Source organism: Schistocerca nitens, chromosome 1 (genome assembly GCF_023898315.1).
Source record: "Schistocerca nitens isolate TAMUIC-IGC-003100 chromosome 1, iqSchNite1.1, whole genome shotgun sequence".
Classification (NCBI taxonomy): domain Eukaryota; kingdom Metazoa; phylum Arthropoda; class Insecta; order Orthoptera; family Acrididae; genus Schistocerca; species Schistocerca nitens.
The window spans coordinates 57879030-57951118 of NC_064614.1; the positions used below are offsets into that span (position 1 = coordinate 57879030).

A 72089-nucleotide genomic window follows, 5' to 3' on the forward strand; every position below is an offset into this window, starting at 1 on the left:
TGTGTGTCAGAATTCTGATCCAGTGCGGCGGAATGGCGTTATAAGCAGGGATTCGGTGGTCTGTTGGATTGATAATAGGTTCATATACTTATTGTTTAAGTTCGATTCTAACTTCTGCCGACGATTTTTTGATAGGGAGAGACAGATTCTATTCTCTTCTGGCTACGTCAAGTGAAAAGGTATAATGGCATTGTGGTCTGAAATTCACATTAGTCATGATATTCCTTCTCTACCAAGTAGACGTTAGGTTGAACCACAATAGTCGGGATTGGCGACATGTAGAAACTCTGTCACCAGTAACCTTTCTGATACTAGTTATTTATTTCTAGTGACGAAACAAACGCTATGTAGGTCACAGGACGCTTGTTTCATCTTTTATTTGAGCTTCTATATGTCGATATAATTGGTTCTAAACTGGGAATGCAACTCAGACCGCCCTTAACGCGGAATTTGATCCCTTCGTGACAAAACAGTTCGACTACATTTTGTTGTTTGTTCAAAACTGCAGATTCTTCAACATCTCCACATATTGCTCGTGATGGGTTCGAATCCTGGTCCAGCACTAATGTCTTCATTATGTATTATCAAGCTACAGCATGAGAACACCTCTCTGCTGGTGGATAATAATTTTGATTTCCTATGTATTTTCATTCGTTGTAACACTAACGATATCTGACGTTTTTGACTCCCAGTGAGACACAGAACTATTTGCGAGATCACTGTAAGTTCAAGGATGCTGGTGGAGAAAAATTCGGTAGCTGACGTCTCTTTGTGTGCAGTCAACAACGATATGTGTGGGGTTCGATTCCCAGTCAGCACTGAACTCTTCGTCATCGTCAAACATGCTCACATGTCACCGCTGGTGTAACAAACCCATATTTAACGTTCGTTTTCTCTAGAATATAACAGCGATAGGTGTCGGGTTGGAGTCCTGGGAAGGAAAAAATTAATGTTTCGTCTCGTCATTTCAGTTAAAACACCTAGCTACTGCCCAGAAAAACCGATATGCACAATTGATTGTGCTTCGATAACAATCTGATTAGGTTCTGGGTTCGAATCCCTGTACAACACAAAGCTTTACCTCACGGCATTTCAAGTAAGTTACTTGTGAAGAAGCAATATTTAACATCTCTCGTAGTTCGTTAACAGGGACAATAGATGTTAGGTAGGAATTTCTGTCCGTTAAAAATGTTTACGTTATGTAATTTAAAGTTGATATTTGACAACTGAAACTGTCTAAAATCGAGATATATCACTCTCTGTATGCATAGTCGGGAATGACTGTTAGTTTCCGTCAGTCACGAATTGCTTAGTCTGCATGACCTGGGTTTACATCCATATGCAGAACGAGACGGTTCGTTGTGTCATTTGAAGTTCATACACATTCTCAACTAGCTGCTCGTGAATAACTTAAATTTTTAATGTCATTTTGTGTTAAATAATAAGTACGGTATGTTACTTTGAAGAGGAAATCATAAATACGACGAAGTTACTACAAGCATTACCTATCTGACGTAATAATGAGAGTGGTAACATTTCAGGTATGTCATTTATTGTAATAAATGTGAGCTTACAAGTCTTAAGGACAGTCTTATCTGTGATAAGGTGTTCCCTGATATTTGTAGTATCGTGGTATAACTTTACATCTTGAGTTATTACGATACAGAGCAGTGTTTTCCAGTGGTGACTTGTTGGAACCATTTTCAAAAGTCAAACGACTGTACCGAGGAGCGATTAGAGGACCTGCTAGACGGCTGCGTCATGTGGGTTGCAAGCGAATCAGGCGAAATGCAATTCAGGTCGTTCGGATACTTTTGTGTATGACTGTACGTAGCGGTCCGGAAAATTCGGATCGCTAGTCTTTTTGGTTTGCCTCACTGCCAGTCTCAGCACACAAAGCCCTTTACTAAACGCAATAATAGCTACTACAGTGCTACACTCAGTATTGTTACTGTATCTCCCCTGATTTTGAAAACTGAAATACCAACTCACAGAACAATAAGCTGAAAGACGTTCATAATAAAAGACAAAGTACAGTGAACCATTAGAACGTCATTTTCAGAGATAATTTACATCGTGATGTATGTCGGATTGGGACATTTTAACTAAGGGAGTGGCTTACCGAGAGTATGGGGAAATATGAAAAAGATTTAAAAAGCGATAATACGTAACTTTTATAGCATAAAGTTAAAATATAATAAAAACATGTAATTATAGAGAAATATGTAAAAATATGCAACAATAAAATGAAATATATAAGCGCCAGTAACGCAATTTGTGAACACTTGAAATTTCCACGCGCATCCGAGCGAAGGAAAAGAATGTGCAGTTATATAAAAATCTGGGCTCTGGTAATAATAACATTACTGAATATGTCTATACCGTGATTATGATTTCACCTTCGAGTACACGAAACATTTACGCAACCCGAAGTGTCGTCTGTCAGTTGTGCTGCTGTAGACAACTGCTACGAAGTAGAAAACACAGCTGTGGTGCCATTCTATTACATGCAATGGGTGGGCAAAATACAATTGACCTGGAAAAGATACCATACACGTTAAGACAGGCATCCCAATTTACATCTCCACATGTAGCGTGGATAGCGTAATCTGAGTTGCCTATCTTAAGGTGCATGAATATTTGCTGGACAGTTTCATTCTGTCCAACCTGTACACTTATGCCCTAAAAGCTACTCTATGTTTCTATATTCCGATATAAGTGTCGTAAGGGAGTGTGGCTATAATATCAGTTAAATGTTTATTTAACGCTGCAATAGTGAAGCCATACTCACAGTACATAAAATTGTTCTTTTTAAAAAAAAGGGGGAGGGTTATGTTACCGGTTTCAACGAACTACGTCGTCACTCTCAAATGCAAAACATTAGTTGGAGAAAATATAACGGGTGTTGTGGCTATACATCTGACAACAATTACGTAAAATAATGGGACTAGGCAACCGAGGCAATGTTGGCACAACTAAGTCACTAAAAGTTATGCACATGATTGCCCAATTCCATGTCCTAATGTAGAACAGATAAAAACTACACCAGGGTAAAAAATGCCAAAGATTCTTACAATGTGTCCTGCTGTGACACAACAATCGTATAGCTGATATAAATTCACAAGTCTGAAAATTGAACACATATACGTATATTTAATCATTATCATAGCGCAAACTCCCATGGGATAAGCATTTGCGGTAAGGTTATTATATGTGTTTATCTCATGAGAGTTTGCGCTATGATAGTGATTAAATATACATATATGTATTTAATTTTCAGACTTGTGATTTATATCAGCCATATAATCGTTGTGTCACAGGAGAACACATTGCAAGACTCTTTGGCAATTTTTACCCTGGTATAGTATTTATCTATTCTACATTAGGACATGGAATGAAAAGTTGGGAAAGCATGAGCATAACTTTTAGTGACTTGGTTGTGCCACCAATTTCTCGATTGCCTCATCTCATTATTTGTCGTAATTGTTGTCAGATGTATGATCACACTTCCCATTATATATTCTCCAACTGCTGTTTGACATTTGAAAATGACGTAGTTCATTGAAAGCAGTAATGTAGCCCTTTTTTTTTAAACAAAGAAAAATGTTATGTACTGTGACTATGGCTTCAGTATGGAAGTGTTAAATAAGCATTTAACTACTCTATGGTGTTTGACAGCTGTTACCTCACGCCAATATTAGCGGTTCCCTGTGTTATTCCATCTGTGCATTAATTAAGGGAAAGGACATTCCCTATATGCGTAACTCTGTTACCCTCATGATTTCCACGTGACTTACACGATGGCAGCAATAAAAAGGCTGTATAGTATTCCTCGAATACTGATTCTCTAGATGTACCCAACAGAATTTCGCGAGAAGTACCTCGTCTTACTCCAGAGATTCTCATTTAAGATCTCCGAGAATTTATGTTACACTTTCAAAAGGGCTATACCATCCTGTTACGATCCTGCCAAAGAGTCCGAATTTATGCGAAGTCTATTGTCATGCCTATTTGGCAAGACTCCAGATGCTGGAATAATACTCTACAGTTGCTAGCAGTAGCAGCTTGTTCGCGACACCCTTTACAATTGCACGTACTGTAACACACACTATGCGATTCCTTGTTTAAACAATCCTTTGCGAGTTGTTGCATGCATTTTTACAGGAGATGGGGGAGCGGATAGCGCGTGATTAAATTATCAGACACTCAGTCTTGGAATTTCCCCTGCATGTAATGTGACACGAAATGTAGTTAGTATCCTTACACAGCAATGCCTACATTCCACGAGTCAGTAACGCAGAATCTTCGTAGTTTAACTAAACATTCAGCTGCACTGTGTACGGTACATTTCCGAAGACCACTGGAGAACACATGCATATGATACTGCACGATTTTAATACTGGCATATCCAGCACGTGTAACCAATAATTTCTCAAATTATTGTTCTTTAGATCTTCATTATCGTCATAATTATTTTCACTTACAGCGGTTAGGCTAACTGCCTTTTTCGTCTTCACGGAAACCTGCTCGTGCCACGCGAGGTAACCGCGCGGTTTAGGGCGTCTTGTCACGGTCCACGCGGCTTCCCCCGTCGGAGGTTCAAGTCCTTCCTCGGGCATGGATGTGTGTGTTGTCCTTGGCGTAAATTAGTTTAAGTTAGATTAAGTAGTGTGTAAACTTAGGGAACGATGACCTCTGCAGTTTGGTCCCATAAGACTTTACCAGAAATTTCCAAATTTCCAAACCTGCTCGTCTGTACGACGTGTCAAAATAAAGCAAGAAACAAATCACTCTGCCTTTAAGCGAAGCTGCCGCTTACATGATACCATGCAAACTTTTACTAAGAGAATCAGAGAAATAAATGATTTTTATTAGCACTTGTACAGGAGAGTTTTCAGTTTCATAATTCTGGTGGCATAGTGTCATAGTACTCGATGTAATACGAGCTATGAATTGTTTCACCGTAATTTAGAGTCCTTGATCTCCTTCGATATCGCAGTTTTTTCTTTGTTTTGGTTTGCTTACCACATCTACGTGCGAGCATAAAACAATGGTATCACAGGCATAGGAATTAATACTTCTGTTGCTCCTTGTATTGAAGAAAAACCTGGAATTTCATGTATCTGCCCAAAGGAGTTCCATATGAGAGTTACGGCCATTAAAGTTTTTTCTGGAAAAAAGGTTTTGTGAAGAAATACAATGGGAGTCACTGTATTCTGTGTAAATATAAATAGCTTTTGTAAATATTCCTTGGCTCAAGTACCACACCAGCCGCTGTGGCCGAGCGGTTCTAGGCGCTTCCGTCCGGATCCGCGCTGCTGCTATGTTCGCAGGTTCGAATCCTGCCTCGGGCATGGATGTGTGTGATGTCCTTAGGTTAGTTAGGTTTAATTAGTACTAAGTCTAGGGGACTGATGACCTCAGATGTTAAATCCCGTAGTGGCTTGGAGCCATTTGATCAAGTTCCACAAAGGAAGTTTCATAATCTGTGGAACTACCACAGAAACAGACTTTATGTTAGTTCTTATGTTGGTTTTTAGAGTCAGACTTGCGTGTGTGAAACTAGTGATCTTTCACTCGAGTTATGTAATATGTAGGACGTTCATGCAAGCGAAGGTGCTACGTAATGCACGTAAGCGGATATTCAAAAAAACATTTGAAAGGACACATGGTTCATGGTGTGGGTTCCTGTAGTCATGTCCTGGTTCGTGAACCACGGGCAACGTATGAGTGGCCAAGTAAGTGGTCCCGACAGTCGGGATACCAGTTACTTTGGAATAAGGCTGGGCATCTCGGACATATTCTGAGTCGTGGTCACCTTTGTGCTCATACGGCAAAGACTACCAAATCCACCGGTTAGTCCCTCAACCGTTAGGGGTAAAACCCAATGGGACTCGGGGCAAGTAAGGCTAGCAACCTGCTTCCCTGGTACTTTAAATATGATGCTGGCAACAATCAGAGCAAAATGCCTCGGACCTATGGAGGTGACGGAGTCCCATCTCTGACAAACCAGGGACTCCTAAGATACGAATTGGCAAACAAATGGTAATGAGATGGGGAGCTATTAATATCAATGGGGGCTACTCTGGGAAGAAGGTAGAGCGGGCAGAGGCTGCAAGTAAGATGGGGCTGGACGTTTTAGCTGTTAGTGACATTCGGGTAAGGGGTGAGAAACAAGAGGGAGTGGGAGAATACAAGGTCTACCTGTCAGGAGCCAAAGCAGGAATAGCACAATGGGGTGTAGGGCTTTACATCAGGAAAGAAAAGGAACCCAGCGTAGTTGCAACAAGGTATGTGAACGAACGACTGATGCCGATAGATTTGACAGTGTCTAGCAAGAAAATTAGGATTGTGTCAGTATATTCGCATTGTGAAAGGACAGATCAAGATAAGAGATATAGTTTTTATGAGGCACTCAGTGATGTAGTTGTTAGAGTAAAGGACAGTGTTCTGCTCATGGGTGATTTTAACGCCAGGATTGGAAATCGAACAGAAGGCTATGAAAAGGTTATGGGTAAATTTGAAGAGGATACGGAGGCTAACAGGAACGGGAAACAACTCTTGGATTTCTGTGCCCGTATGGGCTTAGTAATCACAAACTTCTTTTTTAAACATAAGAACATTCACCGGTGTACTTGGGAAGGCAGCAGAACCAGATCTGTCATTGACTATATAATAACAAATCACGTGTATTCAGGGGATTCTTCGATGACACTGATCATTATTTAATCTGCAGTGAAATTGGGATTGTGAGGCCGAAAGTGCAGGAGGTCAGGTCCATATGTAGGAGGATAAGAGTGGAGAAACTTCAGGATAAGGAAATCAGGCACAAGTACATAACAGCGATCTCAGAAAGGTACCAGTTAGTTGAATGTAGTCAATTACAGTCATTGGAAAAGGAATGGACAAGGTACAGGGACACAGCACTAGAAGTGGCTAAAGAATGTCTTGGAACAGTAGTGTGTAAAGGTAGGATGAAGCAAACAGCTTGGTGGAATGACACAGTCAAGGCAACCTGTAAAAGGAAAAAGAAGGCGTATCAGAAATGGCTACATACTAGAACTCAGGTAGACAGAGAAAGTTATGTTGAAGAAAGAAACAAAGCCAAACAGATAATTGCAGCATCCAAGAAGAAATCTTGGGAAGACTTTGGAAACAGGTTGGAGACTATGGGTCAAGCTGCTGGAAAACCATTCTGGAGTGTAATTAGGAGTCTTCGAAAGGGTAGGTAAGAAGGAAATGACAAGTATTTTGGACAGCTCAGGAAAACTGCTGGTGAATCCTGTGGATGCCTTGGGCAGATGGAGGGAATATTTTGAAGAGGTGCTCAATGTAGGTGAAAATACGATCAGTAATGTTTCAGATTTCGAGGTAGAATGGGATAGGAATGATGATGGAAATAGGATCACATTTGAGGAAGTGGAGAAAATGGTCAATAGATTGCAGTGCAATAAAGCAGCTGGGGTGGATGAAATTAAGTCGGAACTCATCAAATACAGTGGAATGTCAGGTCTTAAATGGCTACACAGGATAATTGAAATGGCCTCGGAGTCGGGACAGGTTACATCAGACTGGAGAAAAGCAGTAATCACAGCAATCTTTAAACATGGAAACAGAAAAGATTGTAACAACTACAGAGGTATCTCTTTAATCAGCGTTGTGGGTAAAATCTTCTCAGGTATTGTTGAAAGGAAAGTGCGAGTATTAGTTTAGGACCAATTGGATGAAAATCAGTGTGGGTTTAGGCCTCTTAGAGGTTGTCAGGACCAGATCTTTAGCTTACGGCAAATAATGGAGAAGTGTTATGAGTGGAACAGGGAATTGTATCTATGCTTTATAGATCTAGAAAAGTGATATGACCGGGTTCCTAGGAGGAAGTTATTGTCTGTTCTACAAGATTATGGAATAGGAGGCAAACTTTTGCAAGCAATTAAAGGTCTTTACATGGATAGTCAGGCAGCAGTTAGGGTTGACGGTAAATTGAGTTCATGGTTCAGAGTAGTTTCAGGGGTAAGGCAAGGCTGCAACCTGTCACCACTGTTGTTCATATTATTTATGGATCATATGTTGAAAACAGTAGACTGGCTGGGTGAGATTAAGATATGTGAACACAAAATAAGCAGTCTTGCATATGCGGATGACTTAGTTGTGATGGCAGATTCGATTGAAAGTTTGCAAAGTAATATTTCAGAACTAGATCAGAAATGTAAGGACTATGGTATGAAGATTAGCATCTCCAAAACGAAAGTAATGTCAGTGGGAAAGAAATATAAACGGATTGAGTGCCAAATAGGAGGAACAAAGTTAGAACAGCTGTTCGGTTTCAAGTACTTAGGATGCATATTCTCACAGGATGGCAACATAGTGAAAGAACTGGAAGCGAGGTGTAGCAAAGCTAATGCAGTGAGCGCTCAGCTACGATCTACTCTCTTCTGCAAGAAGGAAGTCAGTACCAAGACTGAGTTATCTGTGCACCGTTCAATCTTTCGACTCACTTTGTTGTATGGGAGCGAAATCTGGGTGGATTCAGGTTACCTTATCAACAAGGTTGAGGTTGCGGATATGAAAGTAGCTAGGATGATTGCAGGTACTAGTAGATGGGAACAATGGCAGGAGGGGGTCCACAATGAGGAAATCAAAGAAAAACTGGGAATGAACTCTATAGATGTAGCAGTCAGGGCGAACAGGCTTAGATGGTGGGGTCATGTCACAAGCATGGGAGAAGCAAGGTTACCCAAGAGACTCATGGGTTCAGCAGTAGAGGGTAGGAGGAGTCGGGGCAGACCAAGGAGAAGGTACCGGGATTCGGTTAAGAATGATTTTGAAGTAATAGGTTTAACATCAGAAGAGGCACCAATGTTAGCACTGAATAGGGGATCATGGAGGAATTTCATAAGGGGATCAGTCTTAAATGATGATGATGATGATGAAGGACACAGTGCTTGCGTTCTTACCTCTGATGAACGGGAAGAGATGTGGAACTGAGTGATGAATCCAAGGGCTGTCTTCGTCTTCTGTACATACTACAGTAGCTGATAAACACTCCCTCGCACAAGAACACGTGATACCGCTGCAAGCCGTAACTACCAGCTCAATGAGCCACGTGTTAACAGTGCCGCTTCAAAGCCAGTTGTGGAGGTACATCTTGTAAACTAAGTTGTAAGTATCTACATTAAATGCTAATCACGCGCTCTTACACTACACTGAGATTTGGTTGTTGCCAGTGATAAAACCTTTCGTGATTTCCATGCAATGAAATGTTTCATGTATTAAATATCTGATAAGGACTGTGCTGTTTGTAAATATGTTACATGTTGAAACCAGCGAATAGTGTTATCAACTTATGACTGGTGAAAATATAAGTCACCAACGGATTCGGGTCATATATGGGGTTACCATTTCTAGCTGGGACTTCGTCGGGACACTCAGAGACGGGGGTGTAGAAATGAAGCAAAAAAATTATTTAACGTAATTACTTTTTATGAAGAACACAATTACGTGGAATTTGTTGCGCAGAAGTAGTTGGTACACCGTATTTTTCGGAATATTTCACCTATTTTTTTAGCAAGTATTCTTTGCTTTTACGCATTTACAAAACTCCGTGCAAGTCAGCTTGTAGTTAAAAGTGGCACTGTAAGATTGATTCTATAGTCCCTGGCAGCAGTCTATTTCTTTCGTCAGTCTTCTGGACCGACATCAGCGAAAATACTAGATACGTCGATGCATACGCCGTAAAATGAAACTTCTTGCAATTGTTTTGTGCATTCAAACACAGAGGATGGTGCGAGGAGATTTTTAATAATCGCTGCAGCTTTGGTCTCGGCTGTACATACATACATACACACATACATTAATCCTTGTTCCATAGATCGTGAAAACGACATTTCGTAATGATATGGAACGTGTCACTTTAACGTAAGCTTTCTTTACACAAATTAATTAATTAATTAATTAATTAATTTTTTACAGTTACTACTTCATATCTAAGAATTCATCTATTGAGTAGAAGGAATTGTCATTCAGAAGTTCTTTTAATTTGCTTTAAAATGTTGGCTGGCTATCTGTCAAACTTATAATACTATTTGGCAAATGACCAAAGATTTTTGTAGAATATAATTCACCCCTTTCTGTGCCAAAGTGAGGTTTAATCCAGAATAGTGGATATCATCCTTTCTTCTAGTGTTGTAACTATGCACGTCGCTGTTATCTTTGAATTGGGGTGGGTTATTAATAATGAATATATGTAGGTACTGTGAATATCCCGAGTTCCTTAAATAAATGTCTGGAAGGTGATCTTGGGTGGGCTCCAGCTATTCTTCTGATTACACGCTTTTGTGCAATGAATACTTTCTCTCTTAATAACGAATTGCCCCAAAATATGATACTGTATGAAAGCAGTGAATGAAAATAGGCGTAGTAGGCTAATTTACTGATATGTTTATCACTAACATTTGCAATAACCCTAGTAGCACAAGTAGCTGAACCTAACTGATTCAGCACATCATCAATAGACTGTTTTGCAGTGACTTTGGAGTCAGGGAACATTGCGGCATTGAGATTTACGGTACAGTCAAGAGAACTGAAGCATTGATGATGCTTGACAACTTTATAAACTCTATTAGTTCTTCATCTGCAACGAGCAATTCTTCCTGCACGTCTTGTTTAATCATGAATGTAGAAATACGCTTTGATGAATGCTTCCGCAAATCTGTTTGTATGATTCTTCGTAGAAATGTGATGCCTCATATCAGTTTTACCTCCGTGAGTCACTGAGATGAAACAGCTACAAATCTCGCAACGCTTCCTGATTCATACATCCTTTCTCGACAAAAGACCACTCTTTTGTGTAAGCATCCGAAAAGTGACATTTTCTCATTCCATCCTTAAGTATTTTCGTAACCTATGATACGTTTATTAGAAGGTAAACAGTCGGCAATAACACTTCAGTCATTGAGATACACTTCACTATACACTTCAAGCCGCGTGTACCAGCAGTAAACTTTTCAAACATAATTAACTTACTACGGTATATTGATAATTTTTTAAGTAAAAATTATCAGTATACCGTAATATTACACAGAACTGAGGAAGACAGGATTACAAAAGTTGAAGATGTTAATTAACTTACACTTGTTGTTCGTATTAAATTTAGAAAGAATCGTCTTATTAAATCGCTATTCGAATGTAAACTATCCGATCCTTCCGCATGGTGCTACTTAAATAGTTCCAGCCCCCTGTTACTGGAGAAGTCTGGTATTTTCTCGAATGATGGATTTAGATCTAGAAGACGCTTCCATCATCGATACAGCATATGCAACATGCAACGCCGCCTGTGAGACAACCTTGTCAACATCAACATGTTGACATAAATAAAAGTAACTGAGGCTGTATTTATATGGTGTGCTAACAGTTAACTTTATTTCAGTACCTGAGCCAAGCTCGTAACAGTATTTTGCAAAATCAGAACAAAATTGGACATTGTCAGGATGTCGGGACAGTAAAGTCCACAATGGTGACAGTTCTGAGGTATCTGGACACTGTAGTCATACAAGCGTATACATGTATGTAAATTGTGATTGACCTGGAAAGTGAATCTACTAACCAACTGCCGACCTGAGTGGCCGAGCGGTTCGAGGCGCTACAGTCTGGAACCACGTGACCGCTACGGCCGCAGGTTCGAATCCTGCCTCGGGCATGGATGTGTGTGATGTCCTTTGGTTAGTTAGGTTTAAGTAGTTCTAAGTTCTAGGGGACTGATGACCACAACAGGTAAGTCCCATAGTGCTCAGAGCCATTTGAACCATTTGAACCTGCCTCTGGCATGGATGTGTGTGATGTCCTTAGGTTAGTTAGGTTTAAGTGGTTCTAAGTTCTAGGGGACTGCTGACCTCAGACGTTAAGTCCCATAGTGCTAAGAGCCATTTGAACCATTTTTTACTAACCAACTTAATCACAGGGCAGCATAACGTGTCACTGCTAATGTAAAACTGATACTGCCCCTACGATTGTTTCATGAATCCCCTTGACGAGCGGTTTGAAGAACGTTACGCCAGCCTATGTCAGCAGCGATCGGCAGCTGTCCTTCGCGGCGGCAGTTCCTAACCAATTGCCCCTCACCCCCACCACACCGCACTCCCCGGTCAGGGTGCTGCCAACCTGTGTCGCCTGGCAAACCTCGACTCTTCAGTCACTCGCCGCCGCACAACGATGAAGCAGCCTTAGTTCAGACCTCAAGAACGTAATTTGAACATTCACAAAGAAATTCTACGTTAAACAAAGGAAAATATTTAATCACTGAATTAGTCAGTTTATGTGTGGAAGGAATTACGTTTTCGAATACTCTAAGCACAGACGCTCTGAGTGTGTAAACAGTGACAGGTGTGTGAAGTCATATTCTATATGCACGATAAGCACGATTGTAACTCATGAACACGTCACTAAGTACACACTTTTGAATCTGAATACGAGGTGTTTTGAATGCATCGTAACGTCCCTTGCTCCGCAGGTTTTAGTCTCCTTGGCCCTTTTTTCCGGCGAGCTGCTCCCAGATGGGGAGAGACAGAGAACTCAAAACGGTAAATCCGCCAGGAATATCACACCAACTGTTGAGTTACCAACAAGCAATAAAACAAAAAAGTTACTTCTGTTATCGTTAACATAATTGGCACCTAAGCACTTATGCTGAATGCCTTTCAAGAATTTACCATATTTGTAAAGTTTTCTTAAGAAATCATTCATCAAATATTTTAATTAGTGTCTTATATTATACTCTGAGTTTCTTTACTAAAACCTAACAAAAATACTGTATACACTGAAAGTTAACTCGTACCCCCCCCCTCCCCCCGCCCCCTCTGAATTTGAATGCTTGTGGTGAATGCTGTTGACGCAATAACAAGAGGGCGATTAAGTGTTTCATATTATAATTCCGGTTTTTGCACTAATTTTACTCTCGTAACTGATAATGTAATGATGTGAAATAATCTGAATAATGATGTGAAATACATCTCATTTGTAAAAAAAAGAAAAAGAAAGAAAAAAAGGTGTTTGTGATGGACGTATTTGCTAAATATTCAATGGTTGAATTTCACGTAACAAAACTTCCAGGAATAGTGAAAGTGGTGAATGAAAGAGCCACTATGAATAAATGAAGCGAAGGTGCTCTTTTATTATCTTCTTCCTGTATTATGTCATTTCGCCGTTAGGAGCTCAAAGTGAGCAGATGTAAGTTTCGTATTTGTAAATATATTTGATGGATAAAGGTTATTTAAATCTGTCTATTGCGTCAGCTCCGTTATTGACTCAAGACACTACCTTGTCTCTTAATCGTTTACGTTCGGGTGTGCACATGTTACAGGAAAAATAGATTGCAAGCGGGTTGTTCGAACACTAACGATCAGACACAATTGATGTCCTTCCACCACATACCTTCCAACTGTGTGCCCGCACCCCCCTATGATACGTACTTCGATCATATCTCAGGTGTACGCAATATTTCGCAATTAAAACTGGAGGGTGAGATCGGTTTCTGCTCCCGATCTATGACTTCTGCCAGCCTTCGTAACGGCCTAATACCAAGCAAACTACACAAGGATGGATTTTTGAAAGGTAAATTGTTGTGTAAAAGCAGGAAACTTTCCTGTGAGGCACCACATTGTGCGCTTCTTTGTAAAATTATCCATCATCAGTGGAGGATACTTCCACGTCGAGGCTATTATATTGCACTTAGATTTGCGAATTGCTAAATTCTCGTTGCACGTTGGAGAAATCTTTTAATTTTTTTAACTCTCATTGCGAGACGGTGGCAACGCCTCAAGAAGGTGTGCGCCACTCCATGGATTGCCGTTTTGTTTCTGGTTCAAAGCGATGACCCGGTCTGTCATCGTCTGTGACGACGTTCAACAACACGCAAACACTTTCGCACAGTCTTACCTTGCTCTTTATGGTCTTCTGTCAGGCGGCGGCGAAGAACCCAACATGCACACGCCTTGGGAACCCCGACAGGTAGGCGTGTGTCCGCAGTACCAACACAGACGTCCAGTTGAGTAGCGAGGGCCCACTGGTCACCTCGATGAGAGGGTCCGCACGTTCCAACATTGCAGGAGTCACAGATGCGTGCGTTCGGTCGGCATGCAGGAGATCAGACAGGTTTGAGCGATCTTGTTGCTATAATGACAGACGCCTCGCCCAATGCCTCACCATGCTGAAACTTCCTGGCAGATTTAAACTGTGTGCCAGAGCGAGCCTTTGCCTTTCGCGAGCAAGTGCTCTACCATCTGAGCCACCCAAGCACGACTCACGGCCCGTCCTCACAGCTTTACTTCTGCCAGTACCTCGTCTCCTCGAGGAGTCTCGATCCGGCACACAAATTTGCCAGGAAGTTTCATATCGGAGCACACGCCGCTGCAGAGTGAAAATCTCATTCTGCCTCACCATGCTTTTGGTCAGTTCCAGGTCTCTGTAGACATTCTGGTTCAAATGGCTCTGAGCACTGTGCGACTTAACTTCTGAGGTCATAAGTCGCCTAGAACTTAGAACTAATTAAACCTAACTAACCTAAGGACATCACACACATGCATGCCCGAGGCAGGATTCGAACCTGCGACCGTAGCGGTCGCTCGTTTCCAGACTGTAGCGCCTAGAACCACACGGCCACTCCGGCCGGCAGACATTCTGGAAGCGCCTATGAATATTTACAATGCTCCAGTTCTTCACCAAAAGAAACTGAATGACAGCTATTTTTTTGGAGCGCACCTCTATTGCAGGCGCCATTTTGAAGGCTACTTTATGAAACTATAGGGGTTGAAGAGGGCATATTCCACGATGTCCCACAGAAAATTTCGCAATTTTTTCAACCGAAATTGACCGAGAAAAAAGTAAAAAGAAATATGCAATGATTAGGTGGTACCCTTGAAATTACAGACAGCATGGACATGACTCTTAATAAAGTTATAATGAAATCTAGACCTTTTGCTGCTTACAAGCGTTGATGAATATCAACAGGGACAGTTGAAAAACGTGTGCCCCAGCCAGGCCTCGAACCCGGGGCCTCCTTCTTATACGGCAGACGCTGTATCCAACTGAGCCACGAAGGACACAGACGACAGTGCGACTGCAGGGACTTACTCTCTGGCACGCTCCCCGTGATACCCACACTTTCCAACTTTCTGTCCACACACTACATTTGTGGTTGACTCCAAATAGGATGTGTGATCATGGACTGCAAAGCATGCTCTGTAACATGATTCCATACTGTCTACAAGGCTGGTAAGTAGTTCTTGTGGTAGGCCTTTCCATTCCTCCACTGGTGTGGTTGACAACTGGTTTATGGTCATTGGTGTATGTGGATGTGGTGTAGTATGTTTTCCCACTGCATCCCACACGTGCTCAATGGGATTTAAGTGGTGGAATGGGCACGCCAGTCAATTCACCGAGTGCTCGCTCCAAGAGCTCCTTCACTTGTGTGATGTTCAATGGGTTTGCGCACTGTGGTCAATATAATTGAAATCAGAGCTGAATTTGTTCCTAGAAAGATGCATATGGGGAAGGAGTTCAGTGTCACAATAACTATGACCGTTGAGTGTACCATGTTCAAAGATTGGAAGTCATTATGCCCATAGCCGGCCGGGGTGGCCGAGCGGCTCTAGGCGCTATAGTCTGGAACCGCGCGACCGCTACGGTCGCAGGTTCGAATCCGCCTCGTGGATGTGTGTGATGTCCTTAGGTTAGTCATGTTTAAGTAGTTCTAAGTTCTAGGGGACTGATGACCTCAGAAGCTAAGTCCCATAGTGCTCAGTACCATTTGAACCATTTGAATCAATATGCCCATGCAACATTATGCCTCCCCACACCTTGACACCCAGACCACCAAAACGATCATGCTTGACAATGATTTTGAATGCATTACTTATTCCCAACAGTCTCACCATATGAGGGTACATAAGGCAGCCACAAACATTGTGCAACATGATCATTTTGATGGACGAGTTGTTACTGTGTGGGCAAGCGTAATATTACATGGGCTTACTGAAACAAATCTTTGAAAACGGAACACTAACCAGTCAATCATTATGCGACAATGTCCTCCTTCCCCACATGCATCCCTTTAGAGGTGCAGTTATTTTTATTGATGGAAAGTGTGACCGCATCGAACTGCACAGTTGGAGGAGCTCGTGGAACGAAATATACTACAAATGGATTGACCTACCCGATGTCCCACTTAAACAGCATCAACCAAGTGTGGCATGCAGTGAGAAAATGTATTGAAGCATGTCCACAAGCACCAATGACCATCCAACAGTTGTCAACTTCGGTGGTAGAGGAATGGAACACCCTGTCATAAGAACTCCTACCCAATCTTGTGGTCACCATGGGAGCATATTGCAGAGCATGCATTGCCATCTGTCATGATCACACACACTATTACGAACTATGTGCTGCCTCTTGTAATGTCCAGGGGACCATCATAAACTGCGGTTACTTCACTGTAATTATTGTCTTTGAGTAGAAGTATTTCTGTTTGTCTCATTATATATTTCTTTTTGTTATGTTCTGTGCTAAATTTTCACTGTTCTTTCTGCATATGGTTCAAGTTTTTTCGACCCATGTTACTTTGTAGTGACACATCATGTGGCAGTTACTTTCATCCTTGAGTTTTAGACACCGGTACATTTGTCGAACATTCCTCCAGTTTGTACACACATTCCACACGATCCTATCTCAGTTAGCAGTAGATGATGTGGTACAGTGCCAAATGCCTTATGGAAATCTAGGAAGATGCAATCTACCTCTTCACATGCAGCTATTATTTTCAATACATCATCTATGAATAAAGCAAGCTATCACACAAGAGTGATTTTTGTTCTGAAACCATGTTGTTGTTCCTGACAAGCTTGTTTCCCTGCAGGAATGTCACAGCTTTTGAGCTTAGAACATGCTCTAGGATGCTGCAACAGACAAACATACATGATACTGGCCTATGATTCTGTCCATCCGACCTGCCGCCCATTCTGTAAGGGCGTTCGAAAAGAAATTAGTCAGAGGAATAATTACAGAAACCAGTAGCTAAATGTTAGAAGTATTGTCGCTGGCTGTTGAGACACTTGTCCCACTGTGACACAAGGCGGTTGATGGCTGTTTCATTAAATTTCCTGGGGCTGCGATGTTAACCAGTTCCGCATGTACAAGTGGACGTCATCGTCCGAAGTGAATCATTTGCCCCTTCTTGGCGTTCTTCTTTGACCAAGATGGTCTCCTTCTGATTCACTCCCTGCAGCACGGGACAACAGCTAATGCGAAGCGTCACTCACAAACCTTGGCCACCCTTCACCAAGCGATCAAATCAAAACGACCAGAAAATCTCACCTGTGGGGTCATTCTGCTCCACGACAATACAAAGCCTCATACGGCCAACACAGTCGCGAACTCCCACAGAAATTCAAATGGGTGGCTCTCGGCCACCCTCCATACAGTTCGGACCTCTCCCCCTATGATTACACCATATTTTGGTCCCCATAAAAAGTCTCTGAGTGACAAACGATTCACCTTGGACGAACGACGTCCTGCTGTATGTACAGAACTGTTAACATTGCAGCCACAGGAATTTTACGAGCCAGCTATTCACCACCTTGTGTCACAGTGGGACATGTATCTGAACAGCCAGGGTCAATCCTTCTAACACACAGGTACTGGTTTTTGTAATTATGCCTCCGGCTCATTTCTTTTTGAACGCCCCTTACATATTCAGGAATGATCTGTGCTTCTTTGCTGTCACACAGGGCTATTCCCTGTGCAAGCAGTTCTTGTTAAGTAGCTTGGACAGTGTGTTATCAATCGATAGCAACCCACTAGTGTCTCAAAGTTCGCAATGGAATTAAAAGTTTCCATCAGACACCTATAGCAGTTGTGCAGGATCCGGTGGACCCAATGGAGCACACCCAATGAGCCACACCTCCAACAGCTCCGTTCCAGGAGTACCCTCTAGTATCCTAATGGCTGGTGGCTGCCACACTGCCCACTCGCACTCAAGAGCCACTTCACTATGTGACACTACACATTTACCACCTAGTCATAGCTCTGACAGGTTCATTTGTGCTATAGTTCAGAGAGCTTCTTCCTTGTTGACACTGATATCTGGAATCTCTTACTTGCTGCATTATTTGTAATGAGTCTTTGTACATTTGGAGAAATACAAGTTAAGTAAATCTCCTGCTTACTGTGTTAACTTGTTTGCTGATAATTTTTGATCCTGTCCATATTTCCTACTCCGTAGCCCATCTCTCCTTGCTGTTGTGTATGAAACTGTACATGACAGAAGCTAATTCTGACATAATCAATATAAATTTTAATTCGAATTCCGTCAGGACCTGCTACTTTGTATATCTCAAGCACGTTTAATTGTTCACAATATCTGCGTAGCTAACATTGATATCGCCCATTTTCGAGCCTGGATGGCAGTCAAGCATTGGTACAGCAGTATCCTTTTGCTTGATACATTTTTAAATACAGAACTTAAAATTTCACTCTTGTGTATGCTGTCTGCAGTTTTGAGATGAGACTCATCAGCAAGATATTAAATGGAAGGTTTAGAACTGTTTATTGACTTACGTATAATCCCAGTTTTCTGGGGTTCTGAGATAAATCTTTCGCCATGGACTGACTGGAAATTATTGTAGGATTCACGCATGGCACTTATAACAGTTACTGAAATTTCTCTTAACCATAGGATGCATAACCTCTTTTTGTGATGTGGATGCCTAACCGGGGGAGGGGGGGGGGGGTTGTGTGTGTACAGTGAACCCACTGGTATTAAAATAGTCTACTGATAAAAAATTACAACTTTTGAAAAGGTTTATTATATTTTGACTAAGGCAGTAACCTGCAAATACACTCCTGGAAATTGAAATAAGAACACCGTGAATTCATTGTCCCAGGAAGGGGAAACTTTATTGACACATTCCTGGGTTCAGATACATCACATGATCACACTGACAGAACCACAGGCACATAGACACAGGCAACAGAGCATGCACAATGTCGGCACTAGTACAGTGTATATCCACCTTTCGCAGCAATGCAGGCTGCTATTCTCCCATCGAGACGATCGTAGAGATGCTGGATGTAGTCCTGTGGAACGGCTTGCCATGCCATTTCCACCTGGCGCCTCAGTTGGACCAGCGTTCGTGCTGGACGTGCAGACCGCGTGAGACGACGCTTCATCCAGTCCCAAACATGCTCAATGGGGGACAGATCCGGAGATCTTGCTGGCCAGGGTAGTTGACTTACACCTTCTAGAGCACGTTGGGTGGCACGGGATACATGCGAACGTGCATTGTCCTGTTGGAACAGCAAGTTCCCTTGCCGGTCTAGGAATGGTAGAACGATGGGTTCGATGACGGTTTGGAGGTACCGTGCACTATTCAGTGTCCCCTCGACGATCACCAGTGGTGTACGGCCAGTGTAGGAGATCGCTCCCCACACCATGATGCCGGTGTTGGCCCTGTGTGCCTCGGTCGTATGCAGTCCTGATTGTGGCGCTCACCTGCACGGCGCCAAACACGCATACGACCATCATTGGCACCAAGGCAGAGGCGACTCTCATCGCTGAAGACGACACGTCTCCATTCGTCCCTCCATTCACGCCTGTCGCGACACCACTGGAGGCGGGCTGCACGATGTTGGGGCGTGAGCGGAAGACGGCCTAACGGTGTGCGGGACCGTAGCCCAGCTTCATGGAGACGGTTGCGAATGGTCCTCGCCGATACCCCAGGAGCAACAGAGTCCCTAATTTGCTGGGAAGTGGCGGTGCGGTCCCCTACGGCACTGCGTAGGATCCTACGGTCTTGGCTTGCATCCGTACGTCGCTGCGGTCCGGTCCCAGGTCGACGGGCACGTGCACCTTCCGCCGACCACTGGCGACAACATCGATGTACTGTGGAGACCTCACGCCCCATGTGTTGAGCAATTCAGCGGTACGTCCACCCGGCCTCCCGCATGCCCACTATACGCCCTCGTTCAAAGTCCGTCAACTGCACATACGGTTCACGTCCACGCTGTCGCGGCATGCTACCAGTGTTAAAGACTGCGATGGAGCTCCGTATGCCACGGCAAACTGGCTGACACTGACGGCGGCGGTGCACAAATGCTGCGCAGCTAGCGCCATTCGACGGCCAACACCGCGGTTCCTGGTGTGTCCGCTGTGCCGTGCGTGTTATCATTGCTTGTACAGCCTTCTCGCAGTGTCCGGAGCAAGTATGGTGGGTCTGACACACCGGTGTCAATGTGTTCTTTTTTCCATTTCCAGGAGTGTATTATTAACATATTAACAGTTGTGAATGTTAGGCTGAAAACTAGCATATTCCAAGACAAAATACTAATATGTTGATATATTACACAAACTACTCTGATTCTTTGAGTTCAAGGTAGGAGACGCACTTCACATTTCTTTCTGAATGTATGTTACATACAGAATTATGACACTGCTCACAGTAGTGCTTTGGTTTACCTAGATGGTTGCGCTTCTGCCCCTTTCCATTAGTTTGTTTTACACAAACATGGCACCTGCAGGCGGCTGATCTGATGTGTTGTCAATTCTTTGATTTTATTTTGCAGAATACTTTCCGTTGACCAAAAATTCGGTTACACATGCTTGTAATTAAACTTCCACTACCTGTGCCAGTGAGGATAGAAAACTATTCACCAGATTGGTACTCAACATTGTAGGAATGATGTTGAGACTGAGCACTGCTGGATTTGCTTTGTTAGTACTGACAGTGTCATGACTTTCCAGCTTACGAGCCATTACTGCTACGGTGACTTTGGATTGAAACTCAAGCATCAACATGCATTACAGTTGCAGACAATAACGTGGGTCTGGACAATATGATCAGGGCTTTACTCATCAAGCTGTTTTGTAAAAACAATAGCAAAAGTGTTTCTGCTCTTCTCGAGAATCAATGCACTAAAGGAATATGGTGAGGTGGTATTTCTGCACTGGGGTGAAGAACCTACTCGGACGTGTGAATGAACTGGTGATTTGTGAATTGCTTCTGGAAGAGGTCAATGGCCAATTCTGCCAAAAACTGTTGAAGTTACTGTTGCTACAGCTCAGAATGCTGGATGCAATGTGTGTCCTCCAAACTGTGTATGAGCTGTGTCATGAGAGCTGAACATTCTATGGTCCATCTCTAAAAAACAGTGCTGTGAGCTGTTACAAAATGATACCTCTAGCGTGGTTGCAGGCTGTCCTCGATGCAGATGGTTGTGACATACAGCTATGCAATTATCAAATGTTACCCACTCACTAGTAAATTTAAATCTGTTTATTTCAATGATTTATTCGTTATTTCTTGTCTGCATGTCATTATAAATGTCTCTCGAAAGTTTCATCATCTTACAATCACTCTTTCTTCATGACGGCCCTTCCAAGACAGGAAAGTTTAATTATAACCACCTATACATGGAGAGCTGCATCAAACCAGTCTCAGGACTGAAGACCACAACAACAACAACAACATACTTCTTTCTGCTGCCTGTGGTTTCACCAGCTATCCCAATTTGCAGAAGCTTGTTGCATTTCTTCTCATTCCATCTTGGATGTTGCTGAATGAATATGGTGGTTGCACTGATAGCACAGATATCGATGAGCGACTAAAATGCTGAGAGGGTCCATCTCTTTGTTCCCCTGTTGTAGGTGTACATACGAGCCATTTGATCAATATTATCAGTCCCACCTGTAGTGGAGTTATTGCATGCAATTACGCGTGTTTTATTCTTCTCTTCTCCTTCAGTGTCTTCATCTTGGTGGATTGTTGACAACATAGCACGGTTTTAATTGGTTTTGCTTTTTCATTGTAGGACACTGAAGTGACTGGTGGCCTATATGTTGTTGGTCTGTGTACAACATTGGGCAACATACCTCTGAATCTGACGTGATCTTCGTTGTGTGTGGAACATGCTTCCTGTTTGACTGGAGAGTTCCAACTGTAATCATTTTGCCGTCTTGTTTCAGCTCTTATGCCAAATCCACCAACGTTTGGTATCGATGTGAAACAATATTTCAACCCAACCAGTATTTCTCACAGGCACAGCCACACATTTAACAACAGCTACTGAACCTCATTCTTCCTGGGAGAAACTGTACTTTACCTGCACAGGGTTCATATTCGTGGCATGTCTACTGGTTTTGGCGCTATACATATAGGGATGTTGTACTTGTCCAGTTTGTCCTTCATAAATACTTTGAAGGGGCAGTATTCACGGAACAAGCTGAGCATCTTATTGGTGATGAGGTGCACATACATTCATTCATTCAGATTTAGCCACAGCTGCGTCTTGATGGTCACTACCTTAAGCTATATTATGTTCATCACTCCACCGGCTCTAATGTCCACATCATTTTCCAATATGGATAATGCTCCATAACAAAATCCTCATTTTCACTGAGAGCTCTTTCTAAATAAATTCACGTATTCTTTTAGAAATATATGAGTCTCAATGTGAACGGAAGGGAACTGAACTAACTCACTGCAAGTATGTAAGATAAATAACAGAATGTCATCAGTGATCACTTCCTCTGAAAATAAACTGAATGTTGAGAACATCAAGAATGCCAAGCAACAAGAAATGTACACTTGCTTCTGGAACATGGAAACCTAGAGGGGGGGGGAGCGGTTTATTGAACCCATATTCAAAGTTTTATTATTTCAGAGGAGTAGTTTTCTATAAAGCTCATTGATACACTATTAAATAAACAATAACTCAAAGGCAAAAATGTTTCATTACATTTACTTGGGCAGAGACTAAGGAAGATAAACAGCTGTGGGTTGAATGAACTACACTACACCCCCTCATCGTCTACCAGTTCACCAGTAGTCTATTTCGTATTAAGAGTGTAGTAGGCTCTGTAAATACATATTTTGCAATGACAGTGCAGATGAACATTACTGGACTTGCAGTGTTCACAAGTCACATGTCAACATTTGTATTGTGAAAGTGATTCAACTGAATGTAGGCATCGACTCGAGAAGTCTGATGAAGCTCTACCAACTGGTCTGGAGGCATCATTAGTGTTTTGGATACTGCGAGCCACAGCTGAAAGGAAACACTAAAGGGAAGGGTATATGTTACAATTCTTAAGATGGGAAGACCATGTAAAGTAGTTATGAAAACGTTAGAAGAATAGCAGAATATAATATAAAATCAAAGCTGGTGTTCAAGTAGCCATATGCCATGATGACTGAAGTTGAGATCTAAATTCAGTGAAACTGACCAACTTGTAAATTACGATTATGAATTTTACTGTGTAATTTACAAACATCAAAAGCTGCAACAAAATTCTGTCATGAAAACTTGGCCCTTAAGGGTTGCTCTGAATGCAGACAAGCCAGAAATACACCTGAGAACTGGACATAGCTATTAACTGCATTTTTTCCATGGTAACAGGCGCTTCATATGATTACTTTCATAATACCAGATGCAAACCACAGCACTGGATTGGTTCTCAGTTCTTTAAGGAAGCAAAGGCACTTATTGCAAGGTTTCAATCTTATACCTACATAAAAACATAAGTACAATGCCATTTACTTAAAATATGTTCATAAGTTACACTTTTGATTACTGTGAAGAATATTAACTCTTCTTTGATCTTACAATGTTTATTTGGCCTGACCAGATCTGAAGCTGTGTTTGGTGGGGAAAGAATTATAAAAGATTTGAAGATTGAAATGACAATGACAATAGCTGTTACGACAGAACTGACTTTCAGTAGAGGACTCTAAACTAGGATGAGTGAAATGTGGTTGACAGGGTGTTGTTGAATTTCTTGTTTCCTCTGCAAGACTATGTATTAAGAGAACCTCATTTCCTGTCAGATGCATCCAACTGTCGCAAATGAATTCCAAGATTTGAACATTGTGTATAAACTGACCTATCTAATACACTGCATTTTGTTATTGTGAATTTTTCTTGGAGTTACTGAGAGTTAAGCTATCATCTGTAACGCCAACTCAGCAAGCATCATTTCAGTACATGTCTTTAGTTTACAGTGCGGGATCTCAGAGAAGAAACTACTAGCAGATGAGACAATATTTCAGATTTTTATTATATACTCCATACTAAGACCAGATGAAAATAATGCTTGCACATGATTTGTGCCTCTCCATTAACTTTCTCTGACATTGTTACTTACAAGTGGCATACTAGATAAGAAAGTATTGCAATTTAACTTACACTTTTGCTGAACACAAATAAACAATACCTGGAAAAACCTCTAAGGTTTAGTAGAAATAAGCTTCTACTGTGGTGATCACATACAAGTGATTCTGAATGAAATTTTAATTTTCTTTGTGTTTATGACTTTAAGATTGCACTTCTTGTCTTCCCCAATAACTACTAGTGTTAATCTAGAAGTAAATGGGAGTAATAACAACTGCATAAGTTCCTCCCATTTACAGTTAGCTCAAGATATTTTTTCAGATTCTTAACTATTATTACAAATGTGTGTTAACTGTTGCCTCAGTATTTCTGTAATATATCTGGTACATAAAATTTTTTAACAATTTCATTTTTCTACACACTAACAATTTATGTAACACATTTGGAGATGCTTTTTCATTGATAACATGATAGGTGACCTAACAAAACATGAGCACCGTGATTTCAGGCATAGGAACATCTAAATGGAACTCTTAAGCATCCAACCTTTTTAAGTATGATGGTGAGTATAAAGCAGATGTGGAAATCTCTGAAGCATTTATTTATCCATTCACAAAAGAAAATTAAGGAACATCCAGAGAACTTAGAAAACTCAGAATATTTCAAGTACCTGCATGTCCGTACTATTCATTTGATGGTTACACTAAAAATTATGAAAAAGACATGAAAAAAAGAATCAGTCTTAACTACTTAATTAAAGTATGCTTCTTACAATAATAAAACATATTATGACAACATATCTACAAGATTATTTGTAAATGATGTCTTTTAAAAGGTATTCTTTCAATTTTCTATTCTTAACAATGGCACAGTTTCATTGGAATAATTATACATTTAGTACATTTTGTCATTTTTAAAGCTCTTGATTAAAAAATCCATATATATGATGGAACTGTTCTAGTAAAGGAAGGACGTAAAAATTCAGTCCTAAAATAGAAATGGTTTCTTCCAACATGTCAGACTTTTATTTACTTGTTGCTTTTCTGTACTGTTCAAACAAATAATCCAAAAATATATGGTTCAACTTTTGTACTTGATTTGTCATTTAATAGCTTGGACAGTAAAATACATGTAGCACCTTTTCCCATTTAACCTGTTGACTTAACCATGTTACTGGCCTTAAAATATACCCTGAATGAGATCACTCTTCATTCCTGTTCAAGGAATGGTATTTCATTAACACAATTAGCTTGTAACTGTACAAATAACTCATTTTAATTCTTTTTCTTTTTGGACGTAGTTTTCTTCTGAGTAGAACTAGGAACTTTTCGTAACTTCAATATTACTAAAATTAAATTAACAAGATTAACAATATATGTTGTAACACATATCACACAGAAATCATAGAGTATGAAGTACAAAACATATGCAAGGTAGACAGAGCCAAAGTTAGATAGGACAGCCATAAACAACTGAATCCTGCTTGCTACTACACTGCTTGTGAAACCTGAAACCAAGAGGATCAACAGTTAATATTTGACCACATATGTATTTAATTTATAGCTATAAATGACTTAAGTATGTATAATTGAGATCAAAAGCATTGCCTTTTTAATCCATTAAAGACTAATGACTATAGTTTTCAAGTAAATGCTTCAAACTAAAAATTCTTCTTACTCAGTTTCATGAAAAAAACATTGACTGGTGTCTTATTTGCCGAAATTTAGCTGTAACTTCAAATTCTATTTAGAAACCATACTGACTTTCCCCTCTCATAATGGTTTGTGCTTATGAAAAATGTCAAGTTGAACTGTGGAGCAGATTCCACAAAAAGCTAGAGCTACTGTCATGAATGGTCAGGTTAGTTGATTTGGTATGACCAAGGAATGTGAAGACAAAAAACCTCTAATAGGATACTTTGGTGTTAGAAACTACTTTGAAGCTCATTACTGCATAACTGCTCACCAACAGACCAAATAAGTGAGTGCTGATTAATGAATTTGTTGCACTCAGCATAGAGGAATACTGAGACATGACTGCGTACTCATGAAACAAGTTATATAATTGTCTGACATTCTATTTTGTGTTCATATTAAGTTTTCTTTGTGGCATATATGTTCAGAGCAAAATCAACTCATATGCATAATGTCATTCAATAGAAGTAAGTGGATATAACTCTGCACTCTTTCAAACCACACAAACTGTACATTCTCTCTATATTTCATAAGATCAAAGAGTAGTAGATTGACCACAAGCCATCTCTCTTTAACGTAGGATGTATATCTTACTGCTTCAAAATAAGCATATACAGGGTGTTAAAAAATGTCAAGTACTTTAAGAGGTGGTAATACTCATAAAAACAAAAAATGATCAGTCAGGACATGCATACTTTCTACGTGCAATAAACATTGGTTTGGAAATGGACAATCACATATTTACAGGAGTTCAACGTGGTGCCCATTCATGACAGTGCTCCCCCTGCCCTTCAGTGTAAGGAATGATGCAACCTTTGAAGTACACTCAGTTGTTGTTGTACCTGATGGCACACATTGAAGACGTGACCCTGTAGTGTCTGCACATCGTTGTTTGGTGTGGTGTAGACCAATTACTTCAAGTGTCATCATAACCAAACGTGTAGGTGGCTTAAATCTGGGAACGAGCAGGCCACCAAGAGCAGATTGTGATGTCCCACATACATTTCAGAAACTGCACAACTTGTCAGGTGTTCGAGGAGTGCTGTAGTGAGTATCACTTGGTGAAACCACATCCAGACACTGTGGGGTTAGGTGGCCACCCTTCACTACAGATGTCAGATGTTGTAAGCTGGGCACACTGGTAAAACAGGACCGGTGGTGAACACCGGTGGAATTAACATCAGACTTTAATGCTGGGCAGGGTACAATGTGTCTGAACATATTGTCCAGTGAACACTCCTAATAATGGGCTTCCGTAGCTGGTGAGCCATGCATGTGCCAATGTTAACATCATGACATCGGTAACTAAAACTGGAATGGGCATGTCACCATCAGCACTGCATCGTCTTATGGATCCCAATACCTTCATCTTTCTGATGGGAGGGTGGAAATCCATCATCTTCCAGGGCAACAGCTCCTTGACATCTGTGCTGCGGGACTAACACAAACTGGCAGCAGCTCCAGTATGCTCTGTGGAATATACTCGTGTGGCATCCATGGGTCCAGTGGAGCTCGTGCAAGGCACCTTGATGGGTAAGGAGTACCATACACTGATTACAAACCATGTAATCACTTCATGACAATCATTTTTCTCAGCAGCTGTGGTACTTTTCAAAAAGATAACATGCCATGTCACAAGGTGCTCTCTGCCGCCGTTGGATAAGCAGCTGCAGCAGCAAGTCGTATACCCCTAGCTTACTTATTTGTTACATAGTTTAATTCTTAATTTCTTTGCGTGTTTTTGGGTACTTGCATTGATTAATTCATAAATTTCGGCCTTTTATAATATTTTAGAGTTGTAGCATCGCGCTTTAGTGTTTACTTCGTAGATTCTTACTTAAATTGCGTGTGAGTTTCATATAGGAGGTGTAATTTCGAGTTTTAGTTACTGTAATCGTAAATTCAGGCAGATTGTAGCGCAGTCGTTAGGCATTTGTACAGGTTAGGTAATACATTCTTTGCGTGTTTCCCTTGCGTTATCTAGGCGCTGACTCGTGTTTCAGTAACTGTTGTTCAACATCGATTAGAATGGACAGGGACTGTGATTGCTGTGTTCGGATGAGGGCTGAGTTGACATCCCTTCGCTCACAGCTGCAAGCGGCGCTGACTTCGGTCGCGCAGCTTGAGGCTGTTGCCAATGGGCACCACTGTGGGGAGCCGGACTTAGGTATCACGGGGATGTCAACCTCGTCCCGTCTGTCCCCAGATCGGTCTGCCGCTGTGGTTGCCCCGGTTGCTGCCCGAAGTGGGGCTGAGCCCTCTCCCCGTGGTTGATTCGGAGGTCGTTCCAAGGCGTGGCAGGCAGCGAAAGACGTCCCCGGAGGCTGATCAGAAAGCCTCCCTGGTGCGTCTGATAAACAGGTTTCAGGCACTGTCTCTGGCTGAGCCAGATGCAGCTGCCTTCCCTGTTTCAGAGGATGATTCTCAGTCTTCAAGGTCCGGGCAATCACAGAGGGTGGGCTTATTGGTAGTTGGGAGCTCCAATGTTAGGCACGTAATGGGGCCCCTTATGGATATGGCGGCTAAGGAGGGAAAAAAATCCAGTGTGCACTCCGTGTGCATTCCGGGTGGAGTCATTCCTGATGTGGAAAGAGTCCTTCCGGATGCCATGAAGAGCACAGGGTGCAGGCAGCTGCAGGTGGTGGCACATGTCGGCACTAATGACGTGTGTCGCTTTGGATCTGAGGAAATTCTCTCTGGATTCCAGCGGCTATGTGATTTGGTGAAGGCTGCCGGTCTTGCTTACGAGATGAAGGCAGAGCTCACCATCTGCAGCATCGTTGACAGAAAAGACTGCGGACCTTTGGTGCAGAGCCGGGTGGAGGGTCTGAATCAGAGGCTCAGACGGTTTTGCGACCGTGTTGGCTGCAGATTCCTTGACTTGCGCCATAGGGTTGTGGGGTTTCGGGTTCCGCTGAATAGGTCAGGAGTTCACTACACTCAGCTGGCGGATACACGGGTAGCGGAGGCTGTGTGGCGTGGACTGGGCGGTTGTTTAGGTTAGAAGGCCTCGGGAAAGTACGGGGTGGGCTGCAATCTCAAAGGGTGCATGGCAAATACAGGACGTGCTTGGATCAAGGAACAGTCGGAATTGTAGTTGTAAATTGTTGTAGTTGTGCTGGGAAAGTCCCTGAGCTTCAAGCGCTAATAGAAAGCACAGAAGCTGAAATCGTTGTAGGTACAGAAAGCTGGCTAAAGCCTGAAATAAGTTATGCAGAAATTTTTACGAAGTCTCAGACGGTGTTCAGGAAAGATAGATTAGGCAGAATTGGTGGTGGAGTGTTTGTGTCTGTCAGTAGTGGTTTATCTTGTAGTGAAGTCGAAGTAGATACTCCGTGCGAATTGGTATGGGTGGAGGTTATACTTAACAGCCGAACTAAGTTAATAATTGGCTCCTTCTACCGACCCCCAGACTCCGATGATATGGTTGCGGAACAGTTCAGAAAAAATTTGAGTCTCGTAACAAATAAATACCCCACTCATACGGTTATAGTTGGTGGGGACTTCAACCTTCCCTCGATATGTTGGCAAAAATACTTGTTCAAAACCGGTGGTAGGCAGAAAACATCTTCCGAGATTGTCCTAAATGCTTTCTCCGAAAATTATTTCGTGTAGTTAGTCCGCGAACCCACGCGAATTGTAAATGGTTGCGAAAACACACTTGACCTCTTAGCCACAAACAATCCAGAGCTGATAGAGAGCATCATGACTGATACAGGGATTAGTGATCACAAGGTCGTTGTAGCTAGGTTCAATACCGTTTCTTCCAAATCCACCAGAAACAAACGCAAAATAATTTTATTTAAAAAAGCGGATAAAGTGTCACTAGAAGCCTTCCTAAGAGACAATCTCTATTCCTTCCAAACTGACTATGCAAATGTAGACGAGATGTGGCTCAAATTCAGAGATATAGTAGCAACAGCAATTGACAGATTCATACCTCATAAATTGGTAAGAGATGGAACTGTTCCCCCGCGGTACACAAAACAGGTCCGAACTCTGTTGCAGAGGCAACGGAAAAAGCATGCGAAGTTCAGAAGAACGCGAAATCCCGAAGATTGGCTAAAATTTACAGACGCGCGAAATTTGACACGGACTTCAATGCGAGATGCCTTTAATAGGTTCCACAACGAAACATTGTCTCGAAATTTGGTAGAAAATCCGAAGAAATTCTGGTCGTATGTAAAGTACACAAGCGGCAAGACGCAGTCAATACCTTCGCTGCGCAGTGCCGATGGTACTGTTACCGACGACTGTGCCGCTAAAGCGCAGTTATTGAACGCAGTTTTCCGAAATTCCTTCACCAGGGAAGATGAATGGAATATTCCAGAATTTGAAAAACGAACAGCTGCTAGCATGAGTTTCTTAGAAGTAGATACCTTAGGGGTTGCGAAGCAACTCAAATCGCTTGATGCGGGCAAGTCTTCAGGTCCAGATTGTATACCGATTAGGTTCCTTTCAGATTACGCTGATTCAATAGCTCCCTACTCAGCACTCATATACAACCGCTCGCTCAACGGTAGATCTGTACCTACAGATTGGAAAATTGCGCAGGTCGCACCGGTGTTTAAGAAGGGTAGTAGGTGTAATCCATCTAACTACAGACCTATATCATTGACGTCGGTTTGCAGTAGGGTTTTGGAGCATATACTGTATTCAAACATTATGAATCACCTCGAAGGGAACGATCTATTGATACGTAATCAGAATGGTTTCAGAAAACATCGTTCTTGTGCAACGCAGCTAGCTCTTTATTCGCACGAAGTAATGGCCGCTATCGACAGGGGATCTCAAGTTGATTCCGTATTTCTAGATTTCCGGAAAGCTTTTGACACCGTTCCTCACAAGCTACTTCTAATCAAGCTGTGGGCCTATGGGGTATCGTCTCAGTTGTGCGACTGGATTCGTAATTTCCTTTCTGGGAGGTCGCAGTTCGTAGTAATAGACGGCAAATCATCGAGTACAACTGAAGTGATATCAGGTGTTCCCCAGGGAAGCGTCCTGGGACCTCTGCTGTTCCTGATCTATATAAATGACCTGGGTGACAATCTGAGCAGTTCTCTTAGGTTGTTCGCAGATGATGCTGTAATTTACCGTCTAGTAAGGTCATCCGAAGACCAGTATCAGTTGCAAAGCGATTTAGAAAAGATTGCTGTATGGTGTGGCAGGTGGCAGTTGACGCTAAATAACGAAAAGTGTGAGGTGATCCACATGAGTTCCAAAAGAAATCCGTTGGAATTCGATTACTCGATAAATAGTACAATTCTCAAGGCTGTCAATTCAACTAAGTACCTGGGTGTTAAAATTACGAACAACTTCAGTTGGAAAGGCCACACAGATAATATTGTGGGGAAGGCGAGCCAAAGGTTGCGTTTCATTGGCAGGACACTTAGAAGATGCAACAAGTCCACTAAAGAGACAGCTTACACTACACTCGTTCGTCCTCTGTTAGAATATTGCTGCGCGGTGTGGGATCCTTACCAGGTGTGATTGACGGAGGACATCGAAAGGGTGCAAAAAGGGGCAGCTCGTTTTGTATCATCACGTAATAGGGGAGAGAGAGTGGCAGATATGATACGCGAATTGGGATGGAAATTACAGCAAAGACGTTTTTCGTCGCGGCGAGATCTATTTACGAAATTTCCGTCACCAACTTTCTCTTCCGAATGCGAAAATATTTTGTTGAGCCCAACCTACATAGGTACGAATGATCATCAAAATAAAATAAGAGAAATCAGAGATCGAACAGAAAGGTTTAGGTGTTCGTTTTTCCCGCGCGCTGTTCGGGAGTGGAATGGTAGAGAGATAGTATGATTGCGGTTCGACGAATCCTCTGCCAAGCACTTAAATGTGAATTGCAGAGTAGTCATGTAGATGTGATAGAGTTGTTTGAAGAACACAGTGGTGAGTTCCAATTGAAGTGCTGACTCCCCCAGCTCGCCAGATCTGAACCTGATTGAAAACATCTGCCTCCAGTGACCTACCAAGGCCCCATTGCTTCCATGTCACTACTGTTATCCATGCCAGAGGTGGACACACTGATTATTAGGTAGGAGGTCATAATGTTCTGGCTGGTCAGAAGCTGGAGCAGTATTGGCAGTTCAACATGCTGCTTGATTATGAGTTCGTATTCCAAGGCAAATAAAATCCGCTCAGTGCTACAAGGGTTGATCTATCGCTGACAGGAGATGTAAGTTAATGTGCATATGACACCCTTTTTTTCAACTATTTACCACTTGTGTGGCCAAATATTTGAAAGAGCATTATATTTTCATTTTTTAAAGAGAGAATATATTCATCAGTCAAAATTCCTCCAGTAAGAATAATATGTAGCATTCCCCTACTGCAATTTATGTATTTTTATGTTTAAGATAGAATTTTAACCCTCCCTTGGCAATACAAACAGAAAATTCACAGAAGCAAACAAGGTGCTGCTTTATCTGTAATCAGAACAAACTGCCTTCTATTACTCTTCATGAAAATCAGCATCACAGCAGAAGTAAGTTACTAATACAGATATCACACTCATTGATCAGTTACTGAGGAACACAAACTGACAGAGGAAATAAAAACTGAATTTTATGGCAAACTGTTGAAGTTACTATTGGAAAACTCCTCCTAATCCAAAGACTTTTATTTAGAAACTTGTAGCTCACATAGTGCAGAAATAAACTTACATTAATGAACTAAATATTTTTCAGAAGTGTATAACAACACATCCATATAGTGTGTAAATGATCATACCCATCAAATTAGTCATGCCATGGCACTAGTTAAAAATCAAGAGACCAAGTTAGGAGTGTCATCTGTATACTTACAACTAATGTAAATAAGTTAATTATAGGTCCCAGTAAGAAAAACTACATATCAAAAGTAAATGAATCAAAATATTTACAGTAAATGAATAATTATTACATCAATAGATTTTTTATAGATGAATGAAGACACATTAAACAATTGGGTGTAACATGTTTGGTTACGGAACAAAACAAAAATTCAGTTGCAGAAGAGAGGTAATACTTCTATATCTAGATGGATAGTCTGCAAATCACATTTAAGTGCTGACAGATGATTCATCGAACCACCTTCAGACTAATTCTATATTATTCCAACCCATACGTGTGTGGAAAAAACGAATCCTATATATTTCCGTGAGAACTCTGATTTTCCTTACTTTATTATGACGATCGTGTTTCTCCCTATTTAAGTCGGCGTCAATAAAATATTTTCGCATTCGGAGGAGAAAGCAGAAGATTGAAATTTCGTGAGAGGATTCCGCCGCAACTAGAAACGCATTTGTTTTAATAATGTCCACTCCAAATCACGTATCATTTCAGACACACTCTCTCTCCCCTGTTACGCGATAATACAAAACATGCTGCCCGTCTTTGAACTTTCTCAATGTACTCCGTCTGTCTTATCTGGTAAGGATCCCGCACCACGCAGCAGTATTCTTAAAGAGGGCAGACAAGTGTAGTGTAGGCAATCCCTTTAGTAGATCTGTTAAATTTCCCAAGTGTCGCGCCAATAAAACACAGTCTTTAGTTAGCCTACCCCACTTTGTGTGTGTGTTCTTTCCAATTTAAGTTGTTAGTAATTGTAATTCCTAGGTATCTAGTTGAATTTACAGCCCTTAGATTTGACTGATTTATCATGTAATCGAAGTTTCCTTTTAGCACTCATGTGGATGACCCCACACTTTTCGTTATTTAGGGTCAATTCTCTATTTTTTCACTATACCAACATCTTTCCTGAATAGTTTTGCAATTTGCTTTGATATTCTGATGACTTAACTAAATGAGAAATGACTGTATCATCTGCAAAAAAAAACCTAAGACGACTGCTCATATTGTCTCCTAAATTGTTTTCGTTTAAATAGAAAAAGAACTGCAAACGGCCTATAACACTACTTGATGACTTTCTGTCAAGTGGCTCTGAGCACTATGGAACCTAACTTCTGAGGTCATTAGTCCCCTAGAACTTATAACTACTTAAACCATCTGCCCGAGGCAGGATTCGAAACTGCGACCGTAGCGGTCCCAAATTGATTTCTGTCGTTATTTCAAGCAATGCTCATTGTCACTTAGCACTGACAACTCTACGCAAACGCCGCTGCTCTCCGTCGTTAAGTGAAGGCTGTCGACAACTGAGTACCGCGGTGAGAGGTAATGCCTGAAATTTGGTATTCTGGGCACACTCCTGACACAGTGGATTCGGAATATTGAATTCTCTGCCGATTTCTGAAATGGAAGGTCCCATGTGTCTAGCTCTACCTACACTACTGGCCATTAAAATTGCTACACCAAGAAGAAAGGCGGATGATAAACAGGCATTCATTGGACAAATATATTATACTAGAACTGACATGTGATTACATTTTCACGCAATTTGGGTGCATACATAATGAGAAATCAGTACCCAAACAACCACCTCTGGCCGTAACATTGGCCTTGATACGCCTGGGCATTGAGTCAAACAGAGCTTGGATGGCGTGTACAGATACAGCTGCCCATGCAGCTTCAAGACGATACCACAGTTCATCAAGAGTAGTGACTGGTGTATTGTGACGAGCCAGTTGCTCGGCGACCATTGACCACACGTTTCCAATTGGTGAGAGATCTGGTTAATGTGCTGGCCAGGGCAGCAGTCGAACGTTTTCTGTATCCAGAAAGGCCCGTACAGGACCTGCAACATGCGGTCGTGCATTATGCTGCTGAAATGTAGTGTTTCCCGGGGATCCAATGAAGGGTAGATCCACGGGTCGTAACACATCTGAAACGTAACGTCCACTATTCATTCAAAGTGCGGTCAATGTGAGCAAGAGGTGATCGAGACGTGTAACCAATGGTACCCCATACCATCACGCCGTGTGATACGCCAATATGGCGATGACGAATACACGCTTCCAATGTGCGTTCACCGCGATGTCGCCAAACACGGATGAGATAATCATGATGTTGTAAACGGAACCTGGATTCATAAAAAAAAAGACGTTTTGCCATTCGTGCACCCAGGTTCATCGTTGAGTACACCATCGCAGGCGCTCCTATCCGTGATGCAGCATCAACGGTAACAGCAGCCATGGTCTCCGAGCTTATAGTCCATGCTGCTGCAGACGTCGTCGAACTGTCCCTGCAGATGGTTGTTGTCTTGCAACTTTCCCCTCTTCTGACTTAGGGATCGAAACGTAGCTGCACGATCCGTTACAGCCATGCGGATAAGATGCCTGTCATCTCGACTGCTAGTGATACGAGGCCGTTGGGATCGAGCTCGGCGTTCCGTATTACCTTACTGAACCCACCGACGCCATATTCTGCTAACAGTCATTGGATCTCGACCAACGCGAGCAGCAGTGTCGCGATACGATAAACCGCAATCGCGATAGGCTACAATCCGACCTTTATCAAAGTCGGAAACGTGATGGTACGCATCTCTCCTCCTTACACGAGGCATCACAACAACGTTTCACCTGGCAACGCCGGTCAACTGCTGTTTGTGTACGAGAAATCGGTTGGAAACTTTCCTCATGTCAGCACGTTGTAGGTGTCGCCACCGGCGCCAACCTTGTGTGAATGATCTGAAAAGCTGATCATTTGCATATCACATAATCTTCTTCCTGTGGGTTAAATTTCGCGTCTGTAGCACGACATCTTCGTGGTGCAGCAATTTTAATGGCCAGTAGCGTATGATCACGCAGATAGGTGTTATTTACTAAGCCTTGGTTTATGTTGTGTATGCGTCAAGTTTAAAATCACATTTTCTTCATGTCATATCACGACAACCTCCTCAACCAAGCAAACGTAATACACGAACAAAGACGTAATTTAATTTCTTATTTTTAAGTCTCTGGGTTTGTTAGCTGTGGGTCGAAAGGCGAGTTTCCACTGGCAAAACGTCGCAGATTCGAGCCCAGTCCTCAGAGTGCATTCGGATTTTGATCTGTATGTGCTTCGCAATGTATAAGAGAAAGGAAGAAAGTTATAAATGCAGCTGTAATTTAATGAACTGGAAGAACCTGAGGAATTCTGAAACCATAACGGCTGAAGAGTGTCTAAGAAAATTTAGTTATTAAAATAATTACGGCTACTTTCGTCGCAAAGCATTGGTTCGTTGAGGTAAGGACTAAATTGTGAAATCCTAAAACCCTCGGGTAAAGGGTCATTTATCCGGAGGTAGCGATGTCGACCAAGAATGTGATCGAATGAGGAAAGGACGTAGGGGTGGTAACAACAAGGCACTGAAGACAATACTGATGCCAGACTATAAATATAATTACAGAGCAGTAAATCAGAGCAGATGAGTTGCCTCCCATGGCTCAGCTACGACGAGAGAAACTCCATCCACATCCAAACCCCGTCAACCTGATAAAGGAAACACATACAGAATCAAGAGATCCGGAACATTAAAGGTAAAAGGCTGAGAATGTAATGAATATCAGCTGGACTGTCAATACTAAATCAAAGTGACAGAAATAGATAAGGCCATACGTGGGTGTCGAGGGAGAGACTAATAGACGTCCCACCCCGATCCATCTTAGGCAAAGCGCTAAAAGGGGGGACACCACCCACTAATCAATGAAGTGCTACTCCTAAGGACGGCATACAGGGTGCGACAGAAACAAAGGCAAACCACTCCAAAGCAATCCAAACGAATCAAAGGAGGAATTGCAGAGGCAGCAGGCAATGGAGACAGGGTCGAGTGTACCTCAGATCCAGTTCATAGCAAGAGACGCCCCCCGCCCCTAACAAACCGTCCCACGACTAAGGTAGTTCAAAACGTTGTTATAAATTCCCTCAGACTTCAAGAAGAGTATAATAATTCCAATCCCAAAGAAAGCTGGTGTTGACAGGTGTGAAAATGATCGGATTCTCAGTTCAGTAAGTCACGGCTGCAAAATACTGACACGAATTCTTTACAGACGAATGGAAAAACTAGTATAGGTCGACACCGGAGAAGATCAGTTTGGATTCCGTAGAAATGATGGAACACGTGAGGCAATACTGACCCTACGAATGATCTTAGAAGATAGGTTAAGGAAATGCAAACCTGTGTTTCTAGCATTTGTAGACTTAGAGAAAGCTTTTGACAATGTTGACTGGAATACTCTCTTTCAAATTCTGAAGGTGGCAGGGGTAAAATACAGGGAGCAAAAGGCTATTTACAATTTGTACAGAAACCAGATGGCAGTTATAAGAGTCGAGGGGCATGAAAGGGAAGCAGTGGTAGGGATGGGAGTGAGACAGAGTTGTAGCCTATTCCCGATGTTATTCAGTCTGTCCATTGAGGGAATTAGATTAGAAAATGAGACACTTGAAGTAGTAAACGAATTTTGCTATTTGGGAAGTAAAATAACTGATGATGGTTGAAGTAGAGAGGATATAAAACGTAGACTGGCAATGGTAAGGAAAGTGTTTCTGAAGAAGATAAATTTGTTTACATAGAATATAGATTCAAGGTCAGGAAGTCTTTTCTGAAAGTATTTGTATGGAGTGTAGCCAGGTATGAAAGTGAAACATGACGATAAATAGTTTAGACAGGAAGAGAATAGAAGTTTTCGAAATGTAGTGTTACAGAATAACGCTGAAGATTAGATGGGTAGATCACGTAACTAATGAGGAGGTATTGAATAAAATTGGGGAGGAGAGGAGTTTGTGGCACAACTTGACTAGAAGAAGGGATCGGTTGGTAGGATATGTTCGGAAGCATTAAGGGACCGCCAATGTAGCATTGGAGGGCAGCGTGGAGGGTAAAAATCGTAGAGGGAGACCAAGAGATGAATACACTAAGCAGATTAAGTAGGATGTAGGTTGCAGTAGTTACTTGGAAATGAAGAAGCTTACACATGATAGAGTAGCATGAAGAGTTGCATCAAACCAGTCTCTGGACGGAAGACCACGACAACATCTGAGATTAAAAACCATAGTCAAAGAGAGAACACAGAACCAGTTCAATTGTCCGTCAGTCGTCCACTAATGTGAGAGGTAAAAGGTTCGGAAGTCGAGGTTTAGCATGGAGATGAAGGACAGGGCACTCCACCAGGATAAGAGCTACAGTCAGGAAGGGTGTACAACCAAAATGTGGGGATGGCTCGTTACGTAAAATAAAACTACAGCTCAGTCTGGTGTGACCGATAGAGGCAACATACAACGGTGAATTCCTTCCGAGAGGAACGGAAGGAGTACCATGGAGCAATTGTCTACTTTATAGTGCGGAGTTCATTAGAAGGTGTACTAGCCCAGCAGACGTTGATCCATCTCCGTATGGCAAACGTTGGTTTTGTGGCAACCTTACGCATCTCGTGGTCGTGCGGTAGCGTTCTCGATTCCCACGCCCTGGTTCCCGGGTTCGATTCCCGGCGGGGTCAGGGATTTTCTCTGCCTCGTGATGGCTGGGTGTTGTGTGCTGTCCTTAGGTTAGTTAGGTTTAAGTAGTTCTAAGTTCTAGGGGACTTATGACCACAGCAGTTGAGTCCCATAGTGCTCAGAGCCATTTGAACCATTTTTGTGGCAACCTTAGCATAGACGGCTTGGAAAAATAACATTCATGACGAAATGGGCTCTACACTGTTTCATTGCATCATCGCGCCACATAATGCGATTGTATGTATGTTTCTACGGGCGTGGTTCTAGGCGACTATGGTTTTCAGTCACTAGTGACTGTACTTCGTGGTTGAGAGGCGATAACAGCCAGTTGTCGATATTCTCTCACCTGAGTTACAGTGGTTCCATTCACAGGAATGGCTGTATTCTACTTGCCTGAGCGCAACAATTTAATCTAGAGGTAACAGTTTAATGCAGAGGTGGTATCCAAAAGTTCCTGAAATTTGAAAATTGCAGCCGAGTAGTTACGAGTTCTCTGAAATATCACTAGGTCCAGAATGAGATTTTCACTCAGCAGCGGAGAGTGCGCTGATATGAAACTTCCTGGCAGATTAAAACTGTGTGCCGGACCGAGACTCGAACTCGGGACCTTCGCCTTTCGCGGGCATGTGCTTTACCAACTGAGCTACCCAAGCACGGCTCACGCCCCGTCCTCACAGCTTTACTTCTGCCAGCGGCTAAGCCATGTCTCCGCAATATCCTTTCTTTCAGGAGTGCTAGTTCTGCAAGGTTCGCAGGAGAGCTTCTGTGAAGTTTGGAAGGTAGGAGACGAGATACTGGCAGAAGTAAAGCTGTGAGGACGAGGCGTGAGTCGTGCTTTGGTAGCTCAGTTGGTAGGGCACTTGCCCGCGAAAGGAAAAGGACCCCAGTTCGAGTCCCGGTCCGGCACACAGTTTTAATCTGCCAGGAAGTTTCATATCAGCGCACACTCCGCTGCAGAGTGAAAATCTCATTCTGGAAACATCCCCCAGGCTGTGGCTAAGCCATGTCTCCGCAATATCCTTTCTTTCAGGAGTGCTAGTTCTGCAAGGTTCGCAGGAGAGCTTCTGTAAAGTTTGGAAGGTAGGAGACGAGGTACTGGCAGAAGTAAAGCTGTGAGTACCGGGCGTGAGTCGTGCTTCGGTAGCTCAGATGGTAGAGCACTTGCCCGCGAAAGGCAAAGCTCCGGAGTTCGAGTCTCGGTCGGGCACACAGTTTTAATCTGCCAGGAAGTTTCATATCAGCGCACACTCCGCTGCAGAGTGAAAATCTCATTCTGGAAACATCCCCCAGGCTGTGGCTAAGCCATGTCTCCGCAATATCCTTTCTTTCAGGAGTGCTAGTTCTGCAAGGTTCGCAGGAGAGCTTCTGTAAAGTTTGGAAGGTAGGAGACGAGGTACTGGCAGAAGTAAAGCTGTGAGTACCGGGCGTGAGTCGTGCTTCGGTAGCTCAGTTGGTAGAGCACTTGCCCGCGAAAGGCAAAGGTCCCGAGTTCGAGTCTCGGTCCGGCACACAGTTTTAATCTGCCAGAAAGTTTCATATCACTTCGTGTTACTGCCTACATCCTCCTACCAGTACGCCAGTGGCTTCCAGCTGAGCTGTTTGGTTACCATACTTCCTTTATGTAAATTGGAGGAGGAGGGGAAAAAGGAACGTGAAGGGACTAGTGATATCATCTGCTTCGGGACTTTATGCGGAATCAGCGGCGACGAGTGAAAATGTTTGCCAGACAGGTAATCAAACCCGCGTCTCCTACTTACTAGGCCGTCACATTAACAAACAACCCGGACACAGTGTTCATCGCGAATGTGCAGACCACCTCGGCAAACTATCCAGGCCACCACACAGTCTCACCTACCGCCACCTCTTCACAGTCTCCGCCCGTGTTCTCCATGCTCATTAATTTTAGATTCCCGCTCGAGGTCAAACGTAAATGTGCATCCGCACTGAGGGCTGTACATTCATTCGCTATCGAGGCGAATAGATTATATGAATGCTTGACACCACACATTCCTATAATATATTTCCTTTATCCTGTTTCTTAGAGTTTGCAGTTTCGCGATTGATGTCTCGAATGAGCATCATGACTGCATACAGTTTGTTTTAAACTGCTGAGGAAACACACTAAACGTCGAAGCAAGCTGTTGATGACAATGCTTTAGTTCAGGTACTGACCAAATAACAGTCGAACATCCATTGACTATTCAATCGTCAATTGCAGTCTTCACACCAAAACAAAATGTTCATAAAATGTGGGACCTGATTCCGTGATATCGTGGACAGAACATTCGAGACCTACGTAAAACTTTTGGAATAAATTATGGTAGACAGGAACTTATTCTGTCGGTAGAATTGAACATGAGAGGGACTGCAGCGAAGTTTGTGCCACGAGTGCTTGAATACCGTCAGGAGCAATATCGTGTGGAAGTCCGCAGGGAATTTAAGGGGCTCCGGAACGCCCTATACTTGCAATGTTAAAATAACGCTTATAAATTACATCTTTCCTCACAAAGTATTTGAGGTAGGAAGTTGAACTTTTTACAGATTATTTATTGGAATATGGGCTACAACTTAACACAGGGATTTAACAAAATTTTAGTTCAGTTATTAAAGATGATTTTTTTTCAATTGTAATGAAAATTCACAACATTTTTTCGCAATTTTTATTTATATATTCAAAAATATACAGTTTTTTGGAAAAAGGCTGTGTTAAATTATGCAGAAGGTACTGTGTAACATTTACTGAAAGTTTGAAACAAATATGTTTGGAAGATCCTTAGAAAACATGTAATAAGTATGAGAAAATAAAAGTTTTGGGAATCGAGCGACAAAGATTGGATTAACTTTTTAGTGCATTCCAGGTCCATAGGATGGATTATCTTCATCCTCTGCAAACTCCTCCTCCAGCTTCCTCTTGTTCCTCCTCCTGTTTACTCTTGCTTGTATTTCTAGACTCTTTACAGCGCTGTCTGCAGCCCGAAGGCGTTCCTTGTCTAAAGCAAGCATCGCTCGTACCATGTTAGAACCTATCTTCATTCCCATATTTCTAAATACATTGGCTTTCCAACATTTCTCCTTTTCTTAAAAGCCTTCAGAGGCTTTCTAATAACTTTACTTTTACTCATTATTATACTTCAACAAAACAGAGACTCAAGAAACAGAATTAATTACGAATATTTTCGAGATAACGACAGAGTAAATAAACATGAAACAATCGACAATCACACCAGCGATATATATTGAACCATCACAGGTTAGCCACAACACATACTTTATCTCACATCACTAAAATGTACCTGATGAACACGGACGTTAATAATAACACCATTTGACAGCAGTTTAACAGCGCCACACTGGGTCACGCCCATGTAGAACACATTTCAAAAAAAATTTAAAAGTAGTTGTAGTCTTCGGAATTGAATAAATTATATATCTATTAAAAGGTAATAGTCTGCAGATTCAGAAAACGCAAAAAAGTAAAAATTGAACGTTTCATGATTTTGAGCCTTTCCGGAGCCCCTTAAACAACTACTTCTAGGCAACGTACACTTACTTTCAACGCTGTCACAGCTGACGGCAGTTGGATTTATGGCTACGACATGAAAATAAGCAGCAGTGGTTTCAATGTATGGGAGTTCTTTTCTACTTCGGCAAAAAAAAAAAAAAAAAAAAAAAAAAAAGCTCTGCAAGTGACATGTATCACATTAACCCCCTTAACGTCTCAATAAATTTGTAGATGAGAGATAAAAATAAAAAATTGTGGTACATTAGAGGTACCCGAAAGACTGGAGAATGCAGCACTTGTCAGAAGCGTTGGTAGCTTCATTAATAAATCGTCTATCGGCAGTGGCATTCAAAAACAATTAACCTTCCAGTTAGTAGCACAGCACTGGTAATGATGCGAATTCGCGTCACTGGGCATTAAGGGGTTAAATCCTCTGGCCAAAGTGTTCGTCTCTTCTGGTCAGCAGTCAGTGAAAACTTCTATTCCGATGTTCTAAGACGTTTGAGCCAGGACATGAGGGGTAAACAGCCACAGAAGGGGGCGCACGAACGACTGAGTACTCCAACATGACAATGCACGACCGCATACGGCCCAAATTATTCTGGAATTATTAACGAAAGCAAGTACTATTGTTCCCCAACCGTAGTACTCATCACACTCATCTACGTGTGAATTCTCCCTCTTTCCCAAAACGAAAGTTACGTTGTAGGCGAAGATTTGATTTAATGGAAGAGATTCAAGAGCAGTCGCGAACGGTATTAAACGACTTACATCTACAGCTACATGGATGCTCTCCAAATCACACTTTCATCGAACCGCCGTCACAATAATTCTCTATTATTCCAATCTCGAACAGCGGGCGCAGTAAACGAACACTTGTATTTTTCCGTTCGTGCTCCGATTTCCCATATTTTTTTATGATGATGGTTTCTCCGTGTATAGGTCGGCGTCAAAAAAATATTTTCGCATTCGGAGGAGAAAGTTCGTTACTGAAATTTCATGAGAAGATTCCGCCGCAATGAAAGACACCTTTATTTTAATTATGTCCACCCCAAATCCTGCATCATGTCAGTGACGCTCGAGATAATACGAAACGTGCTGCTGCTCTTTGAACTTTCTTGATGCACTCCATTAATCCTATCTGGTAAGGACCCCAGACCGCGCAATATTACACCAAATGAGGACAAAAGAAGATTTCCAGGAAACAGAAGCGTCAGAAGCGTTGGGATCGATGTATTCGCTCGCAATTCGTCTACTTTAAAGATGATGGTGCAGAATAAGATCTAAGTAAAGGATAAGGAGTTAACATTCTTCGGGAGCGCCGACCGGAGTGGCCGAGCGGTTCTAGGCGCTACAGTCTGGAACCGCGCGACCGCTACGGTCGCAGGTTCGAATCCTGCCTCGCGCATGGATGTGCGTGATGTCCTTACGTTAGTTAGGTTTCAGTAGTTCTACGTTATAGAGGTCCGCTACCGGTGGTCTCGCGGTAGCTTTCTCTCTTCCCGAGCACGGGGTCCAGGGTTCGATTCCCGGCGGGGTCAAGGATTTTTCCTGCCTCGAGATGACTGGGTATTATTGTGTCGTCATCATCATCATCATTCATCGCCATTATGGTCGGAGGAAGGCAATGGCAAACCACCTCCGTTAGGACCTTGCCTAGTACGACGGTGCGGGTCTCCCGCATCGTTCCCCTACGCTCCGTCACGGAGTATGGGACTTCATCATCATCATCATCATCATCATCATCATCATCATCATGTTCTAGAGGACTGCTACCTCAGAGCACAACCTCGTAGAAACAGCTTTGCGGTTATCAAAGCGATGTCCAGGCAGAAATAAAACCTCTTTCGAGCAGCCATTAATGTAAGGTATCAGATTTCTAGCTTTCAGTCTTGTTATCAACAGAAACAACTTTCATAAACGTGAAGCTGAGCTCAAAGATGTCTTGTTTTCTTACGAATATCTCCGCTTTAGACGACCACAACCTGTGGATAAACTAAAGTCGTGAACGCTGAAATAAATATTTTGTTGCTGTAATGGGTTTTGTTACGTGTTCCACCACCTTGAGATCTTTAAACGTTAATCCTGCATATAGAGGAATGGTCTGCAGTTATAAAAGAAGAGGACACAGTAATATGTAACGTATACAGTAGTCTCGCACGAAGTGGAATTCAATGAGCAATATTAACACTGGCTCAAACATTTAACACTTGTTTATAGAAAAATGCATTACCGGTTACAAATCTCCATTTTGAGAATTTAAAGCACGATCTGTATAAAGAAATTGTTCTTAATAGTGTACTGGATAGAAATAAGTTGAATCAACCGATATTTATTATGAATGACCATTTAATGTTATAATGGGATGTTAATTTGTACTTGGCAGCTGTACTTTTCCCAGCAACAAAACAACTAAAAAGCCTTCATGAATAAAAAATCAGATCTTTACGAGATTTTTGCTAGAGGCAAATGTTTCAAGCTCAATCTGTAACTGAAAGGAAGAAGGCGTAAAAATATACATCGAAATCATTATAGACTTCTCGGAAGTGGAAGGTTTTAACTTCATCTTTTTGAAAGATAATATCCCATACGGAAACGCATAATGAAACGCCATTTATAACTATAAAATTTTTGAAAATCAGCACAACCGGTCGTCCATAATAAATATTAATTAATGCGATCTTGGCTACAGAAATTTTTTTTAGTTAAATATAGAGCGCACCTTCCATTTTGTTAATATGAGAAACTTCAATCATCTTGTTTTACGCTTGAAACGAGTAATAAAAAATAAGGCACATCTGGCATAGGTTTAAAGGCCACTCGCCACAAATGTGTCTGAGCCCCTGATTTCTTGTTAGGCTGTTATTTTGTTACGTTTCGTGGAACAATCTGCACCATAGCATCTAGTTTACGTAAACGGTAAAGAAATACAGCTTACAAAACGCTAATTTAAAAAACGACATTTGTGGCTTTCAAACTTCATTTCTTAATATGATTTTTTTTTATTTAGAACGTGTTTTTCACTGTAAGTCAGTTGAAACGTGCACCACGGTGTACACCTTCTTATAGTACGGTTAAGGTGGTGTTAAACAACTGCAGTCTTTATCCATCTGGTGTTCAGTGACTGAATGTAGCAGTTTGCTTTGAATGAGTTCCTAGATGTCAAAACAGCCTAAAACCATCAGGTACGAGGAACGACCGCGCCACTTTCTAGGTTGAGGACATTCTTCACGAAAGCTCTGATAAAACGGTTTTTACACAGCATTCTTCACTGAAAGAAATGGTCGTTCCATGTGAGGCTGTGTCTTTTTTAATCTGTTACGTGACTTCTGATTAAGATCAAATAAAAGAATGTTCATGAAAAATGGTGCACTTATACCAAACTGAAGAAACACAAGAGAGAGGGAGAAACAGCAAACTGAGAGACTTACTAGATGAGGAGCCTCTGCAGGACTGACTAGCTACACATTGCAAAAACGAAATTGCCGGTATCTGCAGAAACATCAGAGAAAATGCGTCTGCGACTCTGACGATTACGCGATGTTGTTGTTGTTGTTGTTGTTGTTGTTGTGGTCTTCAGTCCTGAGACTGGCTTGATGCAGCTCTCCATGCTACTCTATCCTGTGCAAGCTTCTTCATCTCCCAGTACCTACTGCAACATACATCCTTCTGAATCTGCTTAGTGCATTCATCTCTTGGTCTCCCTCTACGATTTTTACCCTCCACGCTGCCCTCCAATGCTAAATTTGTGATCCCTTGATACCTCAAAACATGTCCTACCAACCGATCCCTTCTTCTAGTCAAGTTGTGCCAGAAACTTCTCTTCTCCCCAATCCTTTTCAATACCTCCTCATTAGTTACGTGATCTACCCACCTTATCTTCAACATTCTTCTGTAGCACCACATTTCGAAAGCTTCTATTCTCTTCTTGTCCAAACTGGTTATCGTCCATGTTTCACTTCCATACATGGCTACACTCCATACAAATACTTTCAGAAACGACATCCTGACACTTAAATCTATACTCGATGTTAACAAATTTCTCTTCTTCAGAAACGATTTCCTTGCCATTGCCAGTCTACATTTTATATCCTCTCTACTTCGACCATCATCAGTTATTTTACTCTCTAAATAGCAAAACTCCTTTACTACTTTAAGTGTCTCATTTCCTAATCTAATCCCCTCAGCATCACCCGATTTAATTTGACTACATTCGATTATCCTCGTTTTGCTTTTGTTGATGTTCATCTTATATCCTCCTTTCAAGACACTGTCCATTCCGTTCAACTGCTCTTCCAAGTTCTTTGCTGTCTCTGACAGAATTACAATGTCATCGGCGAACCTCAAAGTTTTTACTTCTTCTCCATGAATTTTAATACCTACTCTGAATTTTTCTTTTGTTTCCTTTACTGCTTGCTCAATATACAGATTGAATAACATCGGGGAGAGGCTACAACCCTGTCTCACTCCTTTCCCAACCACTGCTTCCCTTTCATGCCCCTCGACTCTTATAACTGCCATCTGGTTTCTGTACAATTGTAAATAGCCTTTCGCTCCCTGTATTTTACCCCTGCCACCTTCAGAATTTGAAAGAGAGTATTTCAGTTAACGTTGTCAAAAGCTTTCTCTAAGTCTACAAATGCTAGAAACGTAGGTTTGCCTTTCCTTAATCTTTCTTCTAAGATAAGTCGTAAGGTTAGTATTGCCTCACGTGTTCCAACATTTCTACGGAATCCAAACTGATCTTCCCCGAGGTCCGCTTCTACCAGTTTTTCCATTCGTCTGTAAAGAATTCGCGATAGTATTTTGCAGCTGTGACTTATTAAACTGATAGTTCGGTAATTTTCACATCTGTCAACACCTGCTTTCTTTGGTATTGGAATTATTATATTCTTCTTGAAGTCTGTGGGTATTTCGCCTGTCTCATACATCTTGCTCACCAGATGGTAGAGTTTTGTCATGACTGGCTCTCCCAAGGCCGTCAGTAGTTCTAATGGAATGTTGTCTACTCCCGGGGCCTTGTGTCGACTTAGGTCTTTCAGTGCTCTGTCAAACTCTTCACGCAGTATCTTATCTCCCATTTCATCTTCATCTATATCCTCTTCCATTTCCATAATACTGTCCTCAAGTACATCGCCCTTGTATAAACCCTCTATATACTCCTTCCACCTTTCTGCCTTCCCTTCTTTGCTTAGAACTGGGTTGCCATCTGAGCTCTTGATATTCATACCAGTGGTTCTCTTCTCTCCAAAGGTCTCTTTAATTTTCCTGTAGGCAGTATCTATCTTACCCCTAGTGAGACAAGCCTCTACATCCTTACATTTGTCCTCTAGCCATCCCTGCTTAGCCATTTTGCACTTTCTGTCGATCTCATTTTTGAGACGTTTGTATTCCCTTTTGACTGCTTCATTTACTGCATTTTTATATTTTCTCCTTTCATCAATTAAATTCAATATTTCTTCTGTTACCCAAGGATTTCTATTAGCCCTCGTCTTTTTACCTACTTGATCCTCTGCTGCCTTCACTACTTCATCCCTCAGAGCTACCCATTCTTCTTCTACTGTATTTCTTTCCCCCATTCCTGTCAATTGTTCCCTTATGCTCTACCTGAAACTCTCTACAACCTCTGGTTCTTTCAGTTTATCCAGGTCCCATGTCCTTAACTTCCCACCTTTTTGCGGTTTCTTCAGTTTCAATCTGCAGTTCATAACCAATAGATTGTGGTCAGAATCCACATCTGCCCCTGGAAATGTCTTACAATTTAAAACCTGGTTCCTAAATCTCTGTCTTACCATTATATAATCTATCTGATACCTATTAGTATCTCCAGGATTCTTCCAGGTATACAACCTTCTTTTATGATTCTTGAACCAAGTGTTAGCAATGATTAAGTTATGCTCTGTGCAAAATTCTACAAGGCGGCTTCCTCTTTCATTTCTTCCCCCCAATCCATATTCACCTACTATGTTTCCTTCTCTCCCTTTTCCTACTGACGAATTCCAGTCACCCATGATCACTACCTGAATAATTTCTTTTATCTCGTCATACATTTCATCAATTTCTTTATCATCTGCAGAGCTAGTTGGCATATAAACTTGTACTACTGTAGTAGGCATGGGCTTTGTGTCCATCTTGGCCACAATAATGCGTTCACTATGCTGTTTGTAGTAGCTAACCCGCACTCCTATTTTTTTTATTCATTATTAAACCTACTCCTGCATTACCCCTATTTGATTTTGTATTTATAACCCTGTAATCACCTGACCAAAAGTCTTGTTCCTCCTGCCACCGAACTTCACTAATTCCCACTATATCTAACTTTAACGTATCCATTTCCCTTTTTAAATTTTCCAACCTACCTGCCTGATTAAGGGATCTGACATTCCACGCTCCGATCCGTAGAATGCCAGTTTTCTTTCTCCTGATAACGACGTCCTCTTGAGTAGTCCCCGCCCGGAGATCCGAATGGGGGACTATTTTACCTCCGGAATATTTTACCCAAGAGCACGCCATCATCATTTAATCATACAGTAAAGCTGCATGTCCTCGGGAAAAATTACGGCTGTAGTTTCCCCTTGCTTTCAGCTGTTCGCAGTACCAGCACAACAAGGCCGTTTTGGTTCATGTTACAAGGCCAGATCAGTCAATCATCTAGACTGTTGCCCCTGCAACTACTGAAAAGGCTGCTGCCCCTCTTCAGGAACCACATGTTTGTCTGGCCTCTCAACAGATACCCCTCCGTTGTGGTTGCACCTACGGTACGCGATAAGTCATACAAATCTGAAGGCTGTAAATTCAACTAAATACTCGGGGATTACAATTACAAATAACCTAAATTGGAATGATCACATAGATAATATTGTGGGTAGAGCAAACCAAAGACTGCAATTCATTGGCAGAACCCTTAGAAGGTGCAAAAGGTCTACTAAAGAGACTGCTTACACCACTCTTGTCCACCCTATTCTGGAGTACTGCTGCGCGGTGTGGGATCCGCGTCAGGTAGGACTGACGGATGACATCGAAAAAGTACAAAGAAGGGCAGCTCGTTTTGTATTATCGCGAAATAGGGGAGATAGTGTCACAGACATGATACACGAATTGGAGTGGCAATCATTCAAACAAAGGCGTTTTTCGTTGCGACGGGATTTTCTCATGAAATTTCAGTCACCAGTTTTCTCCTCCGATTGCGAAAACATTCTCTTGGCACCTACCTACATAGGGAGAAATGATCATCACGATAAAATAAGAGAAATCAGGGCTCGCACAAAAACATTTAAGAGCTCGTTTTTCCCGCGTGCCGTTTGAGAGTGGAACGGTCGAGAGACAGCTTGAAGGTGATTCATTGAACCCTCTGCCAGGCACTTTATTGTGAATAGCAGAGTAATCACGTAGATGTACGAGGGACACCCGTACCGTGACGGTACAGCTTCTTCAGCCATAATTTAAGAAACGGGTATTAGCTTTTAAATTCAGTGTTAAAACTGTCAATCGTATTTTATTTTGCATGACATTAAGCGTGACATGTTCTTGTATTCGTTTACAATCTCTGCAGGCTACATTCTTTTTCAGAGTGTATGGTGAAAGACGCTACCTGCTCTAAAATAAAGAAGAAAAAGTGTCATTTGTACATCGGTTATACGACTAGTTGCAGAACGAAAGTTCCTTAAAGCAGGCCAACTTTTTATTCTTTTAAATTAATGTTTTACATATAAAAATATTTATTTACACATGTCACGACTTCATGATAGAGACGCAGGATTATAGGAATGACAGAAATTTTCAAGTGCGTTTTTGTATAATAAATTGATGCGGTAAGTATTTTGACGTCAGTGTCACGTAAACAGCAAAGATGTTAGCGGAACAAGCCTGAACCACCGCTTAGCTCTGCAACTGGGAATTAGAAAGATCGTATCGTAACATTATCAAGAAGGGTCTCCAGTATTGTCCGCACGCATTTCCTGTTGTGCATGAGTGTGTTTCCACATCAACTTCCGTGACTTTACTTGTGTGGGATATTTCCGAATGGGATGGTATAGGAAATTTTGGATCGTAAGTTTGAATGTCTACAGATAACGTCTAGTTTAGCCTGCCATGCAAGGTTCGTGAAAACATAAAATACGCACCATTACGTGACAGAATATTGCATAATGTTAAAACTGATGTTCGGTTTGAAAAACCGGTCTATTGTGGTGACTCAGACGTGAGCTTTGCGTCAGCTGATGCACCTTTCTAGTATTTCCCCTTTATAGGAAAAAAAAACGATACTGACGTTTCTTGTGCTATACATGCTGAGAAATAAGAAAATAATTGTACTTTTGTAATTTTGGGTGTCCTGTGACAGAGAAACTCTCACATGTTTATCACTTCACATAGTTTTCTTTCCGCTCATTTTTCACCCACGAAACAGAAACATTACCTGTATTACCTTCTTTACACCGTTAACACGTTAGGACACTATTTACTTCTTTAAACAATATGTGGTTATGAATTTCTAATTTTTTTAAAAAACTTTTCCAGGTTAAAGCAACACTATTGTTTTTACTGTTACGTTGCACTGACGACAAATTTACGGTGAATAAAATAAAAATATTTTTTGCTGACAACGACCGCTGTTGAATGACCTTTGACTGGAAGAAACCTGTTGCCATATTTTATAATTTCGTTCGTTTCCATGTAACGTATAACTATTCACCAAGTGCAACGCAGAGCTTATTTGTTGACAGACTTCTGCACAAAGCCGGTAACCGACCACCTTACAGGACTTCCGGAACTCGGTAGCCACCTGTTGCTCCTGAAGCCCGAAATCTGTGGATGCCACAGCGCTGAACTTTGACGTTCCACAAATAGCCAAGAATTCTTATCTTCTGCGTATCGCAAGAGGACAAGCAAAGCCTGTTTCGTATTTCAAATAAATATTGCTGCGAGCAAGCTTTATAAATCAAAGCTAAAAATACTTAGATTCTCGGGAAAGGGTTACATAGATTGGAGATCTCTTAGTTTAGTAAGATTTAGCTGGAAGTATTGCACAATTCCCTTGTTCCGAATGAGTCAAAAACGTTAAGAAACACAAACGCAAAGGCATTACTAACAGTACCAATATTCACAAACTGTGTCGTAATGAAAAGTGCTGAGGAGTAGTCTCCTTAAAGAGTTATGCATAATTTCAAAACACAGCATTGAAATTCCTATTCAAAGCAGTCATTAGACACGCGTACGATATGGAGCCCATCGTTTGATACTTGCGTCTTGTTCAGTTACAACAAGATAAGTATAACTTTCCACTGAAAAACACAGAAACATCTGTGGTGAAATTTTATTAATAATTTTTACCAACTTACGATGGGAAGGCAATGATAATGCAGAAACTAGATTCCAAACAATGATTACTACACCAGAGGTATAAAATAGTTTTTATGCACCGCAATATTATTTACTTACTGGTTATGTGTGTGTTCTACATATTTTATAAAACAAATCTACTGAAAAAAGTGGTATGTGTTGTGAGTGGGGAGGGGGGGAAGAAGAATAAGATTCTGAGATGACCTGCAGAAGGAAATACAAAACAACAAACCAAATAAAAAATGCCTACAGCTGAATATATATGCTTCAGAAAAACTTATTAAATTTCATTTGGCCTTTGAATTACATCTATGAGCAAATAGTAAAAAAAATGACAACTGTATGTAGACTACTTACTCAGAGCGGCAAAAACACTGTAGAAAAACATCCCAATAAGGCCATTGGAGACATGTAGGGCGGAATCTTTTCCCAGCGTACGATGCACAATGCCGAACCCTTTTCCGAATCTGTAATTTGGAACATACAAAACTTGCCATCCGTACAAGCAATACACAAATAAACAAAAAAAATAGGTACAGCTATTAACGTTTCTCCATACATATTAATATTTTCGGTATCAGTAATTATCGTGTCTGGAGGCTACAACTTAACGGCATTGGCAAATTTGCTGTATACTACAAACATTTATCACGAAACCTGATGCTGAAGAAAATTTACTGGGATGCAAAACAAATCGATAGATGCAAAAATTTACGTACAAAACAATACGATTTTCATTTGTGCGTATATTATGCAAACGGCCGTGATTCATCACACTTTACCCTATCATTTAAAAATTATCCACCGCAATGAGCACAAAACAAACATAGCTGAAGAATTACAAGTGCTTGTTACATGTCACCAAGAGCCAAATAACAGTGTATGCATATTCCAAATATGTGTAAGTAACACCTCGAAAACTTGCGAAGAATTAATTTGCTCTCACGGGGTACTCACTCTGACATAAACGCTTTTGAGCAGCTCATGTGTTCACTAATGTCACACGCGGGTTGGTAGTTGGCATCAGCTTCTTTCGATGTTTCAACAACATACGCATAATACGACAATCCCATCCCCAATACACAGGAAGCAATTATAGCACCGTTCAATCCCATAACGAAAATTATTAGAATCTCACACCAAATACAAACACAAAGTCCAACAGAGCTCTTAATAACAGATTTCCTCCTGCAGCACAAACAACGTGCGACATGCGACTCACGAATTCCTCTATTAAACTGCCGGCAAGCCTCAACAGATAGCAGCAGCGTCTAGAGGAGGTATCGATCTTACGCGGTATTCTGGTAGTTAAGACGGCGCCCAGTAGATGGCAGAGTCTGCACGATACGAAACGTAGCGGCTAAAATGCATTGTCGCACACAGCATTACGCAAGAAGACAAAGTGCATTGGGCACAGACTGAGAAAGGAAGAGCTCTTATAAAATTTGTTTCCGTAGTTTCGTCGACAGTCGTGCCATATTGTTCAGCGGCCAAAGCAAACTATTCCCCGTTTGTGTACATGTAGATATAACTATCGACGAGTTAAGTAAATTTCAGTTCTATCGTGCTTCCGTTAAGTTCAACAGCGATTGCACGTAACAATATACTCGGCACACAGGCGTTCACACAGATAACTATTCCAAAAGATATCAGTTGAAAGGTTTTCAAATTAGCATACTGTAAAGCAAATTTCAGGAGACGTGATAAATATTTTAGAGACGAAAGAACGTATGAAAAATTTATAGGTACGAGAGTACATGTAACATGTAAAACAATTACAGTGGTGTGAATTCGATGCCAAGTAGAAACCTCTCAAAAACGATCAGTAGCATAAAAATAAAGTTTGGTTGAGATTTTCAGTCCGACGATCATTTATTGCATAACGGCCTATAACAGAAAAAAAACAAAAGAAATGCCCACATTACAGGAGAAAAAGCAGCACTATTAGAAAAAATTATAAAAGAACGCATTACAAAATCACAATAAAAAAGGATGTCAGTCAGTCATAACAGATGATATATCTACTGCAGATGGTGGTCCATCTTTCCCGGCTTCCAGCTTCATCTTTCACCCTGTTTCTTTCAGAATTGTTAATACTTGATCCTTCCATCGCGTCCTTGGACGTCCCCTTGGGCGTCTTGCAGCAGGCTGAGAATGAAGGCCTGTGTATGGGAAGGATCTATCAGCTCGAAGGATAAGGCCAAACCACCGTAGCCTCTTGTGTCCTAATATTCGACCAATGTGCGGTTTCCGAAACAACTGTACGGATCTTTCTTTCTTCGTTCCCATTTACCCTCCGTGGTACTGTAGGGGTCCATAGATCTTTCGAAGTACCTTCCTATCGAAGGCACAGACTGTTTCTTCAGTCGTTACTGACGATGCCCAGATTCTACAGCAATATAACAGTATATCGGCCGTGTTGGTGTCATGTAGAGGTAGACCTTATTCTTGTGTGATATCGATCACGACTCGAACAAATTGTCCAGACTAAAGAACATGCGATTAGCGTTTATTATTCGCCGAAGCACTTCTTTCGCCACTTCATTTTTCTTAGTCAGTATGGAGCCCAGGTATTTGAATTTTTGCACTCGTCCAAAGGTGTGGGCGTCAACAACAATGGAATGAAAACGCCAGTATTGTGTCTGCTCCCACCGTACCCATTTCTCTGATTCGGCAAGTATAACGGCTTAGTTTTTTCCATGGCCAAGTTGAATAGCATTGGTGTCAATGGATTTCCTCATCTCAGTCCATTTCGTATACTGGATGGTGATAGCTGGTTGCCCTATCGTACTTGACAAGTTGATTGAAAGTAGCAATCTGACATTAGTCGGATATTTTTCGATGGGATGTGAAAATCCCCTAATGTTTTCCATAACATGGAGCGGTCAGCGCTGTCATAAGCTCGTCGAAAATCAATGAAGATACGATGTAATTCATGCTAGAACTTGTAAAATTTTTCTATCAGCTGCCTTAAGACAAATATGCGGTCAAAAGTCCATTACCCAGGAACGAAGCCACGTTATAGGGACCTACAATTCCTACAATCAATGGTTTCACGTGGTTTAGCAACAGCGTTGTAAAGACTTTGTAACCAGTTTCAAGTAACGTAACGCCTCGACAGTTGGGTACTATTGAAGCATCACTCTTCTTGAATATGGGACATATAATTGCTCCTTCAATTCTTCAGTAATTATTTCTGTTGTCCAAATGATACACCTGGAAAAAAGTATGATATGTGATTCTTTTCCACCGTGTACAAAGTCTAGGGACTGAACGATGAGAGGATACAATTCGAAAAAGGTCTTGTGAACTTATGTCCGGAAAAGCATGGTTTACATGCTAGAGACCATTTATTCAATCCTACTTTGTTACAGAGACTGCGGTCTAATACGCGCTGTACTATGCAACCACAGTTACAGCATGCATGGTTTCCTCCTAAAGCGTGGTATTGGTCTTCATACGTCATGCTCTAGGGTCCTTTCCTGCATAGTAATTGGTAATTTGTGTCCGATTCACTTCTCTTCTGGCTCCCCTTGTAGTGGACGTGATAACAGCGTTGAATACAATACAACCACAGCGTTGAATGTTTGCAATAGTGTTTCGTCGTTTGTCTGAGACATGGTCGTTTCAGGAAGCAGGAAATCATAAGGGCGTAACCGAAATGTTCGGACACCTGACTTGGAGGAAAATGAGATTGATACTGTGGGAGGCTACCGCCGTGTCAGTACCAGGCAGTTGGCCCACCAGTACAGAGTAAGCCAGACGACCGTGTTGAACATTCTCCAAGACAATAATTGTTACAACCATTATCACCTACAGCGTGTGCAGGGCTTACTTTCTACATTGAGATGAGTTTTGTCACAGATTTCTTCACCGGGCAACCACGATTACGGGATTTTTGTCGTCAATCCTGTTCACAGATGATGCCGTCTTTACGCGGAGTGGTTTCTTCAGCTTTCATAACAGTCGTCTGTGGGATAGTACGCGGAACCCCCACGGTATGGTGACAGCGGATCATGCAGCGGGAATGTGTGGTCCGGGATAATTGGCGACCGTATTTTGGGACCAATCTTCCTTCCACCCTGTCTAACACGCCGGGACTATCGGCGTTCGTTGCGGGTGACTTTGCTTCCCCTACTGGAAGAAGTGCTATTGAAGATTCGAAGTGTTACGTGGCTGCTACATGATGGTGGTCCATCTCACTTCGCCGTTGTCGTCCGGACGCTTCTCAATCGTGTCTTTCCTGGTCGATGGACCAGACGAGGGAGTCCAGTTGCATGGCCTGCTCGTTCACCGGATCTCAATCCGTGCGATTTCTGTTTATAGGGCCATCTCAAAAGTATCGTGTATGGAGAGCCCATTCTAGATGTAGAGACACTAGAGCAGCGTATTTATGCTACGTTTGACACTGTTCAGCTGCCTGGCCGATGTGAACGTGTGAGACAGACCATGCTACTACGCGTTCACGCATGCGTTGAAGCACATGGAAACCATTTTCAACACGTACCATAACTGTGACTGCATGGTACAGGGCATATTCGACCTCAGTCCCTGTAACAATGTTGTTGTTGTTGTTGTTGTTGTTGTGGTCTTCAGTCCTGAGACTGGTTTGACGCAGCTCTCCGGGCTATTCTATCCTGTGCAAGCTTCTTCATTTCCCAGTACATACTGCAACCTACATATTTCTGAATCTGCATAGTGTATTCATCTCTTGGTCTCCCTCTACGATTTTTACCCTCCACGCTGCCCTCCAATACTAGAGTGGTGATCCCTTGATGCCTCAGAACATGTCCTACCAACCGATCCCTTCTTCTAGTCAAGTTGTGCCACAAACTCCTCTTCTCCGCAATTCTGTTCAGTACTTCCTCATTAGTTATGTGATCTACCCATCTAATCTTCAGCATTCTTCTGTAACACCACATTTAGAAAGCTTCTATTCTCTTCTTGTCCACACTATTTATCGTCCATGGTTCACTTCCATACATGGCTACACTCCATACAAATAATTTCAGAAACGACTTCCTGACATTTAAATCTATACTCGATGTTAACAAATTTCTCTTCTTCAGAAGCGCTTTCCTTTCCATTGCCAGTCTACATTTTATATCCTCTCTAATTCGATCTTCATCAGTTATTTTGCTCCCCAAATAGCAAAACACATTTACTACCTTAAATGTCTCATTTCCCAATCTAATTTCCTCAGCATCACCCGACTTAATTCGGCTACATTCCATTATCCTCGTTTTGCTTTTGTTGATGTTCATCTTATACCCTCCTTTCAAGACACTGTCCATTCCGTTCAACTGCTCTTCCAAGTCCTTTGCTGTCTCTGACAGAATTACAATGTCATCGGCGAACCTCAAAGTTTTTATTTCTTCTCCATGGATTTTAATACCTACTCCGAATTTTTCTTTTGTTCCTTTAGTGCTTGCTCAATATACAGATTAAATAACGTCGGGGAGAGACTACAACCCTGTCTCACTAACTTCCCAACCACTGCTTCCCTTTCATGCCCCTCGACTCTTATAACTGTCATCTGGTTCCTGTACAAATTGTAAATAGCCTTTCACTCCCTGTATTTTACCCCTGCCACCTTCGAAATCTGAAAGAGAGTGTTCCAGTCAACATTGTCAAAAGCTTTCTCTAAGTCTACAAATGCTAGAAACGTAGGTTTGCCTTTCCTTAATCTTTCTTCTAAGATAAGTCGTAAGGTTAGTATTGCCTCACGTGTTCCAACATTTCTACGGAAACCAAACTGATCTTCCCCGAGGTCCGCTTCTACCAGTTTTTCCATTCGTCTGTAAAGAATTCGCGATAGTATTTTGCAGCTGTGACTCATTAAACTGATAGTTCGGTAATTTTCACATCTGTTAACACCTGCTTTCTTTGGGATTGGAATTACTATATTATTCTTGGAGTCTGAGGGTATTTCGCCTGTCTCATACATCTTGATCACCAGATGGTAGAGTTTTGTCAGGACTGGCTCTCTCAAGGCTGTCAGTATTTCTAATGGAATGTTGTCTACTCCCAGGGCCTTGTTTCGACTCAGGTCTTTCAGTGCTCTGTCAAACTCTTCACGCAGTATCGTATCTCCCATTTCATCTTCATCTACATCCTCCTCCATTTCCATAATATTGTCCTCAAGTACATCACACTTGTATAGACCCTCTATATACTCCTCCCACCTTTCTGCTTTCCCTTCTTTGCTTAGAACTGGGTTTCCATCTGAGCTTTTGATATTCATACAAGTGGTTCTATTTTCCCCAAAGGTCTCTTTAATTTTGCTGTAGGCGGTATCTATCTTACCCCTAGTGAGATAATCCTCTACATCCTTACATTTGTCCTCCAGCCATACCTGCTTATCCATTTTGTACTTCCTGTCGATCTCATTTTTGAGACGTTTGTATTCCTTTTTGTCTGATTCATTTACTGCATTTTTATATTTTCTCCTTTCATCAATTAAATTCAATATTTCTTCTGTTACCCAAGGATTTCTACTAGCCCTCGTCTTTTTACCTACTTGATCCTCTGTTGCCTTCTTCTACTGTATCTCTTTCCCCCATTCCTGACATTTGTTCCCTTATACTCTCCCTGAATCTCTGTACAACCTCTGGTTCTTCAGTTTATCCGGGTCCCATCTCCTTAAATTCACACCTTTTGCAGTTTCTTCAGTTTTAATCTACAGTTCATAACCAATAGATTGTGGTCAGAGTCCACATCTGCCCCTGGAAATGTCTTACAATTTAAAACCTGGTTCCTAAATCTCTGTCTTACCATTATGTAATCTATTTGATACCTTCTAGTATCTCCAGGCTTCTTCCATGTATACAACCTTCTTTTGTGATTCTTGAACAAAGTGTTAGCTATGATTAAGTTATGCTTTGTGCAAAATTCTACCAGGCGGCTTCCTCTTTCATTTCTTACCTCCAATCCATATTCACCTACTATGTTTCCTTCTCTCCCTTTTCCTACTGACGAATTCCAGTCACCCGTGACCATTAAATTTTCGTCTCCCTTCACTACCTGAATAATTTCTTTTATCTCATCAATGTATGACCGAACAAATGGTATCTATCACGGAAACCATGCATTTCCGGACGTAAGTTCATTAGATGTTTTTTGTTCCGTATCCTATCATCGATCAATCCCTACAGTTTGGACACAGCGGAAAAAATCATCCTGTATGTATAGCGTGAAACACATCTCTTCTACTGCAAGCTCTTTGCTTTTCAGATTTTCGGAGGAGGTAGTATGGACCAAAACACGAACAGAAGTTGAGTAAAAATGGGCTCTAAAACGCTCATGTTAAAAGCTACGAGCAGTTGTTCATTAGACGAGATCTGATTCATAGTATCGAAGATTAACAAGTGCTCATACGTCTTAAAGTACAGATTTTCATTTTAGAATCCATTTTAATAGACTTTTTTACTTGTTTCTGAATAGGGAACAAGTCGCTAACGTTTTTAGTTTTTTTTTTTTGTAGTGAGCATTAACAAAACCGGCAAACCCCGAGAAGTAGTTGTGCGACATAAACGGAAGTTGGTAAGCATGTTTCTACATCCGAAAGACGATGTCTATTCAAATTTTGCGCCAGTGGCGTAAGAGTGACGTCAGTAAAGCCACCATCAGAGTATGAGGATGCAAACCAGGTTTGCTGTAAATACACACTGTAACGGCCGTGAAAATTAGTTACGTTTGAGATTGTAGGTGGTGAGTTGGTGTTAACCAAGAATGCCTTTAAGGCAACAAAGACGCCGTTATCAACACCTCACTGAGTTTGAAAGAGGTCCTGTAAAACGGAGGGCTGCGGGAAGCTGGATGATCGTTCTGTGATATCGCACAAAGACTTGGCTGGAACCTAGCCACTGTATATATTGCTGGCAGCAGTTCTCACAAGAATGTACGGTTGCAAGAAGACTGGACCTTGGATGGCCATGCGGCACTCCCGAGACGAAATACCATCCTGTTAGCTGTATGACTATGGAGCATCCCACTGCATCTGCAACAGCAATGTGAACAGCATTTGGCACCACAGTGACACAACGAACTGGTACAAATTGGTTACTTCAAGGACAGCTCTGACCAAGATGCCCTGTAGCGTGCATTCCAGTGACCCCAAACCATAGCCATTTGCAACATCAGTCGCGTCGAGCGAGAGGTCACTGGACGGCAGGTTGGAAGTCTGTTGTGTTTTCCGATGAAAACTTGCCAGTGATGGCCATGTGGAGGGTAGAAGGAGGCCAGTTGAGAGCTGCAGTCAACCTGTCTGCACTATACAGGGTGAAAAATATTTAAACCGACATATCTGGAAGGTTGTAGGGGACATAAAAACTAATATTTTTCCCTAATGTCATTTTTTCCAACGAGGATTATTTAAACCGGTGGAGGCGTATTACGCTCTTCAGTTGTCAGAGGCCGTATTACGATCTTCAGTTGTTAGAGGGCGTATTACTCTCTTCAGTTGTACGCAACTGCTGTCCACCAGTGTAGTAGAGCATTGTCTCTGTTTACTAATGGAGCGATACACATGGAGTGAGTACACTGATATGGTTGGCGCGTACTACGTAGCGCACCACAACGGACGAGCTGCACAGCAATATCCTAATCGCCGTATCCCGCATCATACGACCTTTGCTGCTGTGTACCAGCGTCTGCGTGAGACCGGATCATTTAGCAGATTACCTGGACAGGGACGCCGTCGCACGGTAAGAACGCTGCAATTTGAGGAAGTTGTATTGCAGCATGTGGAGCGGGATCCTTCAATCAGCACCCGTGCAATTGCACGTAACATGGGGACGAATCGGATGAATGTAAGAACAGTCGTTCGACAGCAATTTTTACGTCCATTTCACTTACAGCGTGTCTACAACCTGGAACCACTTGATTATCCACCCAGAGCACAGTTTTCGCAGTGGTACCTGGAACAGTGTGAAATGCATCCTACATTTCCATCCTCTGTGTTGTTTACCGATGAAGCAACGTTCGGGCGTGATGGAGTCTTCAACTTGCACAATTCGCATGTTGTTGGGAAATGTTTAATTGGGCCGTATCTGCTACCTAGGCCATTAAATGGGCAGGCACTATTACAATTTTCTCGCCAGAGCATTGCCAAAATTACTGGAAGACATCCCGCTCCCTACAAGATAAAGCATGTGGTTCCAACATGACGGGGCGCCGGCACATTTCAGTCGTCGTGTGCGTCGATTCCTGGACCGACGGTTCCCAGAAACGTGGATTGGCAGAGGTGGCCCTGTACCGTGGCCTGCTTGATCCCCAGATATGTCCCCTCTGGACTTTTTTGTGTGGGGAGAGATGAGCGACCTTGTTTACGCAACTCCTGTTGCATCAGAAGAGGATCTGGTTGCCCGGATAGTAGCAGGAGCAGGAACAATTCAGGATACTCCTGGGGTTTTTGCCCATGCCAGACAGAACATGATCCGACGGTGTAACCTTTGCTTACGTGTCAATGGAGGCATTTTTGAAAATCTACTGTAATTGAAATTGGTTTGTGTTAATGTGTTGCCTGTTGGTCATAAAAAAAACTAGATAAGTGTTTGTTGGTTTAATTAATTTGCCGCCAGAGAAATCTTCCTCTACCAGTTTCAGTACTCCTCATAGGAAAAAATGACATTAGGGAAAAATATTTGTTTTGATGTCCCCTACAACCTTCCAGATTATGTCGGTTTAAATATTTTTCGCCCTGTATACGCTGGATCTGCACTTTGTAATGGTACTTGAATTACGTAACCATTATGGTACCTCACCTGAACCTCTCGATACCAGTAATATTCTACTGTGTTTCTGTTAACTAATTAACATATTTCTGAAACAACATTCAGATTTGATTTCATTTGTGATACATCGATATGTTTATATCGCAATGATATTATTCTTATGTGTATTCTTTCTTTTGTCACTATGATCTTTGATGTACTTGTAACTCTGATTTTTGGGCGCGTAAGCGATTATTAGTTAGTTGTGAACTTGTTAGAGAGTCAGATCTTGAGAAAGTCAAGTGTTGGACGTCATGTTGGAAAGACGCATAACGCAGTCAGCTTATAAAATGTGAACTTTAACAGTGACTGTGATGAAGATGTTTTCAAGTATGTTTTGTATTGTGAAGTGATGTTTGTGTGTTACGTGATATTGCAATAAAAGCAATTAAAAGGAAATGTAACTTAATTTTGGAGTGCTGATTATTTTTTTTTTGCATCACCATTGTCCAGCAAAAGTGTAATCTTCAAGAATGGTTTGTGAAGCGCATCTACAAAACTTTTGAATATAGCAGGATAAAACCTAGGCCTCTTTGCATCCGATCTTGGAATCATAACCACCTAGATTTTCGACTGAGCCATGATTTTACGACGAGACCTGCGTGGGAAACACAAAAAGATGAGTGCCTAGTTTATTCATTATTACCTGAAATGACTATTAACTGTGCTCTAATGACACCTGCCACATAATATGACTGTTGTTGCCCGATAATGCAGTATTTAGCAGCGTGAGCAACATCACAATCATTATTAAAAGTTTGACCATTGTTGTGTTAGGGTTGTTAGAACTTAGAGTTATGTTCTGTTATTTTTTTCTGTCTAATTACCAAAACTCGACTTATTTTGGTGTCTCATAACTTAATTCCCGTAGCATCGCCTGATTTAATTTGACTACTCTCCGTTACCCCTTGTTTCCTTCTATTGTCATTTATTTTACAATCTGTTTTCAAGACGCCATCTAAGCCACACTCGTTATCGAGTCCTCATCGACAGCACGAGGCTACATCTTTGGCGGCTGCTAAGTAACAGTAGTATTGTACAGTAACTTCACACCTTTGTAAAAATAAAGTTTTAACAAAATGTCAGTTTGGTTTCCAGAAAGGTTTTTCAACGGAAAATGCTATATATACTTTCACTAATGAAATATTAAATGCTCTGAGTAACCGAAAGTCACCCGTTGGGATTTTTTGTGATCTCTCAAAGGCTTTTGATTGTGTAAATCATGGAATACTTCTAGATAAGCTCAAATACTGTGGTATGAATGGGACAGCGCTCAAATGGTTTAAATCGTAGCTAACTGGAAGAGTGCAGAAAGTTGAAATAAGCAGTTCACATAATATGCAAAAAAAAAAAAACTGGTGATTTCTCAAACAGGTGAAGAATCAAGAATGGGGAGTCGTAACGTTTGGTCTTTGGTCCTCTGCTGTTCTTAATATATATTAATGACTTGCCATTCGATATTCACGAAGATGCAAAGCTGGTACTTTTTGCCGATGATACAAGTATAGCTATCACACCCACCAGTCAAAAATTAACTGATCAAATTGCAATCGATGTTTCTCAGAAAATCATTAAGTCGTTCTCTGCAAATGGGCTCTCATTAAACTTTGACAAAACGCAGTACATACAGTTCCACACAGTAAATGGAACGACACCATTAATAAAAATAGACTTCGATCAGAAATTGGTAGCTAAGGCAGACTATTCAATATTTCTAGGCGTATGCATTTATGAAGGGTTGAACTGGAAAAAAAACACACTGAAGATCTGCCGAAACGTTTGAGTTCAGCTACTTATGCTATTAGGGTCATTGCAAATTTTGGCGATATACGTCTCAGTAAATTAGCTTACCAGCCTATTTTCATTCTCTGCTTTCGTATGGCATCATATTCTGGGGTAACTCATCTTTGAGTAAAAGAGTGTTCATTGCACAAAAGCGTGTAATCAGAATAATTGCTGCAGCTCTTCCAAGATCATCCTACAGACACTTATTTAAAGAGCTAGGGATCTTCACTGTAGCCTCACAATATATATATATATATATATATATATATATATATATATATATATATATATATATATATATTCACTTATGAAATTTGTTATTAACAATCCGAACGAATTCAAAAGTAATAGCAGTGTACATGGCTACAACACTAGGAGAAAGAATGATCTTCACTAGTCAAGGTTAAATCTAACTTTGTCTCAGAAAGGGGTAAATTATGCTGCCACAAAAGTCTTTGGTCACTTACCTAAAAGCATCAAAACTCTGACAGATAGCCATATAGCTTTTAAAAGGAAATTAAAAGAATTTCTGAATGGCAATTCTTTCTACTCATTAGATGAATTTTTGGATATAGTAAGTGGGTAATTCACCCCCCACCCCCCACCAAAAAAAAAATATTAAGTGTCATGTAATATTTTGTGTAATGCAATATCTTGTACAGACACCTTTTATTAATCTGACACGTTCGACATCATTACGAAGTGTCGTATTCATGATCTATGGAACAAGTACTAATCTAATCTAATCTAATCAGCCTCCTTCCTGGCGTCTCGCGAGAAGATGCGCGCGCGATCGACCGTGGTGACTTTGGCTGTTGGTCAGTTCTGTCTTGCTGCTCGCTGGAGAAGGAAGTTCCTGAGCAGCCACAAGTGGTTGTTCCGTGGGGCTGTAAACCGACGAACATCTCTCAGGAGCGGGTCTTGGATTGCTAAGCTCACTTGTCTGAGAAACACGACGCTCGAGTTCCGACACGGCCCAAGTTGGTATTTGCTGCTCTGTCCTTGAGTATACAGACAGAGTCGAGCAGTGTAAAAGTTTGGATTTGTTTGATGATGATTTTGCTTGGCCCTGTGGCGCGCTTGTGCCCAGTAGTTAAGCATACCAACTTTCAAGGGAGGTGTACCAGTTGAGGCGTTATTGGCTTCTTTTGTCGACGTGTAGCGACAGCACTTGCCTTTTGGCGTATATGTGTTTAACAAGTGTCTACCACAGGAGTATAGCGCACGGGAAAGCTCAAGTTTTCTAGTGAGTTTTTTATGAGCCTATCGAAATGATCTCTGTTGGCCATATTTGCATGTTCTGGACGAGGTGAAGTGGTTTTGTCAAGCATGAGCCAGTTAAGTCTTTCGGACTCTAAGTCACTGGTACCTTTCTTTAATCTGTTGTCTATGCAGCTAAATGTTTAATTCGACGTTGATACCTACATCAGAATGTTTTATGATCTGAAGACGATATTTGCCGAAACCGGTAATAGAGAAGAGTAAAAGTTTGTGTAATCAAGACGAACTTGTAAAATAAAGTGCCAAAATGAGATCACGGACTCATTTTTAGGCTTTAGATATTCAATTATTGTCTATTTCTTTAAGTACTATTTAAATTGGAAAATCATTTTTGAGTGTAAATTTTATTTGCCCAATAGCTGCCATTTTTAAAATCTTTTTTGTCTGATGTTGGCATTTGCTTGAAGTTTACCTGTGTTGAAAAGATAGTCTTGAAGGTGTAGGGTGGGCTTTGTATGAAATTCATTTTTTTGAGCGGACATGTTCGTGCAGTAGCTGGGGCCCCGTTTTCTAAATCGTACTTATAAGTTGGAGTGCGTCTAATTACTCTTATAGCTATAAGCTATAAGCAGTCAGTCTTCATGTAATTGGAAATTAATTACAAGTGGTGTTCCTCAAGGTTCCATCTTGGGTTCATTGCTTTTTCTTGTGTACATTAATTACCTCTCCTCTGTTACATTGCCAGACGCTAAGTTTGTTTCGTTTGCAACTGATACAGGCATTGCCATACGTAGCATGTCAAGTAAAGATGCAGAAATAGCTGCTAATCAAATTTTCACTGACATTAATACAGTAAATAGTTCAAAGCTAATTCACTGTCATTAATCTTTGAGGAGACCCATTATATGCAGTTCAGAACCTGTAAGAGATTTCCTTTCAGCTAGTGTATAACATATGAAGTCATGCAAATCGAAGAGGGTGACGATGTTAAGTTTCTGGGATGAAACTTCGATAGTAAATTCAGTTGGGAAGGGCATACCACAGAATTGCTTACGCTCCTAAACATTCTGTATTTGCAGTGGGTATGATGTCAGATGTAGGAGATATAAACATAAAAAATCTTCCATACTTTTCTTACTTTCATTCTTATATGTCACACAGGATCATATTCTAGGGTACTCATCAAAACGAGCAAAACTTTTTAGGGTGCCAAACCGTTGTGGTAAGAACTGTTTTTGTTGTAAATTCAAGAACATCATATAGAAACCTGTTCAAGGAACTTTGTATTCTAACCACTGCTTCTCAGTATATTTATTCCTTAGTGAAATTTGTTGCAGGTAATATATCTCTATTTCCAACCAAAAGCTGAATACATATTATCAATACTAGGCGTAAAAACTATCGACATAAAAACCTAAAAGAGGTCCAATATTCAGGACCACACATTTTCAATAAATTGCCAGCAACCATTAAAAACTTGGTTTCGGATAAAGCACGGTTTAAACAGAGTCTGAAAGACTTTTTGATAGGCAACTCCTCCTAACTGTAAATGAATATCTTAACAGAGACTGTTAAACCACCTTAAGTACAAATGTCTGTTAGATTTCAATTTTGACAGCACTTGGTTCAGATGGTTCAAATAGCTCTGACCACTATGGGACTTAACATCTGAGGTCATCAGTCCCCTATAACTTAGAACTACTTAAACCTAACTAACCTAAGGACATCACACACATCCATGCCCAAGGCAGGACTCGAACCTGCGACCGTAGCGGTCGCGCGGTTCCAGACCGTAGCGCCTAGAACCACTCGGCCACACCGGCCGGCAACAGCACTTGGTCACAACAGTCAAGATTAGGTATTTTGAGTATGATAAAATTATTAATAGTGCATAACAATGTTTCATTCTGACAGTGTGTTAATTCTGTAAATATTAGCTATTCCAGTTTATCATATCGTATTCACTTATTTAGACAATCTCATGACAAATTATCAAGGTAGTAAGTATTATATTAAAATGTTTTAGGTTTTTATGTTACACTTTCTGACATGTTCCATACCCACGAGAATCATATCATTTTTGGTCTACGGAAAGAAAACTGAATCTATTCTAATCTAATCTAATCTGTTATGACGGCTCTGTGGTTGATCTGTGCCGATACTTAAACCCATGGAATATATTCACAGTAGCGAATATAGACAACAGTCAGCTGTATAATGGTACGACGACAATGAAAATTTGTTCCAGAACGGGACTCGAACCCGGATTACCCCCTTATCGTGAGTAGTCGCCTAACCATTAGGCTATCCGAGCACGCCTCATGGCCAGGTCCAAACTTCCATGTATCGTCAACCATGTGTTTACAACCTGCAGTCTTACATACAATATGTATAATCCTGTAGAAAGGAGACATTCTAATCGGGAGTTGTTTGCCATGTATTCGGCGGATAAATATGTTATTGCAGTGCCTGTTGTAAGGTGCCTCTTACGTGAGGAAGACATTTTAACCAGTTTTAATAAACTATTGTCTCTTATTGATGTATTCACGATAGTTAGGAAGTGCTGTACTCCGTAGCAGGCCATGAGTCGGAGAGCATTTCCCACGCTGGCTGGCTAGGCGACGAAGCGACCATACGTCGCGCGTAGTGGGGTGGGGCTCGGCGCTGGACCGTAGCAACAAGCGTCAGCCTGGGAAATATACATGACGGGAAGTACCGCCATCTTGGCGACAAAGTCACCGATTTCGTTTATTTATATTTAATAATTAAAGTCATTTGTGACAACATGAATACTAGGAGGCGCCTCTGGATGTTTAAAACTATTTATCATAATTTTGCCTCGTTAAAATTCACACCCGTTCATTAACAAATGCATATCTTAGTAAGTACGAACTTGATCGGAAATCCACGAACTGTGACGAAACTAGTAAGAGATACGGACTGCGCGCCAAAGTCGGCAGTCGCCCTAAGAGCTCTTCCTGTCTTGTTCGATGATAGCCGTGCTCTCGGTTACGAGTAGTTTGTGACATGAGTATTTCATTATTGATCTAATAGGAATAAAAGTGATGTTACGGCATTCTGAATGTTAATTTCGAGTAAATAAATACCCCAAAGTTAATCAACAACAATTTCAGATAATTAGCTACCACCGACAGAGACATCCAATGCGCCAATGAAGAATCTGCACGGGACGACATTTACAAGAGCTCCACCTCACACAGGTGGGAGGAAATCCGACGACACGACCCAACAAGGCGGATCAAGGAAGGTCCGACTTACAGTCGCAAATTCCGTGTGTAAATGCTGACCAGTTATACTGTACGTCACATATACCACCCTCTACGGACTCGCGGATAAGCTGAGTAATAACAGTATCAGTTTAGAAGAGAGGGGATCTTGCACTGTGTTGTTCATAGGTACGATGGAATGTTCCTACGGATATCTACGCATTAAATTCAGTACATGCGTGCAATTAAATTTCACCTTTATGTACTGCCTGTAATTATGGTTTTAGTATCGCAGTGTTTTTAAATTCTTTCTCATTTCCCTAAATACTGTTCTAATAGAGTTATTAGTATTCACTAAGTACCATTCTCAGTCTTTCAATTTTTTGTTTAGAGTCTTTGAGCTTTAAGAGTCATTCATTCTACTGCCATAAGCAAGGGTTTTGTAACAGAAAGCAAAGTGGAACATCTGAATCATTGTGGCATTCTGGAAACCTCCCCCAGGCTGTGGCTAAGCCATGTCTCCGCAGTATCCTTTCTTTCAGGAGTGCTAGTTCTGCAAGGTTCGCAGGAGGGCTTCTGTAAAGTTTGGAAGGTAGGAGACGAGATACTGGTAGAAGTAAAGCTGTGAGTACCGGCCGTGAGTCGTGCTTCGGTAGCTCAGATGGTAGAGCACTTGCCCGAGAAAGGCAAAGGTCCCGAGTTCGAGTCTCGGTCGGGCACACAGTTTTAATCTGCCAGGAAGTTTCAATTTTACCTAATGTTTCCAAATAAATGTCTTTCCTGGTTTAAGTGTCAAGTTTTACTTCCCAGCACCTGACCGCTCCCAGCTCCCCGCTAGTTGACCCATTTCACTACCCATTCCATTCAACACCTCTTCGAAGCCATTTGCCGTCTAACAAGAAAATATGACCAACTCGACCTCGCATCTTAGGGAAAAAAAATCCATATTTGCAAGGTATCAGCTCCAGCAACCGACGCCACAACATAACTGTGGTAGTACGCAGTTATGACCTTCCGGAAGTACAGCTTTTAAACATTCGTACGCATTGGTTGTTTACCACCTAACGTCCGAGCGTGTAGTCAAAAATGGTACAAATGGCTCTAAGCACTGTGGGACTTAACATCTGAGGGCATCAGTTTCATAGACTTAGAACTACTTAAACCTAACTAACCTAAGGACATCACACACATCCATGCCCGAGGCAGGATTCGATCCTGCGACCGCAGCAGCAGCGCGGTTCCGTACTGAGGCGCCTAGAATCGCTAGGCCACAGCGGCCGGCCGAGCGTGTAGTCTTGTAGCGCGGGGCAAGAGGTCTGTGAAGTGCTCTTTTGACACTGGGATCATGCGTTATTCGTCATGTCAAAGTGCACTTTTCCTAACCTGTAGCTGGTGCTGGAGATCTTTTCACTCTGAACAATTTTGTGATGCGACTCACAAATGCAGTATAAACGAATGAATATGTCAATTAAAGAAGTAGCACAGTGCTAAAATTATTGACATCGTTGTTGTGCGTTATTTTCTTTGTATTTTAAGCCTGACACTGTTAAAGTGAAGTGCATTTCCAGGAGACATTACATTCAATATGATTAGCATGATTAAATTATAAATCAACAATCATTAATGTTAAGTGATTCTTCCCTCGGTTCTTGGCAGAACAACAGTATTTTAATGAAAAGCACTATTTTGCTTATGTTCTGCAGGACTAATATGTTGCGTTAACAGGTTTTCGGCTTCAAGGCCATCATCAAACAGTCTATTGTCGTCAAAGAAGCTATAATGTTTTTAAACAACGCTGGAACCTACAGTAAATTATAAAAAACTGGTTCAAATGGCTCTGAGCACTATGGGACTTAACATCTGCGGTCATCAGTCCCCTAGAACTTAGAACTACTTAAACCTAACTAACCTAAGGACATCACACACATCCATGCCCAAGGCAGGATTCGAACCTGCGACCGTAGCAGTCACGCGGTTCCGGACTGCGAGCCTAGAACCGCGAGACCACCGCGGCCGGCAGTAAATTATATCTTTTGACAGTGTGGTGGTAATACAATTTAAATTGCAATTCAACTTTTTACTCTTTAGTTGAATTACAAACACACCTTCAAAGATGTCATTTACCGATTGTTTGTGCCTCAGTCTAGATGTGGAACAGCTTTTCCAATGTTGTTTACAAACATTGTAACTTCTTTGGCGACAACAGTCAGTGGAAGTCTGATAACGACCTTGTAAGCCAAAACGAGGTTAACGTAATAAATTAGCCCTCAACACCGACATTTTTGAGATTCCCAATTCTCGCGCAATTTGTCTGCTACTGATGTGCGGATTAGCCGCGACAGCAGCTAAAACACCTACTTGGGCATCATCATTTGTTGCAGGTCGTGGTTGACGTTTCACATGTGGCTGAACACTTCCTGTTTCCTTAAATAACGTAACTATCCGGCGAACGGTCCGGACACTTGGATGATGTCGTCTAGGATACCGAGCAGCATACATAGCACACACCCGTTGGGCATTTTGATCACAATAGCCATACATCAACACGATATCGACCATTTCCGCAAGGGGTAAACGGTCCATTTTAACACGGGTAATGTATCACGAAGCAAATACCGTCCGCACTGGCGGAATGTTACGTGATACCACGTTCTTATACGTTGGTGACTATTACAGCGCCATCTATCACAAAGCGAAAAAAGTGGTCCAACTAAAACATTCATATTTCTTTACGTACTATTTCTTTACGTACTATTTCTTTACGTACTATTTAAAAACACGCAGTTGATATCCATTTGACCTATGGCAGCGCCATCTAGCGGGGCAACCATAGCGCAATCTGGTTTCCCCCTTCAAGCTAGACAAGTTTCGTTCTTTGTAGTTTTTTCGATTCACGCTAATTTCGTGAGATATTTGGCCCGGTCACGATCAATGGACAACACTGTATATAGTTGCAGAATATTAATAAGAGAATATTGTTAAAATAGTGCTGAACACATACGAGTGCGAGATCGATATATTACTACTTGCATATTATGTTGTCCTAATGGGCTGCCGGCCGATGGTGGCCGAGCGGCTCTAGGCGCTTCAGTCTGGAACCGCGCGACCGCTACGGTCGCTGGTTCGAATCCTGCCTCGGGCATGGACGTGTGTGATGTCCTTAGGTTAGTTAGGTTTAAGTAGTTATAAGTTCTAGGGGACTGATGACCTCAGATGTTAAGTCCCATAGTGCTCAGAGCCATTTGAACCTAATGGGCTACTGTCCGCACCGATAGCTGAATGGTCAGCGTGACGGATTGCCGTCCTACGGGTCCGGGTTCGATTCCCGGCTAGGTCGGGGATTTTCTGCGCTCACGGACTGAGTGTTGTGTTGTCTTCATCATCATTTCATCCCCATCCGATGCGCCCAATGTGGCGTCGAATGTAATAAGACCTGCACCGAGGCGGCCGGACCTGCCCCGCAAGGGGCCTCCCGGCCAATGACGCCAAACGCTGATTTCCATTCAATAGGCTACTAAGGGGGTACAAAGTTTGAAGTAAATCCGTGATCCGAACATCGTGGGCTTGTCTCGTCAGTACATCCATAGGAATATAGATTGGCCCTTGTATCCAACGGCAGACCCCCAACGAGAGGAAGTTGACTGAAAATGTGAGTTACAGTAATATCCTGAGTGGGACCGAGACGCCCAGAGTGTGTACATTCCAAATAAAGATGTGACTACATCCACGTTACTAACACTTTTAAAAAAGCATTAGAACAGCATTGAAAATTGCAAACGTCGGTCCACGGGCCCATACCGACCCAACGGTACGTTCATCCTCTGCCTCTGACGTCATTCGTTACAGTATAGAAGGGCATGCTATCAGTACACAGCTCTCTCGGTCGTTGTCAGTTTCAGTGAGCTGGAGCCGCTACTAAACCGTACCAGCATCGTACTTTTTAAAGAGATTCTGTTGTGTACATAGTGCCCAGGACCTATAAACATCATTTTAGCAATATCAACGCACTTTCAACAACGTGTGCCTCCGAGGGGGAGTACTTTAGGACAACCACAACAAAAGTTTAAAAAATGTATTCCTTTCTGATGAGTTCCCCTCTCAACACATTTTTCAAAAGGGAATTGGTATGTAAGTAAGGCTCTGAACTTAAAAATACTGAACATGACGTTCAACGGGGAAAGTGGCCTCTACCATTGAGATGTAAATTTTTCGATTAAGTTTAAGTGGAAAATTTGGGACATAATTATGTGGAATCTGGTGCAAGAATTCATTAAAAACAGTAGATACGTTTTCAAAATTTTAAAATACAAAGTAACTGACTAGACCACAATATTTTCAAAATATAGGTAAGAAGTACTTCCCGCCACCCCCCCCCCTCCCCTTGGTATTGCGAGAGTTAATAGCTGGACACCAGGACTGTATCGTTATATTCAAATAACTTACGGGTTTGCTGCCGGGTGACGTCGTCGAACACCGCCGATATTTCGACAGGAGCACAACCTGCCATTCTCAAGGCACAAATGCAAGGAAGAAAAAATGTGCAAGCAAATTTAATACCGTGGTTCACAGAGGAGAAACAGAAAAGACACCACAAACAGAACAAGTGTCAACACAACCAAAGATAACCAACATCAGAAATATCGATAGTTACTATTAATCAACAGGTGAGGTAGCACTAATTCTGTCCCTCTGTTTTTTGATAAGAGACAGTGCCGGATTCCAAGCAGCATTTAAACAAAATCCACCATCTCTGTTAATAAGGTTGCTTGATAGTCTGATTTCAACAGCTTCCTTAATAACACTATCCCAATAGCTGGACGTGCAAGCCAGAATCTCCGTGTTGTTGTATTCCATAGGATGACCGGTGTCAAGGCAATGTTCTGGAATAGCGGAATTGCTCGGCTGTTGTAAGCGTGTGTGACGCTTATGTTCAATAAACCGGTCTTCCACAGTCCTGATTGTCTGACCAATATATGACATGCCACAACTGCAAGGAATACGATAGACCCCAGCCTTACGCAAACCAAGATCATCTT

The 72089-nt window shown here is 41.7% G+C and overlaps 1 protein-coding gene across 1 annotated transcript; it reads right to left on the minus strand.

Annotated features, from left to right (window-relative positions):
• Positions 1 to 24122: 24122 nt before the first annotated feature.
• Positions 24123 to 52272, minus strand: LOC126234545 (vitamin K epoxide reductase complex subunit 1). Its single transcript, XM_049943244.1, has 3 exons — positions 52005 to 52272; positions 51405 to 51514; positions 24123 to 25657 (listed from the first exon to the last, which is right to left on the minus strand). The coding sequence occupies exons 1-3, from the start codon at positions 52160 to 52162 to the stop codon at positions 25425 to 25427; spliced, it is 501 nt and encodes a 166-aa protein (XP_049799201.1). The 5' UTR covers positions 52163 to 52272; the 3' UTR covers positions 24123 to 25424.
• Between the last annotated feature and the right edge of the window lie 19817 nt (positions 52273 to 72089).

Coding starts and splice junctions, on each gene's coding strand:
- LOC126234545 (XM_049943244.1), bottom strand. CDS start 52,162: ATGGGATTGAACGGTGCTATAATTGCTTCCTGTGTATTGGGGATGGGA. Junction 51,515..52,004: donor TCAAAAGCGTTTATGTCAGA/GTGAGTACCCCG, acceptor TCCAAATTACAG/ATTCGGAAAAGGGTTCGGCA. Junction 25,658..51,404: donor CAGTGTTTTTGCCGCTCTGA/GTAAGTAGTCTA, acceptor TCTTGGTTTCAG/GTTTCACAAGCAGTGTAGTA.